General features: G+C 37.2%; 2 protein-coding genes and 1 pseudogene across 4 annotated transcripts; all 3 read right to left on the bottom strand.

The window, feature by feature from the left end:
• Positions 1-10,238: 10,238 nt before the first annotated feature.
• On the bottom strand, positions 10,239-11,087 carry LOC137707718 (F-box protein CPR1-like; annotated as a pseudogene).
• Positions 11,088-44,979: 33,892 nt separating this feature from the next.
• LOC137708293 (F-box protein At1g11270-like) lies at positions 44,980-46,379 on the bottom strand. Its single transcript, XM_068447337.1, has one exon. The coding sequence runs from the start codon at positions 46,377-46,379 to the stop codon at positions 45,189-45,191; it is 1,191 nt and encodes a 396-aa protein (XP_068303438.1). The 3' UTR covers positions 44,980-45,188.
• An 8,024-nt stretch (positions 46,380-54,403) lies between these two features.
• On the bottom strand, positions 54,404-70,400 carry LOC137707546 (phosphatidylinositol 4-kinase beta 1-like). Of its 3 annotated transcripts, none has more exons than XM_068446435.1 (17): positions 70,185-70,400; positions 68,136-69,670; positions 66,406-66,597; positions 65,992-66,040; positions 65,223-65,355; positions 64,599-65,055; positions 63,475-63,555; positions 63,264-63,383; positions 59,761-59,830; positions 58,547-58,644; positions 58,355-58,459; positions 57,144-57,197; positions 56,268-56,411; positions 56,089-56,142; positions 55,909-55,983; positions 55,271-55,354; positions 54,404-55,182 (listed from the first exon to the last, which is right to left on the bottom strand). In XM_068446435.1, exons 2-17 carry the CDS (start codon positions 69,579-69,581, stop codon positions 55,081-55,083), a joined length of 3,264 nt encoding a protein of 1,087 aa, XP_068302536.1. In that variant the 5' UTR covers positions 69,582-69,670; positions 70,185-70,400; the 3' UTR covers positions 54,404-55,080. The 3 variants fall into 3 exon arrangements, with proteins under 3 accessions (XP_068302536.1, XP_068302535.1, XP_068302537.1); XM_068446434.1 differs by having other exon boundaries at positions 68,136-69,629; XM_068446436.1 differs by having other exon boundaries at positions 68,136-69,538.
• Between the last annotated feature and the right edge of the window lie 1,689 nt (positions 70,401-72,089).

The following is a 72,089-nucleotide window of genomic DNA, read 5'->3' as shown; positions in this document are numbered from 1 at the left end:
CAGTTATTGAGTTGAGATTGGAGCTCTATATGCAGCCGTACAGGTCACGTTAGGTGACTCCCGGCTGCCAGATTATATGTTATTGATGTGAATTACGCTTGAGCATTTACATTTGATTATGAGATTCCGTTGTGGCATATTCTCGAGCATGAATGGCATATTTTGAAGCATGAATGACATATTTTGGAGCATAATTGGCATATCTATACATACGTATATATGTTCATTTTCTGGGAAGTATACATGTTTTACGGCGAGGGGTTAGAATGTATTTTGCTAAAGAGTTTTCAAAGAGCTTTGTTTTTGCCCACTCACGCTTTTGTTTTTGCGCCCCTCCAGGTTCTAGTGGTCTAGCAAGTTCGGTGGTTTTTCCCAGAGGGCGTCCCGGCATTTCTGACAAACACTCACCATTGTAGGGTCACCTTCGGGTGTATTTATGTAGCATCTTTCCTTTTTGACTGCTGTAGACTTGCTCTGAAATTGTGTCTCACATACGCTAGCACTTGTTTTAGTACTTTGTATACTAGTTTTTAATTATTCGTACTTTTATATTACTACCTTAATAGCTTCCGCACGCGCACATGGCTACGTCACCTTCGTGTGATGGCCAGCATGCCCTGATCTTGGTCGGGGTGTGTCAGCTTGGTATCAGAGCCTAGGTTTGGCAGTCCTGTGTCTTTGTGAGTATTCTAATAGTTGGTGTCTTCTGTCAGAATCATGCCGCCTCGTCGGGAACCACGTCGTTCTTCTGAGTCTAGCTTCCCCGACGTTGCTTAGTTGGGGGAAGTTATTGCTACAGCCATTCAGTCAGTGATGCGCCCTCCCCAGAGGACTCCTCTGGAGACTATGTATAATCTGAAGTTGGATAAGTTTAAAGGTAGTGAGGGTCACGAAGGCGCAGAACGGTGGTTGGAACACATAGAGAAGATTTTCCGTGTGTTGCATAACCAGGGGAACCTTCCTATGGAGAGGTGGGTCGAGACAACCTCATGGTTTCTGGAGATGGAGTCTGCAGCCTGGTGGGAACAGGAGCTTCGTAGGTTGACTCCAGCTCAGAGGACTGATTGGAATGTTTTCAAGGATGTGTTTCAGAGGAGGTTTGTACCCCCTGAGTATATTGATCGTAAGAAACAGGAATTCACCGAGTTGAAACAGCGAAAGATGACGGCTAACGAGTATTATCGTAAGTTCACTGATTTGTCTCGTTACTATCCTGACGTCGCTGGTAATCCGGCGGAGATGCTTCGTCGTTTCCGCTTAGGCACTAGGAAGAGATGGCGTTCTATCGCGACTACTACTCACTGTGAGTCCTACCAGGATTTTTACGAGATACTATTGAGGATTGAGGACTCAGAGAATATGTCGAGCGACAGTGATGAAAAGAAAGATGACAAAGGGAAAGGTCAAATGTCGCTTGGGCCTCGCCAGACTCAAAACTTCAAGAGGGGTGGTATTAGTTCAAGTTCGTCTAGTGGTGGTTTCAGTACCTCTGGACAGGGACGTGGAGGTAGGTTTTATGGAGGCGCTCGAGGCCAGAGACAAGGTGATGGTGGTCGAAACCGAGTTCCATTTTGCCGTAGATGTAATAACCGACATTTCGGCGAGTGCAGGCGTGGCAGCGGTGGTTGTTTCACGTGTGGACAGGTGGGACATAGAGCGGTGAATTGTCCCCAGGGTCAGCAGCAGAAGCCGCAGCAGACCTTTATACCGCCACCTGCACCGATTCTGCAAATCCAGGGTCCGAGTAATTATGGTCAAGCAGGTAGAGGTGGTGCCTACCACTATCAGGGTGATGATGTTCCTTATGCTCCGGGACAGTATCAGTACCCCCAGGACCCGTATTCACAGGGTGGTTATCCCTCGTATCCTGGCAGTTACATGTCGTATCCTCCAGCTCCAACGGGTGGTTCTCAGTGGTACCAAGGAGGACAGTATCAGCAGGGTGAGATTGCTACTAGTAGTGCAGGGTCTTCGAGACAGATGGGTCAGCCCAGTCAGGGGCGTGGAGCTCAAGGTCGCGGTGTTCAAGCGAGCAGAGGTCGCGGCGGACGACAGCAGGGCCAGGGGCGTATTCACAATATTTCCCTGCAGGATGCTCAGAACAACCCGGACTTGATTATGGGTACGTTAAACATTCTTGGTTATTTTGCTAGAGTCTTAATTGATTGTGGAGCTACACATTCCGTTATTTCTCATACATTTGCTCAAGTAACGCAACCTCGCCCCATACCTCTAGGGTACGATTTAGAATTCGCTATGCCTAGAGGAGAGAGATGTGTTGTAGATTGTATGTACCCAGGATGTCCAGTGATAGTAGAGGGTGTTGTTATGCCCGCTGATCTTATCCCGTTAGATATTGTCGATTTTGATGTGATTTTGGGCACAGATTGGTTGCACTTCTATCGTGCCAACATTGATTGTTACGGGAAAGTAGTTACGTTTCACCGTCCTGGATTACATGAGGTTACTTTTGTGGGTGAGCAGAGTGGGGTAAGACACGGCGTTATTTCGACTTTGCGAGCGAAGAAGTTGTTGTCTAAAGGTTGTCAGGGGTATCTAGCGCATGTGGTGTTAGATGAGACCGTTCCTAACAGAGTTGAGGATGTGAGAGTGGTCAGACACTTCCCTGATGTTTTTCCTGAGGATTTACCTGGTTTACCCCCAGATCGAGATGTGGAGTTCACTGTTGAGTTGCTTCCAGGTACTAATCCTATTTCTTTGACTCCTTATCGTATGGCAACCGCTGAGTTAAGGGAATTGAAAGTGCAGTTACAGGAATTAGTGGATAAGGGATTTATTCAGCCTAGTACTTCGCCTTGGGGCGCTCCAGTGTTGTTTGTGAAAAAGAAAGATGGGACTTTGAGGCTGTGTATCGACTACAGACAATTGAATCGGGTGACGATTAAAAACCGTTATCCATTGCCTCGTATCGACGATTTGTTTGATCAGCTGAGAGGTGCTTGTGTATTTTCTAAGATAGACTTGAGGTCTGGGTACTACCAACTGAAGATTAGTAGGGATGATGTTCCTAAGACGGCGTTCAGGACTCGTTACGGTTATTACGAGTTTCTGGTTATGCCGTTTGGGTTGACGAATGCACCAGCAGCTTTTATGGATTTAATGAACCGGGTATTCCAGCCTTACTTGGATAGATTTGTTATTGTCTTCATTGACGATATTCTGGTGTATTCTAAGTCCAAAGCGGAGCATGTTCGACATCTTACTTTGGTGTTGAAGAGGTTGAGGGAACACCAATTGTATGCTAAGTTTAACAAGTGCCAGTTCTGGTTAGATCAAGTCGCGTTTTTGGGGCACATCATTTCTGCTCAAGGTATTTTGGTAGACCCTCAAAAGGTTGCAGCTGTGGAGAGTTGGGAGCAACCACGAACCGTCACTGAGGTGAGAAGTTTCATTGGTTTGGCGGGATATTATCGGAGATTCGTTAAGGATTTTTTGGTAATTGCCTTGCCACTGACAAGGTTAACAAGGAAAGACGTTAAGTTTGAGTGGAATGATAAGTGTGAGCAGAGTTTCCAGCAGTTGAAGCATTGTCTCACTCATGCACCTGTTTTGACACTCCCGGACGATAGTGGTGATTTCGAGGTTTATAGCGATGCTTCCTTGAATGGTCTGGGATGTGTATTGATGCAGCATGGTAGGGTGATTGCTTATGCTTCGCGGCAGTTGAAACCCCATGAGATGAATTACCCTACACATGATTTGGAGTTGGCTGCTATTATCTTTGCGTTGAAGTTGTGGAGACGTTATCTTTACGGAGAGAAGTGTAGGATCTTCACAGATCACAAGAGTCTTCAGTATCTCTTTACCCAGAAGGAACTTAATCTTCGTCAACGGAGGTGGTTGGAGTTGCTCAGCGATTACGATTACACGATTGATTATCACCCTGGTCGTGCGAACGTAGTAGCCGATGCACTTAACAGGAAGTCACAGGGCCATATTAATGCGTTGTACGCTAGTCGTATTCCTCTTTTGGTGGACTTGCGTGCTACGGGAGTAAGGTTAGAAGCAGAAGATCAAGAAGTGGCGTTACTTGCTAATTTTCAAGTTAGGCCAATCTTGGTTGATCGGGTGCTTGAAGCTCAAGTAGCTGATGAGCAGATTCAAGAACTAATTCGAGCTCGAGATCAAGGAAGGAGGCGAGATCTCAGAGTTCGTGATTCTGATGGCATGTTGATGTTAGAGGGTAGAATGTTCGTGCCTAGTAATGTGGAATTGAAGAAAGAAATTCTCGATGAAGCACATATCTCGGCTTATGCCATGCACCCAGGGGCAACTAAAATGTATCATACCATTCGACCATTTTATTATTGGCCGGGTATAAAAAGGGAGATAGCCGAGTATGTGAGCAATTGCGCTGTTTGTCAGCAGGTTAAAGCAGAAAGAAAAAAAGCCGTTTGGATTGTTGCAGCCACTTCCCGTTCCAGAGTGGAAATAGGAAAATATCACTATGGATTTTGTGTACAAGTTGCCGCGTACACATAATGGCTTTGATGGCATTTGGGTGATCGTTGATCGGTTCACTAAGTCGGCACATTTTATTCCAGTGAGAGAAAAGTATTCTTTGAGCCGGTTAGCAGAATTGTTTATCTCAAAGGTTGTGAAGTACCATGGTGTCCCTGTAAGTATCGTCTCGGATCGTGAACCACGATTCACATCGAAGTTTTGGGTAGCTTTTCAGGAAGCTTTGGGTACGAGACTACTTTACAGTACGGCATATCATCCACAGACGGACGGACAGTCCGAGAGAACTATTCAGACCTTGGAGGATATGCTGCGAGCTTCGGTGTTACAGTTCAGTGATGCTTGGCACCAGCGGTTAGATTTGATGGAATTTGCTTACAACAACAGTTTCCATTCGAGCATTGGCATGGCGCCATTTGAGGCCTTGTACGGTAGATCTTGTCGCACTCCGTTATGTTGGTCAGAGGTTGGCGAAAGAGTCTTAATAGGTCCGGAGATTGTCGAGGAGACTACTCAAAATGTTCAGGTAATTAGGTCTAACCTGAAAGCAGCTCAGGACAGGCAGAAAAGTTTAGCAGATCGGCATGCTACGGACAGAGTGTATGAGGTCGGAGATTGGGTATTTCTGAAGCTTTCACCGTGGAGAGGTGTCGTGCGGTTTGGAAAGAAGGGAAAGTTGAGTCCCAGGTACATTGGACCATACATGGTCACAGAAAGAGTTGGTGAGGTAGCTTACAGGTTGGAGTTGCCTCCGGAGTTGGCTAAAGTGCATAACGTTTTTCACGTGTCTATGCTCCGACATTATGTTGCTGATTCGTTGCATGTGATACCTCATCAACCATTGGAGATTAATCCAGATTTGACGTATGACGAGGAACCATTAACGATCTTAGATTGGAAAGAGAAGGTTCTGAGGAACAAAACGGTGAATTTAGTGAAAGTTCTGTGGAGGAATCATTCAGTCGAGGAAGCGACATGGGAGACAGAAAATAGGATGAGGGATTTGTATCCTAGATTGTTCTTCGACTACTAGGGGTTGTTATTTGGTTATTTTGAATTTCGGGACGAAATTCTATTAAGGTGGGTAGGTTGTAACATCCCGTCCCGAAACTAACGAAACGTACGTATGAATTTACGATTTTACCCCTAGTTCGTTACTTTACGTGTAGTTTTGTGTTGTGTGGTGTTGTAGGACCACACACACACTCATACACCCCGTCTCACTTTCCCTGATTCCCTCTCCCGTGTCTCTTCTCTGTCTCTCTCTCTCTCTCTCCCCGAGTTCTTCTTCTTCTTCATTCTACATACGGACACACACACAAACAAACTCAAACCTTCACAAATCAAGAAACCAAGACCACCCTCGTGCTCGTGGGGCTGAGAGGAGTCTAGTGGTACCATTTTCAGGTAAGGATGTAGCCGTTTTCACGTAAATTCGAGGTAATCCGTTTTGAACACTGTTCATGCAAGATTAATCTAGTTAGTTTTTGGACTTTTGAATCTTGTAGATGTGTTGGTGAGGTCCCAAGGAGCTTGGGAGTGCTTCGTTGGACGAGTTTGGACGTCGGGATCGTCCTGTTCAAAGTTGGCCGGTTTTTGATAGTTTGCACAGGTATGATCTAGTGAGTTTTAGCTTGTAAAAGTGGTCTAACGTTGTTCTACTAGTCCTAAGCTTCATTTTGGTTCAAAAATCATGAAAAACGGTTGAGAAACGAGTGAGAAAACACGGTTGGAAATTTTCCCAGTTTTCCGGCGCCGGAGTCTCGCCGGAGAAGAAAGGAGAATATTCCGTTAAGTTTTAACGGAATATTCCTAACGGCAGTGACGGCGTCAGTTAGGTTTAACGGAATATTCCGTCAGTTTAACGGAATATTCCTGACGGCGTCTATTGACACCGTCAGTGTGCATGGCACGTGGCCGCGCGTGGGGGGCGCGTAGGTCCGTGCCTTGGACGGCGCGTGGGGGCGCGTGCGGGGTCCAAAAATTATTTTTAAAATATGGGTGTGATCCTGAGGTTGTGTAGAGCACGTTGGTATATTCATTTGTCCAATTTGAGCAATGTATGAGAAGTTATTACGAGAAGTTGGTTATGTGCTTTTAAATTAACGTTTTCGTAGCTATTTCGCGTATAGGTGATTCGTATTCCGAGGACGAGCGTACACACTCGAGGCAGGGGGGCTACGACCCTTCCACTTATCAGTGAGTGGGCTTTTGTTTTCCGTATATACCTATATACATTTATATTCCCAGAAATTAAATAGAAAAGGTTATTTGTTTTATGCCATGCATCATATGAATGTCGTTTACGCATCATCGCATGTATTAGTAGTGGCATACATATATATATATATGTGTATTTGGTGCTGTGGACGCACAGGTAAGTGCCAGGTAAGCAGTATTCATGTTGTTATGCAGTAGTAGTTTGAAATGCTTAGAGAGCTCATAATCTGCACCCCCGGTGTTAGTGCTCCCGCCCGTGGCCTGGGTACAGTCATTCACGTGATGTTCACCCGCACCACACGCTCAGCTTGGATCCAAGTTAGATGCATAGGCTTGTCGTACAGACCACATTAGGTGGTTCCGACTCGTAGGTGACCCGCGATTATTCGCACAGTCTTCACGTGATCGTAGCACTAGAGCGTATATATGATACACCCAGTCTTGTCGTACAGACCACGTTAGGTGGTTCCGACTCGTGTGCAGATTCAGTTATTGAGTTGAGATTGGAGCTCTATATGCAGCCGTGCAGGTCACGTTAGGTGACTCCCGGCTGCCAGATTATATGTTATTGATGTGAATTACGCTTGAGCATTTACATTTGATTATGAGATTCCGTTGTGGCATATTCTCGAGCATGAATGGCATATTTTGGAGCATGAATGGCATATTTTGGAGCATGATTGGCATATCTATACATACGTATATATGTTCATTTTCTGGGAAGTATACAGGTTTTACGGCGAGGGGTTAGAATGTATTTTGCTAAAGAGTTTTCAAAGAGCTTTGTTTTTGCCCACTCACGCTTTTGTTTTTGCGCCCCTCCAGGTTCTAGTCGTCTAGCAAGTTCGGTGGTTTTTCCCAGAGGGCGTCCCGGCATTTCTGACAGACACTCACCATTGTAGGGTCACCTTCGGGTGTATTTATGTCGCATCTTTCCTTTTTGACTGCTGTAGACTTGCTCTGAAATTGTGTCTCACATACGCTAGCACTTGTTTTAGTACTTTGTATACTAGTTTTTAATTATTCGTACTTTTATATTACTACCTTAATAGCTTCGGCACGCGCACATGGCTACGTCACCTTCGTGTGACGGCCAGCATGCCCTGATCTCGGTCGGGGTGTGTCACGAAAGCCTTGAAGCATGAGGCAAAACTTCATGGGACTTAAAATTAATATATGATCAAATTAATAAACAATCAAATGTATAGAATCGAAATCAAACAATATAGAAAAATAACCAACAATCAAGTCATAAATTTATTTACTATAGGTGAGAAACCATAACCTTAAAATGGTTGAGGAGGGGTTGAACTAATTCTGCGAAAATGGTCGAGGAGGGGTTGAACTGAGTCTGCAAAAATGATTGAAGATAGATTGAACTGATTCTGCAAAAAATGATTGTAAAAAAGTTGAACTGATTCTAGCAATAAAGGATACAAATTGATTCTACATATAGTTTCAAAATTGATTCTACATAAATAGTGTCACATCCTAGTCTCGACTCCGCCGTAGCACGATATTGTCCTTTTTGGGCCCCGGCCACACCCTCATGGTTTTGTTTCTGGGAACTCAAACGAGAACTTCCTAGTGGGTCACCCATCCTAGGATTGCTCTCGCCCGAACTCGCTTAACTTTGGAGTTCTGATGAAATCTGAAGCCAGTGAGTTCCCAAAAAACCTAGTGCTATAGGGAGGGGAGTATGTACATATAAGGCACATCACCCCCTCTCTGTTGGTCAATGTGGGATCTTACAATCCACCACACTTAAGAGGAACCCGGCATCCTCGCTGGCACATCTGAACCGAACGACAAAGTGGCTCTAATACCATTTTGTCACATCCTAGTCTCGACTCCGCCGTAGCACGATATTGTCCGCTTTGGGCCCCGGCCACACCCTCACGGTTTTGTTTCTAGGAACTCAGACGAGAACTTCCTAGTGAGTCACCCATCCTAGGATTGCTCTCGCTCGAACTCACTTAACTTCGAAGTTCTGATGAAATCCGAAGCCAATGAGTTCCAAAAGACCTCGTGCTATAAGGAGGGGAGCATGTACATATAAGGTACATCACCCCCTCTCCGTTGGTCGATGTGGGATCTTACAATCCACCCCACTTAAGGGGAACCCGGCATCTTCGCTGGCACATCTGAACCGAACGGCAAAGTGGCTTTGATACCCTTTTGTCACATCCCAGTCTCGACTCCGTCGTAGCACGATATTGTCTGCTTTGGGCCCCGGCCACGCTCTCACGGTTTTGTTTATGGGAACTCAGACGAGAACTTCCCAATGGGTCACCCATCCTAGGATTGCTCTCATCTGAACTCGCTTAACTTCGGAGTTCCGATGAAATCTGCAGTCAGTGAGTTCCCAAGATGCCTCGTGCTATAGGGGGAGGAGCATGTACAATAAGGCACATCACCCTCTCTCCGTTGGTCGATATGGGATCTTACAAATAGTCCATAATGGGTTGAGCTTATGGCACATATTAATTTTGTTGGAGTTGTGAAGGTTGGGTTCTATTAACAGCCCTAGAGCCTTAGGGGTATGGTTGGTATTTTAAAACATTGTTTCCATGTTTTGAGGATGGGCTTTAGTTGATTCCATATTTTTGTCTCTCCTTGACTTGTTTAAAAATTAGTACAATTTCTTTAAATATAGTGAAAGTTTTGGTCCCTAAATGTATAGCTCCCTATTTTTTAAAATATTTTTTTTCGAATAATACACTTGCGTATATTTTCACATTTATACACGCTCCATATTTTACTAACTGACGTTAGGGCTAAAAGGCTATAAATACTCTTTGTTGTTGTTGATTTTTTTTTTTTTTTTTTTTTTTTTTGCACCCCGGATTTTACTTATCAATGTTTGATGAGCAAAAAGTTATTACATTTTTAAGAAGGGAATTCTAAAGGAGAAAAAAAAAAAAAAAAAAAAAAAAAAAAAAGGTTTAACTGTTAAAATGTCATTGTGTTTTAATCATTGGGTCAATTCAATCCCTATGTTTCAATTTGGTCAATTTGATTTTGATTCTTATGTTTATCTCCGTTAGCCAATTAAGGACATTTTACACATTATAAATTATTATAAACTTATTTGTAAAATTATAATTTATTTGATTTAAAATATTAAAAATGAAATAAAATTAAAAATTAAAAGAAAAATTATTCTCCTCCCAACTCTTGGACCTCCTCCCTAACATTACCCTGTCTATTTTCTATGTTACAACCTTAATCACCTTTCAGATTGGAAATCTTATTTCTTATATGTGTTATTTCTCATTGATTTGCATTTTTTTTTTGTAAAGAGAAAGGGTAATTATTTCTCATATGATTTTTCTTATAAATTTTTTTAAAAGAGATTGAATGAAATGTCCTTAATTGGCTTAACACAAGGATGAAATTAGTCAAATAAAAAACACGAGGACTAAATTGACCATATGGCTATAACACTAGGACCAAAACAAAATTAGAAGATGCAAACTCAAGCCTTATATCATGCTTACAAGTTAAATAGGAGAAAATGGAACTTTTCCCTCAACTCAGTTGATTGGAACAATACTTTTCATGTAATCTACAACCCTATTCCTATTAATAATAACAGGAATATAAAGATACTTGAGATTTCTGGTACTAGAATTATAAGAGGTGGCTCGTCCATCAAGGGCAAGCATAAGGAGCTCGTCATGTTTCCAAAGTTTCAATGGAAACTCAACACCTTTAAAAGGTCCAGCGGTTAGGTGTTTTGTCCATGAACTCTTAACTCCGTCATAGTCGTCCATTATCCATATCTCAAATAATTTGGAACTCTCTTCGTAACTAGTGCAATAATAAATGATGGATTCATTATACAGAAAATACCATCACGCTTAAAACCAGACTCTCTCGTAAAAGGTAATTCTATCCTATCAAATATCTCATCAGCTAAATCAAATGAAAATATGTATTTCTCTTCATCGCCTGACCACCAATTACAAAATCCCTTCAAGTGCACTGAACAAGAATAGGGAAAGCCATAAGATGATAATATTTTGCTTGATTCAATATTGATTTCTTTCCAAGAGTTAGCAGCCATGGTGTATACCTCAACCGTGTAAGGAGGAGCAACATACTCAATATATGATTCTTCACCATCTGAATACTCACAATCATAATTTTCTATAATTCGCACAACTTTGTATTCTTTAGCTTTGGAATCATACACTAGTAGAAAAAACAGCTTGCGCAACGATATTTTGTGCAACTAACAATATTTCGTCGCACAAGATGTACTTGCACAATGGAAAAAATGTTTCGTCACGCAAAATAGACAGGATAGAAAAGAAAAAATAAATAAAATTTTTGTCGCGCTAGAATACTTCACGCAACACACGATGAATATTTGTTGTCATCGCGTAAAGTCAGCAAGAAAACCCGAGGTAATTTTTTTGGCGCGAAAAACTTGTGCAACAAAAAGGGGACATTTGCTCGACCAAGGGTTCGTCGCACAAGTTATTGTCAGTTTTCACTCAAGCCATTCAATGCAGGTGAATCAGAGGAATCAATATCGCATTTAATACAAATGTTTGAGCGACAAAGCCTTCATCGCGCAAAGGTCCTTACCTTCCTATAAATATGTGCTTCTGTTGTCCTTATTCTTCACAATTTTGTTCTCCTTATTCTTCAAGAACATATGGAGGATAAAAATAAGGATCATAGCGTGCCCGCCGCCAACCGAATGATTTAAGGCAACATTTTGAGTTCGCGCATGCGATTGTTGTAGCCATGGGGAATAATTGTCCCACTGCTGAGTGGCATTCTTGGAAAGATGTGCCCGAGAATGTGAAGAAGGTTGTGATGGATGAACTATTAGTAAATATATTATTGATGGATCAATAACTAAGTTTGTGAAACTTTTAGTTATATGTTGGAATTAATTATTTACATATATGTGTAACAGTGTAAGTATACTCTTGATGATGATAAGAACGAACAGTTGATAAAGTTGATGGAGGATGCGTTGGAGATAGGTTACAATCAGTGGCATTGTTACGTCCAGCGGAATGGAGGACCATCGAAATAGTAGTTTTAAATTTATGTTTTTGAGGACAATATTTAAATTGAAGGTTTTTTTATAAGTTATGTATTTGGACTTAATTAGGCTTTAATTCCTGTTTGGTTTTTTTATTGAGGCCTAATGTAAGCACCCTATCCTCGATTTGTATGTATTTTCAATCTTCAATGAATATCGTACTTATGCTCAAAATAATTGTATGGATTAAGGCATTAATTCTTTATAGAATAAATATTTAAGGTTTTAATTATTTATAGAATAAATATTTCAGTTATTAATTATTTATAGAATAAATATTTAAAGTATTAATTATTTATAGAATAAATATTTAAGTTATTAATTATTTATAGAATAAATATTTAAGGTATTAAATATATTGCAATATATTGTGCGACGTAAATTTTATAATTACAATCATTCCATTCGTCGCTAAATATATTGCGCGACAAATAACAGATGTTTGTCACACAAAGCACGGTCAGATTGCGTTCAAACCTTCCCATTTATTGCACATTTATGATGCATTTTGCGCGACGAACATGGAGATTTGAGCAACGAATGTATTTGTTTGTCGAGCAAAGGTATCCTAGTGCTATATAAGCACAATTTTAGAACCCTGGTTTTCAAAAAAAATTGTTTCAAAAAGAATGGTCGATTCTGGAGAAGGTTCTGGCAAAAAGAAACTTGTAGTGCGATCAGAGAGGTATCGACAAAAGCAAGTGCCATACTTTGAAGGCAAAAAAATATGGCTGAGCAGTACGCCGAATTTAGGTATGACATTGGGAATTTGATGTGGAGGGATTGTTCTGCCGAGTTTGAGTCTTGGAAAAAGGTCCCTGAGGAGTTGAAAAAGTCCATGCTGAGGGAGTTATCGATAAGTTTGTAGTAAATAATGAACAATTATTTTTGTTAAAATGTAATATTTTTTAAATTACTAATTTATTTGTTGCCATTAATGTAGGTTCATTGGGATGTTGAAGAGAAGCAACAGATTTATGTGGATGGGCTTTTCAAGCAGAGTTTCCGGCAGTGGAAGTTTGATGTGTTGCGGGCGATGAAGGATTGAAATTGAGGAAGGTTGCTTTTTTTTTTTTTTTTTGAAATAAGATTTTGTTAACTTTATTTTTAATTAATAAATTTATGTTATGCAGATGAGTATTAATATTTACACTAATTATAATTTCTATTTGGGATAGTAAATTAGTTTTATTAATTAATTTAATGTTTAATTAGGTTTGATTTTTTTATTTATAATAAAATAAAAATTTACAATACATACAAATAAAACGGAAAAACATAAAAAAAAAAAAAAATTAAAAAATATGCATTGCACGACGATACATGTTTTTGTTGTGCAATTTGTTGAAAAGAATAAATTATAAAGTAAAGGAAATAAAATAAAAAATGGTAAACTTGCGTGACGAATACCTTTTTTTTTTTTTTTTTGTCGCTCAAATGTTATTTGCACAACGAAAACTATGTTAGTCGCGCAAAGGACATTTGCGCGACGAAGACCTTATTCGTTATGCAAAATCATTTGTCCAAAAGTCAACTTTATAATCTGGATTCAAGTTGTGTAAGGGCAAACTTCACAAAAATTGCAGATTTAGCCTCTGCACTCATCCTCTTCGGTTTTGCTCAATCCGGCATCCGTCATTTCCATTTTCTCTCAATTTCATCATCTAATGCTCCCTCCATCTTCTTCTCTAGGTTGATCGAGCTATCTCAATGTGACTGGTAAGCTTTTTTTTTTTTTTTTTGTTAGGGTAAAAGTATTAATGTAAATTCATACTAACGCCATTAATTTCGTTGTCTATAGGGATATTGTGTGTGATTAGTGATTGGTGGAGAACGATTGAGAATGTATTTTCTTCGTTTTATTTTTTAAAAATATCAAATTAATTAAATTATGTTGAAGTTAGTTCGTTATGTTTATATTGTGTTGTGAAATTATATTTATATTATGTTGTTAAATTTGTACGTGACATACAAATATGTGTTGTGATGTACAAAGTTAATTGAAATTAACTTCGTACTTGTTTTTTATTTTTAGTAAAACTTAGTTTTCCGTTCGAGGATTAGTTGGATTTCGCGCATGGATGCGAAAGCATGACTGCAGTCTAATTAATTCTTGAATTGTCCCATTATTTGGACAGTTTGGAAATGCACAGTTATGGCGCGTAGTTTATGGTTGAAGGATTAGGTTTCGATTGTGGAGATTTCAGTGTCATCTCTATACATTCTTCGGGTTGCACATAGGTATTTTATATCTAAGTCGTACACCTAAAGAACTATACCGAGATGCTGCCAAAATTCATCCACGTCAAAATCTAATCTGATATAGCTGTAAATTACGTGACATGACTATACATTCCCGAATAGGATAGGGCCCTTACCGGAGGCATAAGTTGTTGTGATTGTTGTATTGTTATTGTGGTTCCAGGAATTATGGAGAGGATGTGGATACAGAATCCGAATAGATGCGTGGATGAATACTTGGATGGAATCAAGGATTTTATTGACTATGCACATACACACAACCCGGGTGCAACTAGAATCCGATGTCTTTGTAGGAGGTGTAATAACACGTTAAGAGAGACAATTGAAAATGTTCGATTTATTTAGTAAGGAATGGATTGATTGAGACATATAATACTTGGAACCATCATGGGGAACAATTAGACAATGCTTCGTCTTCAAACGCCATAAGAGTGAACAATGTTGAACCTATTGTGGATCCTAATGAACAAGTCATGGATATTATAAATGATGCTTTTCCATTTGCATCGACAAACTCCAATCAAGAAGGGGAAGATGACATGCCTACAACAATGGACAGTGCAAAGTTCGAACAATATAAAAAACTATTAAAAAAAAATGCCAACCAAGAGTTATACCCGGAGTGCGAGAGCTTTTCCGTTCTCACGGTCATTGTGGAACTAATACACGGAAAAATAAAGTATCGTATGTCGAACCAATGTTTCGATTACTTTTTGGGGGTTTTCAAGAGAATGCTTCCAAAGGACAATTGTTTGCAGAAAGACCATAGCCATGCCCAAAAGGTGTTGAATGGACTTGGATTGGGTTATGAAAAAAATTCATGCTTGCAAAAACAATTGTATTTTATTCTACAAAGAGAATAAAACATTGGATAAATGCCCTGTATGCAATGAGTTGAGGTTCAAAATGACATCTTAGAATAGAACGACTAAGATCCCACAAAAAGTCATGCGTTATCTGCCCTTGAAACCTAGGTTGCAGCGATTGTATATGTTGATGCATACTGCCACGGACATGAGATGGCATAAGGAAAAACGGGTAAACGACTATGTGATGAGACATCCTGCAGATGGGGAGGCATGGAAAGAGTTCGATCAAATGTTCCCTTGGTTTGCTACTGATCCCTGAAATGTTAGATTGGGACTTGCCACTGACGGATTCAATCCGTTCGGGGTTCTAAACCAACACCACAGCACTTGGCCAATTTTCATATTCCCATATAATTTGCCACCTTGGAAATGAATGAAAAAAAAAATACATGATGATGACTCTTTTGATAACTGAGGATCCTGGTAGGGTAATCAATGTTTACTTAAGGTTGTTGGTTGATAAGCTAAAGGATTTATGGACAAACGATGTGCGCACGTACAGTAAGTCCATTGGGAAGATGTTCACTTTGTGGGCAGCAGGTATATGGATTATGAACGTTTTTCCCGCATATGCAATGGTTTCTGGGAGAAGCACTAAGGATTATATGGCATACCCTGTATGCAAGGATGATGTAACATCTGGTTGGCACGCCAAAAAAGTTTGTTACCTTGGTCATCGGAGATGGTTGCCATAGGACCACAAGTGGCGGGAAAAGGATAAAGAGTTCAACGGGAACACAGAGCATCGCCTCAAACCTAGAGAATGGTCTAGTGATCAGATTTTGGAATAGCTCGTTTGGATTTTGCTCTATTTGGGAAAACAGTGAGTAGGACTAGACCTTCTACACATATGAATTGGACGCACAAGCCTATGTTTTTTGAGCTCCCGTATTGGTCAAAACTAAAATTGAGACACAACCTCGACGTTATGCATCTTGAGAAAAATGTCTTTGACACATTGGTGGGCACCATTCTAGATATTGAGTGCAAGACAAAGGACACGATCAAAGCTCGTCTTGATTTGGAAAGAATAGGCATACGGAGGGGTTTATGGATGAATAGGGACAATGATAAAGCCATAAGGGATCTTGCATTTTTTTTTTCCATGAAACCGAATGACAAAAAAGAGTTTTTAAAGTTAGTATCGTCATTAAAGTTTCCCGATGGGTATGCTTCTAATATCACACGTTGCATGAATGTTGATGGGGTAAATTTTTTGGACTAAAGAGCCATGATTGCCATGTGTTTATGCAACGCCTACTTCTTGTGGGTATTCAACACCTATTGCTAGAAGATGTAGTGAAGCCAATCATGTTGTTGTCCAGATTTTTTATTTCCCAACTAACGGCAAGAACTTTGCAGAAGACGGACGTTAGTCAGTTGTGCCATGACATTGTCCAAGTCCTATGTAAGTTTGAGATGATATTCCCTCCAACTTTCTTCACAAGTATGATCCACGTGATGGTTTACTTGCCCGAAGAGGCATTGCTTGCTGGTCTTGTTAACTATCGCTAGATGTATCCAATAGAAAGGTATATAATCCTCATCATTTGTTTATGCATCATTAACCCACGCTTACTAATTTGTATTGTATTGTTTTGTTTTGGCAGGCATCTCGGGAAGCTAAAAAAAAGTGTATGCAACAGAGCAAAGCCTGAAGGATTAATTATAGAGGCTTGGGTTCAATATGAGTCGCTTACTTTTTGTGGAATGTATTTAAAAGATGTGCAGATGACTTTCAATCATCCTCAACGCAATAATGAATGGGGTGTGAGAAAGGAGAAACCTTATGTTTTTGCCCAATGCGCACGACCCTTTGGAGATCCTGTACGAGGCGAGTCATTTTCCAAAAATGACATGGAGGTAGCGCATTGGTTCGTACTGAACAATTGTGATGAGATAATGGCATACCTAGATGACCATGAAGAGATGATGAGTCGAGAACATCCATCGCATTTGTATGCCAAGAAACATCAAGAATTGTTTCCACAGTGGTTTCTCAAATATGTAAGTTATAAGTGTTTTGTATTTGGAATATATATTGTAGTATTTAATTTTCTCAAACTAATAGGTGTATGTTTTTTGTATAATATTAGGTGAATAAATCTAAAAAGTCACTTATGGTACTATTCACTTACACCTTTATTTTGTCCTTTTAATTAAAACTCAAAGTTTTCAAACCATTTTATTTGTTATGCCATGCTATTGTGTTTGGTTTTATTTTGTTTGTCCTTCTTTTCGATGGTATATGACAAAGAGTTTTGGTTTATCCAAGGGTGGAACAGAATCGGATATTAAAGTTTTCAATGAATTTATTTGAAGAAAAGCAATGCTACAACAAAGTTAAGAGAATAAGCAACAACAAATCTCTCTTCTTTTATTTATTATTTCAAACTAAAAACCCTTTAATATAAAGAAGAGTGATATTACATTAACTAATTACATACATTCCAAGATCTTCTCCTTAACAAAACAACCAGGTCAAACTGTAGAGAAGTACTCTTGATAAAAGTAGCAAATAACATAAATATAGGGAAGTAGTCAAATTTGAACAGAAGTGCCCAGGGTCCGATTGGGACATATGTAATGGCCTGTCCCCAAATATTTCGATTTTTACAATTTTAAAGCAGCATGAATTTACGAAAATACCCTTCGAGGTAAAAACGTTGACTTTTGTTGATCACCTTGTTGTGTCACGTAAGATCTATTTCATTGGTGTATTCTTATAGTACTCATCGCTACGAACGCGTGGGAGCAAGTGAAATTGAATTTGGAGTTACGATGAACGTTTTATGGAATCACGAACATGTACGGCAATTTAGTAATTTTATGTAGGAAGATATTTTTTATGTGTGTTGTTTTGTGAGCCATGGGGTCCATACCCCAATTCCCCTTCTTCCCCATGTCATCCGCCCCCCTCCCCCCCCCCCCCCCCCCCAAAAATATCTAGAACTCTCTCTCTTTCCCTCTATTTCTTTTCTTTCCTCCCTAAGTGAACACTCTCGAACTCTCTCCCTCTTTGTCTCCCTCCTCTCATCTCTACATTTTTTCCTCCCCAAGTCACCCTGCCCCGGCGAGACTGTGATACTCTAACCCTATCATCACTAGCCATCCATGCAACATGAGACGATGGGACGAGCCCTGAGCTCGTTGGTCTTTTTCCCCTATGCTGTGAGTCACTATTCATCATCTTCGACGACCACCTTCTCCTCTTATTCTTGTGTTTCATTTTTTATCGTGTTTGGGTGTTTTGAACGACGGTATTGTATAGAAACAGTGAGAAGAAAGTTCCCCAGATTTCCACCCGGCCTTTGCAGGCATTTTCTGGCCGATCCAAACCTCAGCTCAACCTCATTTTGGTATGCCCTTGTTCCTAATCTCCTAAGCTACAATTTGACTTTTATTTCATGAAAAATTGTTATGAATCGAGCTCGAATGGAGCTCGGGAAGTTTCCCGACCAAAATCCCAGGTCCGGCTTTCTTCTTTGTTGAGTCCAACGACCCACAAACATAACTGGGTCAACCAGGCCCGTAATCCAAAACCAGCCTAAACCCAATCTAATAATCTAGCCCAAATCCTTAACCCATTAACCCTAACCCAAGCCTAACCCAGAAATCAAGCGAACCCAGCATATATGACCCGAATCCAATCCAATAACTCGAACCCAAGCCCAGTTCCATGGTCGACGCCTAGGTGTGCATCATGGCCGGCACGTGGAGAACATGCGCCTCCGCCAGAGGCACTGTGCTCTGCCGCCGTCTACAGTGGCGACCACGAAGGCACCAGCGAATTTTTCGGTGACCCAACTCGGCGCGTAGGGGAACCCAAGGTCCCTTCATAGGTTTTTCGACGTGTCAAATTTGAATCTGCTATCCGTTTTCCCAAATTTGGCCATTTCAGTAGAGTTTTACTAAATGATCCCTATCACCATCCTCGCTAGTTCGAGCGGCTCCCAGGCAACAAAATATATGGGAGTGGACCCCTTCTTAACTTGCATGTTTTGATCAAATATTAGGCTTACATTCCTGAAAAGCATGATTTCATGATTTTACTTTTATGCATTATTTACGATTTATCGAAATTATGTTTTACGAAAGGTTATGAATTATTGGACTTTCGTAGATGAAATTCTATGGATTTACGAATATGAATGATCATGGATTTATGAGATGTGGATTTGAGCCTTTGAGCTCCAGATTGATATGAGATTTTTGAGATATGTTTTCAGTGCTTATCTAGTGGGTTATCATACAGCACATACACACAACCGGGTATGTAGATGTCTATGGCCATAGGACACAGTTGAGGATATTTATGACATTCCCCCAGCTTCACTGGCCCGGGGCTTGTGTCGGTGTGATATGTTACATGTATATGTTTCTTCTCTGGCGTAACCCAGAGTTATACAGCTTCACCTTCGGGTGATGGACCATGATTTCTTCATTGGCGTAACCCAGTGTCGTACAACTTCACCTTTGGTGATGGTTATGCCTTCGGGCCACTATGATATCCCTAGTGAGTACATCATTGATGAGGTTTACGGATATGCCTTTGGGTGACTATTTCCGGTACTGAGCACTGTTTTACACGTACATGTTTTACGAATGTGTTTCATGGCATGTTAGTCCACTCACTCTTTTCATTTTGCTCCCCCTTAAGGATTTAGATTTAAGGCACACGATCCCAACGTCAGGGCACTTCCGCGTAGGTATCTTCAAATCTTCTTGGTGCAAGTCTTATTTCTTTGTTCATACTCTTTTATACTAATTCCTTCACATTTTTCTTGATTAGTTGTATACTGTGAACATGTGTCTGCATTGGTATTTCCTTTCTAATCACATATTTTATTTGCATGCATGTTTAAAATGATCGTCACCCTAGTGTGTCGGCAAGCACACGCCGATCCTGATATTTGGAGATATCGGGATTGTGGCGTGTCAACATATCTCTTTATCCATTTGAAAATTTTTCATATTAATAAACATGAGCACATCATGATCACAAACTTTTAAACTGGAAAAGAATGACATGAGCACAAAGTTTTGCAAATTCACTTGTTACACTTTAATACAGTTAATAGTGGATGAATGCTTCATGCTTGTTACTGAAAATGTAAAATATATACATAACTAATAGAAACTCCTATATGTCAGGAGACCTATGACCAAATAGTGACTTAGAATACATAATCGTAAATTGCTAACAAAATGAGACTTGTCCTGAATACTTAGACATGAATTTTTTATTGTTAAAGTCACGTTATCATGGTTTCACCAATTCACATGTAATAGTGTAACTGCACGGTATACCCTTGTCATAAATCTATTTAAAGAACCTCAATTCATTATGATATGACAGACAAAGAAAAAATTGTTCGATTACAAAACCTCAAGTAGCTCTGAAGCCTTCTCCAGGAAGAAGCAGCTTTTTCCTAAACAAAATGGAGACTTACTTTGTTCTCTCTACAGAAGTAAGTGCCAACACTAAGGATTCTCACGCTACGAATCGGAGAGAAGGTTTCCATCAGAATTGTAAACAATTTTCCCTGAAAATTTCAGCGGACTACAACGTTCTCCCATCATGATCTTTTTCTTCCAAACGGCTTCGTCATCATCAGTTTCATAATCTTCTTCTGCTGCTGCCTCTACCTTCCTCCAAGAAATCATCTTCGCCATCGCAACAGCTTTGCTACTGATCTTTCTATTTAATTTAGCCACAAATTTTATGTCTTTTGACTCGGTGTCTATGTTCACTTCCTCCGTTTCCTTCTCCGATTTCTTAGTAGAAGCACAAAGGCAGATCAAGATGGAAAATATGGAGAAAAATGAAATGGGGATCACGAAGATAAGATGTGCAGAACAAGAGGCCATGGGAGAGCTTGGTAAAGGCCTTGCCATGGTTACAATAAGGAGGTGGCTAGGAGAGGAAATTCAAGTTTAATTATTATGATTTGCATAAGCTGAGATTTCTATCGAGCTAGCTCTTCAAGTACTGTTGTAAGTATGAGTCATTCTGTGCTGACGTGGAATCATGTGGTTAGTCCAGTGACAAAGTGGCTCCTACCCTGCCTCACCGTGTAGTGCAGGCTGCATGTACTACTTGACCGATTGACTCGAAGTCGTCTTGAATTGTTTTCCAACTATCGTCAATTTTGTAAAATGTTTAATGGAAATGGTCCATAGGTTCTTTTTGTATGCCTTACTTTGCTTGCTTTGCATGCGAAGGAAGAAATTTTTGGAGAGGCTTCTAAGCAAAACAATACGCTTACTAAATTAAAAGTTCGAACGGTGGTGGGCACGATAAACTTACCATACGAGGGTGTTGCATATAATGCTTGTCTTCGTTTATGGGGAACTTATTTGTCTTTTCATTTATAATTAACGGACGTTTACCATTCAAACAGTATAATTGAAACCATTCATTCTCTTTATCATCATTTAAATACCATATCTACCAAAAAATCATTTAATTTGTATATCGTATAATCATCCATATGTGTTAAACCATCAATGATTTTGGTAACAAGTAGCATCCTCATGTAACCCTTAGGATAAGTCTCTCATACATAGGAAACCACTGTATTAATTATTAGACTACCTAAGGTTCGTAAATACCAAGGAAAACAATTCAAATTCCCTTTGTTTGCTCAAAATGGAGTTGAAAGTCTTTAAAACTGGACTCATGCGCCTACACGCGCCCAGGTGGAATAATCTATCACCAGACGAAATATTTTGTCGATATCAATTAATATTTCGGCAAAGGAATATACCTTCCGTTAACAGAATATGTTGACGGTGTTAGGAAATATTTTTTCACCGTGGGAGAATACAAATCGTCTTCTACCTTGCGCCGATCGCCGGAGCTGCCGTCCGCCACCATCTAGTTCGCTAGAAACTTGGTTATTCACCGAAATGCTTCATCGAGCCATAACAGGGTCAAATCTCAACCATTTTTCACGATCTTTATGTCAAAATGAAGCTTGGAAGGAAAGGAAAAAGATTATAGCTAACTCGAAGTCGAAAGATGCATGGCCTGAAACTGGCCGGAGAAGTTAGGCTCAAACCGGAATTTTGGGATTCCTTGATTCCAAGGTAGATACGAGCACGAATTGCTCGAATCTGAGTCTAGAGATGAAAGGAAGTTGATTGGTTGCTGACTTCAAACATGTCAACATCGACGAGATTAGGCCAAGAATCATGTCGGAGTTGTGCAACTTCGCCGAAAACTACAGTCGGCTTTTCCTCCTTTATCTATGTCAAAAACTCACCATATTCAACAACTCATACTAGAATTTGAAAGTACTCAACACGAACGAGAATACTGTCGGAGTTCAAGTCACAGCCTTTGGGCTCAGTTTTTCACAAAACGAAACTCAAATTTGAGTTCGTCGTGGTGAGGGGATGAAAATGTGGTGGTTTGGCAGTCCGGTTTTTGTATGAATGACGAATGTTTCGTCTGTGAGAAAGTCGGGGAAGAAGAGAGTCGAGGGAGAGAGAAAGAGTACGTGAAGGGGGAGAGGGAGGGAGGGAGGGAGGGAGGGAGGGAGGGAGAGAGAGAGAGAGTCGGGGAGAAGGAGAGAGTGAAGAACGAGGGACAAAACAAGATGTGTCCAGACAAAGGCAAGTTATCAAAATACTTTCGACGTCCAAGTGTCATAAAATGTTTTGTTTTAGCTCCGAATTCCATTCCATTTACGCTTATGCATTCATATGGATGAGTACTATTAGAATTTTCACTTAGCCAATCAAGGCATTTTTTCCATTATATGATTTTGGGAAATAAATTACAACAAAATTAGGGACGTGTCGTAACATATAATACTCGTATCATAACCGTATGTATATATTTTCAAAAAATACTTCCATTTTTGGTACACTTCTTAATGATTCATTAATTGCATGCTATTTTAAATTCTAAATGTATAATCAATGTTTTAAAAGGTGAAGGTGAAGCCAAGGCATTTCATGAATAGCCTCATATAAGCAAAAGCCTTGATGTGTGAGGCAAAACCTCAAGAGACTAAAAATGTTTAATATATATTATATACAATTATATATAATACAATATATCAAATTAATCAACAATCAAACATATAAAGTCGAAATCAAACATCGAGAATCGAAATCAAACATTATAGAAGAATAATCAACAATCAAGTCATGAATTTATTCACTGCAGGTGAGAAACCATAACCTTCAAATTGAAAATTTGTGGGCATGGTGCTGCTGGGTGGGTGGTGGGCGTGTTCCTACTCCGTGTGGTGGCATGGTGACGTCAGTTGGCAATGTCAAGCAAGTTTCGTTGTTCCGTAGAACTCAGAGAAGAAGAAAGGTCAGCAATTTCAAACTGTCTAAGAAAGAGGACGAGTTGCATGTTTTATGAAGAAAAAAACCTGGGCAAAACGACATCGTTTGGGCTGGGTAGTTTTAAAAAAAAATAAAAATAAAAATAAAAAAAAGGGGGAAAACCTTAAGGCGTGCCTCAGCCGCCTAGGCATGCCTCGACCACATCTAAGCAAGTTTAAGCCTCTTCCTATTGAGCAGGGGCATTTTCACCACCGCCATGCCTCCAAAGGGCCCCCTAGGTGCACCCGAAGGCACGTTTTTTAAAACATTGCATATAATACACATACATACATACTTTTCATGTTTATACACGTTATTTAGACACATTGTTCAATAATAGGCATACAATTCACGTATCCGATATGTATTTTTGACATATTATTGAAAAAACAAAAATAAATAATATTAAATTTTTGAAAAATGATCGATTTTTCAAAATATCTTTTTTTACATACTTTTTTTACGTACTATACTCATTTATGTAAGCTATTCCATCGTTTGTCCATAGTTTTAATATGTGATGAGGAAGGGAAAAAAACTCAACTTATCCATGTTAGAGTATGGGAATGAACATGACATTGGAGCCTGTTATAGTGTGTGAATCTGATATGGAGAAGTATTGTTAATAAGATTTAAGTAAACCTAGATCTTGTAGGATTACTAGTTCTGAGTGCAGTCCAAGTCTTAATGACTCAAGTGCATACTAGGATTGTGTTTACACACATGTTTAATACAAACTTTGATGTTTGTATTCTATGCTGATTCTAATAGGAGATCAGTTAGGAGAACTTTCAGTGTATAAATGTTAAGCACTGCTTTCGCAATACCTTGCTCATTCTGTTGAAGTCCTATTGTTTGAGAGCACTTGTTGTATTGCAAAGAGGATATGGTAAACTGTTTCCTTAGGCTATCATGGCGTCATCAACTTCATCTGGTGCTGCAGGCAGCAGGTAAGTTTCTTACATTCATCTTTATATTTGAGATTGATGTTCATGTGTTCGTAACTTGACAGCATGTCTGTGATCTTTGGATTATGGTGTATACATATTCATTACATGTGGTATCTGAGCCATGGTTGATTATAGCTGTTAAGTTCGAACGTTTTGATCAAGAAAAGAAATTGTTAAAACAAGTAGGTGAATGTTACATTCACTAAGAAATAACGAAACCCAGAAAAATATCATTTTAATAAAATAAATGCTTAAAGGAAAAACGACATCGTTTATTTAAAATTGCCGTCAACTTCCTTTTAAATGAAAAGTGAAATATGACCGTTATCCCTTTTGGGTTTTGTTCTCTCCCTCTCACACTCTTTCGCGATTATCGATCTGCAACCAGCTCGAACCCGTTTCCTAATCTGCAGAGTTATGTACACTAATTTGAGTAGATTCTACATGTTAAATAATGGTATTTCTTCTAAGTTTGAAATATGCTAGGGTTAGATGGCAAGATCAAAGTAAATTGAAACCGATGATCACCATTTTATTGCTGGATCTTACTCGATATTTTCATACTCCATAATTGCTTCCGCTGTTGTTGATTGATCATACTAAAAGAATCTACTTGTAACCAAAATTTAAAAGGGAAACAGATACATGTGATGTAGAAAATATTGGCATCATTTTGAACATGAACATGTCTGCGGAATTCATAATGAGTTGTTTATTCTATATGTGTCTTCTTTATAAGACTATGTATATGATAAGATTGATTCATCTTGTATGATTTGGAGTGAAATAGATAGAAATCATGAATCTTACAAGATTCATAGTGCTGATTTCATTGTTGATTCTACAATTTCACTTAAATCAATTAATTTGGCTTCTGTGCCAATACTCATCGGTAGGAGCAACTACAAGAAATGGAGAAGACAAATGTTGAATTGTAATCTTGTCTTGGCCCAAGACAATTGATCCGGCCCATACACAAAGAAAGATCCATGCACATGCTAGAGAGTTCTTGCAAAGTTCAAGTTGGTGGAATGCATGCATAAATATCTAAGGCTTTTTGTAGAAAGATCTAGAATCTTGTAAAAATGCGTGGTTGTTAAGCATTAGCTAGAAAGTTCTAGCAATGCCAAAGTTGGCAAACCTTGCCTATAAATAGGTGAGGTGCTAAGCTATGTGATGTAACAACCAAGAAAGCAAGTAGTGAGAAGTGAGGGTGCCAAGTGAGAAGAAGCAACAAAGCTTCTAAGAGTGTTTGAGTGTTTCCTCTTTTACAAAGTTTGTGAGTGAATAAAAATCTTGTGTAATACTTTGAGTATTCTTTCTTTCTCTTGCTTATCAATTCCGCTGCATTACATTCTTCTTTGTGAGATAAACATCTCCAAAGTACCGAAGTCTTTTTAAGCCCCAACAAGAAATAGAGTTGCTTTTGACACTAAATGAGTATGATATTGCACTTGATACACCACAACCAACACCTCTCATTGACAAGAGTACTAAAGCATATAAGGTTGAATTTGAAAGGTGGACAAGAGCAAATAAGGTTGCACTTTCAAAATTGGAAAGTGGAATGACAGATAATGTGCTTGGAGGTATAAAGAAGTGTGACCTTGCATCTGATTATTTCAAGGCTATTGAAGGTAAGTTCAAGGTATCATAGAAGGGAGAGGTTGCTCAGCACATAAGTCCTCACCACTTATAAGTTTGAAGGAGGATGATCAATTAGAGACCATATCATGAAAATGACTGATGCAGCTGAGAAACTCAATTCATTAGACATGAAAATTTGTGAGAAGCAACTTGTATTTATGATCCCGCAAGCCTTGCCCTTGAAGTTTAGCCAACTGAAGGTCTCTTAAAACACACAAGACAAAACTTGGACAGTGGATGAACTTATAGCTCAATGTGTGCAAGAATATAATCGACAAAAAGCAAGAGAAAAAAAAAAAAAAAAAAAAAAAGGAAGATGAATCTATCAACTTTGTGCAAGCCACCAAGGGGAAGAACTTTAATTCTGGTAAAATCTCTAAATTCAAGTTTGATGATAAATCTGGTGTGCCTGCTAAAAATTTCAATTCCCCTAAATCCAACAATTTAAAAGTGAAGACTAAAAACATAGAGAAAGTTAGATGTCATCACTGTAAAACTAAGGGTCACTGTAGAAAGGATTGCGAATATCACACTGCATATCACAAACTCATTGCATGGTTTTGAAAAACAAAAGGAAACCAATTCTTTCAATGTTTTTTTGTTGGAGAAGGAACAAAAGTGCATGTTGAAGCTGTAGGAGTGGTTAGACTAAAATTAACCACCAACTTCATAGTGCAATTGGATGATGTTCTACATGTTCCTACCATGAGAAGAAGCTTAATTTCTGCATCAAAATTGATTAAACAAAAATATGTTTTCATTGGTGATGATACTTGTGTCAAATTCTTCAAAAAGGGTTCATTAATCGGAAAAGCTTTCTTACATGATCATCTGTGGAGAGTACAGTGCACGATTATAGCCAATCACTTGCATGTTTTGAATATTACAACCAAAAGAATGCATGGTTCTGATCACACTTTCATGCTTTGGCATAAAAGATTGGGACATATTTCAAAAAATAGGATTTCTTAATTGTCAAAATCGAATTAATTCCTATCATTGATTTTAAAAATGCATCTAAATGTGTTGATTGCTTAAAGGGAAAAATGACTAATGTGAGAAAGTTTGATGCTAAAAGAAGTCAAAGTTTACTAGAAATTATACATATTGATATATGTGGTCCTTTTATACATATTGATATATGTGGTCCTTTCCCTGTGAAAAACATGTGGGAATTCATATTTTGTGAGCTTCATTGATGATTTCTCAAGGCACTGCCATATTTTTCTGATTAATGAAAAGTCCTCAACTCTTAACTGCTTCAAAATCTTTTAAAATGAGGTTGAAAAAAAGTTAAATACAATGATTAAAATTGTTAGATCATATAAGGGAGGGGAATACTTTTGTAGGTACATAGAAGTAGGTCAACAAAAGGGGCTATTTTCTTGTTTTCTTGAGCAACAAGACATTGTGGCTCAATATACCACCCCTAGAACACCACAACATAATGGGGAGGGGGGGCAGAGAGAAGCAATCGAACATTAATGTGGATAGGTAGAAGACCTAGTTTTGATCATTTCCATGTTTGGGGTTGCAAAGTTGAAGTAAGGTTTTACAATCCAAAAGAGAAGAAATAGGATTCCAGAAGTAATTCATGTTTTTTCATTGGATATTCTGAGAAATCAAAAGGTTTTAAGTTCTATTGTCCACAGTCACATACTAGAGTGCAAGAAACTCACAATGTAGTGTTTATAGAAGATGATGATGTATTAGATCTTGTGTAGGATAGTTTTATTTTTGAAGTACTTGAGCAATTAGATGGAATTTCATCAATAATGGATTATGAATCGGTTCCAATTTTGCCTAAGCTACCTGCATCCAATTATGGCTCTGATAGATGAAACTGTAATTGTGCCAGAAATTCAAGAAGTGGCTGAATAGTCCAATAATGATGACATTCAAGTTCAAGATTAACATACTCAAGACTCAGATCAGTTACTTATCCAACCTTCACTGAGAAAATCTGAGAGAGTTAGAAAGCTAAACTTTTCACAAGGTTATGTGTATTTGCAAGAGGCTGAATTTGATTTGGGAGACATCAATGATCCAGTAACTTACAATCATGCAATGCAGAGTGCCTAAGTCATTTTGTGGCTAAAAGCAATGAATGAAGAATTGGATTCAATGTTCAAAACAATGTCTAGACCCTTGGGGGATTCTTCATCACAAATGAAGCCTATAGGATGCAAATGGGTTTACAAAACCAAGAGAGATGTTGCTGGGAGAATTGAGAGGTATAAAGCTAAGTTAGTTGCAAAGGGCTTCACTCAAAGGGAAAGGATAGATTACAATGATACTTTTTCACCATTTTCTTCCAAGGATTCAATGAGGATCATCATGGCATTAACAGCTTACTTTGATTTGGAATTGCATCAAATGGATGTGAAGACTGCTTTCTTGGATAGAGACTTATTGGAAGATATATAAATATGTGTGTGTGTGTGTGTGTGTGTGTGTGTGTGTATGGTTCAGCCTACTGGATTTGTTGAAAATAGGAAGGAAATCATGGTGTGTAAGCTTAATAAGTCAATTTATGGACTTAAGCAAGCTTCAAGACAATGGTTCCTTAAGTTTGATCAAGTAATTACTACACAAGGGTTTACAGAAAACAAATTAGACGACTGCATCTAAGTTAATTTCAATGGCTCTAGGTTCATTTTCTTAATTTTATATGTTGATGATATTCTCCTTGCTAGTTCAGACTAGCAGTTGCTGCAAGAAACCAAGGATGTTCTTAGTACCATATTTTGATATGAATGACCTAGGTGAGGCTCATTATGTTTTGGGAATAGAAATTGTGAGAGATAGAAACAAAAAACTTCTTGGTTTATCTCAAAGAGGCTATATTGAAAGGGTACTAAATAGATTCAACATAGAGACTTGTAACAAAGCAAATGTTCCGATTAACAAAGAAGATAAGTTCAGCAAAGATCAGTGTCCTGAAAGTGAACATAAGGTTAAACTAATGAAGTCAAAGCCTCATGTTTCATTGGTTGGTAGCCTTATGTATGCTAACATTTGCATTAGGCCAGACTTGGCATTCATTGTTGGTTTATTAGGCATGTTTTAATCAAATCCAGGTGAGGCTCATTGGGTTACTGCGAAGAAAGTTTTAAGATATTTGCAGAGAACAAAAGGGCATATGCTAGTGTATGGTAGAGAGAATTCATTGGAACTGACTGGTTTCACATATTCAGACCTTGCAAGAGATAGGGATGAAAGAACATCCACTAATGGTTATATATTTATGATGAGTGGAGCTGTTGTTTCTTGGAAAAGTGTTAAGCAAACCATTGTATCAACATTAACAGTAGAGGTTGAGTTTGTAGAATGTTTTGAAGGAATGAAGCAAGCAGTTTGGCTCATGAATTTTATCACTGAAATGAAGATTATCAATTCTGTGAAAGGCCCTGTGAAGATGTTTTATGACAACAGTGTTACTATATTTTTCTCTAAGAATAATAAGAGAACTTCAGCATCTAGATTGATGGATGTTAAGTTTCTTAAGGTCAGAGAAGTTGTCAAGAAAGGAGAAATTGATATAGTGTATCTGTCAACAAGTTTGATGATTGCAGATCTACTTACAAAATCACTACCAAATAATGTGTTTAAAGGACATGTTGTCAAGATGGGAGTTTTGGAATCTTTTGACAAGTGGGAGTGAACAATTACATGAATCTTAAAGACTATTATTGATGCTTCTTCAATTATGGTTGGATGCTGAAGCTGCAAACTTTAAGATGTTTAGTTAGTTGCTGGTATGAATTACTCAATTAGTTTCCAGCTTGAGTTTTCTTTTTGGTTTTTCTATTAGTGTTTTTTTCCTTTTGGATGATTAATTATTCCATAAGACTATTTTGTTTATTAATAATAGTTTGGATTGCTAGAAAATCAATGTGAGATTTTGTTGAGGCTTTTTTGAGAACTATTGTTTCGTTCTTTTATGAGCATGATGATTGGTTAACTTATATTAGTTGATAATCAGACTCTTGATTTTGACAAGTTAAGATTAGCTTGACTGAGTGGGAGTAATGTTCTATGATTACAAAGTACAAATTGAGTTGAAATTACTACAAGAATCACATGGTTACAAAGTACAAATTGAGTGTTCTATGATTCTAGAATTAATTCTGTAAATGTGTAGATGGGGTTCTAGAGTCCTATACTTCGAAGTGTATAGGTAGACTTGCATGTGAAGATAAGCTTGATGATTAATTTAGACTTGGTGGTCACTTCCATGTTTCAAACAAAACTGGTTGTCATGTTTCATGCTCAAGTGGGAGAATGTTAGAGTATGAAAATGAACATGACATTGGAGCCAATTATAGTGTGTGAATCTGATATTTAGAAATCTTGTTAATAAGTTTTAAGTAAACCTAGATCTTGTAGGATTTCTAGTTTTGAGTGCAGTCCAAGTCTTAAGGACTCAAGTGCATACAAGGATTGTGTTTATACACATGTTTAATGCAAACTGTGATTATTCTATGCTGATTCTAATAGGAGATCAGTTAAGAGAACATTCAGTATATAAACGTTAATCACTGCTCTCACAATACCCTGCTCATTCGGTCAAATTTCTATTGTTTGAGAGCACTCGTTGTATTGCAAAGAGGAGAAGGTTAACTGTTTCCATAGGATATCATGGCGTGGCGTCATCAACTTCATCTGGTGTTGTAGGTATGTTTCTTACATTCATCTTTATATTTGAGATTGATGTTCTTGTGTTCGTAACTTGATAGCATATATGTGATCTTTGGATTATGGTGTATACATATTCATTACAATCCAGACTTGCAACATATATTCCTTACAATCTAGACTTGCAACATAAACAAGTTACCAGGGATTGTCGTTCTTCTCAAAGTCTTAAACCTTGGAAGTCTTAAGACTCTTATGGCCACCCAAAAATTTTGATTGTTCCTAAAAATAATTTTCAAATTCCTTAAAATAATTTTCAAATAACATCACTTAAAAACAGTTTTCTTTTAAATCTCAAAATTTCAAAAATCTGTTTGGTTGAGTTTTTAAAAATAATTTTTTTTTAGTTTGAATTCTAACTACCTTGAGCGGAAACTGGAGGAGAGAGAGAATTGGGAAAGAGAAGAGAAGAAATAGTTGGCAAGGAGAGACAAAGACAAGGAGAGGGCGAGGAGGTGAGGTATAGAGCAAAAAAATATGATGAGAAGGTGAGGAGTGAGAAGAAAGAGAGGGTGATGGGACCAAGGCTAAGGGGAGAGAGAGAGAGAGAGAGAGAGAAGACAAGGTGTGACATGGGGCGAGAGGAAAGAGAGGGTTGGGAGAGAAAAAATAAAGGGTTAGGAGGGAGAGCAAAAAAAAGATGTTGAAGAGAAAGCAAAAAGAAACTCTAAAAACTCATTTTTAGTGTTTTTAAGAAGGATAAATTAGGTTCTTGTCCTTCCTTTTGCTATTCCATTGATTAAAATCTTATTCTTTTCAATTTTTGATCAAAGTCCTAGGTTATTAATATCATTAATTATTTCAATAATAAATTTTTTTTTATTTCTAAATATATTCATTTAATGTTAAAAATGTTACAATTAGTATATTTATATTTATGACTAAATTTTTTATCATATATTTTTAGTTTTAGTTTGTACCCATTTTTAATTTGTAATTCTTTTTTTAATTTGTACCAATTTTCTTTTCAGTTTTAATTTGTACCCATATATTAATTTCTTTTTGTACCCATATTTTTTAAAGTTTATTTGTATTTGTACCCATATATTTTTTTTTATTTGTACTTTTTATTTTTGCTAAATGTACCCACGCTCCCATGCTAATTATATGCACCTATTCATGTAAAACTTTTTATTTTGTTATATGTAAAATGTACCCCTTTTTTTATATAAAATCTATTCAATTTTTTTTAATCCATTTTTAAACTTAATGGGTACATTCTGTTTTCTTTGATTTTAAAATGTATCCATGTCAAGTTTAATCGAAGAAATTTACTAATGTTATTAAGTCTAATATCTTTCTTCTTTTTTTTTTGTGATTTTGAAGAATGTACCCATGTTTGGATACAATAATTTTTTTGGTTAATTTTGATGAATGTACCCATGTATATAAACACACACAATAGTATTTTTATATTTTTAATCCCACAAATTATGGTTTTTAATTTAAAATCGCATTTATATAAACAATTAAAATTTCTAATTTTTAATTTAAAAAATATAGTAACGTACATAGAAATAAATTATCACATTGATTTCAGGGACCTCGATCAAAAATTAAAAACCAACATAGTTTTAATCAAAGAATATTCATAGCTAAGGACCGCATGTGACATCCCACATCCCCCAAGGGAGTGATCCTTATATGTATATTCTCATCCCTACCTAGCACGAGGTTTTTTGGGAACTCACGAGCAACTTCCCAGTGGGTCACCCATCATGGGATTGCTCTAACCCCTTTCTCGCTTAACTTCGGAGTTCCTACGGAACCCGAAGCCAGTGAGCTCCCAAAAGGCCTCGTGCTAGGTAGGGATGGGAATATACATATAAGGATCATTTCCCTGGGCGATGTGGGATGTCACAATTGATGTGAGAATTTACTTGACACTCAAATTAAACCCTCGTTTGACAATTGTAGTAGAATGGATAAGTGAGGGATCGTTCTAGACCGGGGATTAGGAGGGCTTGCTAAAACCTTCTAAATTGACTTAAAAACATAAAAACACAATATAAAACACTATTTAATGCTCGAAGAAAGCAAAACTAAAAATAAGAAAGATTAAGACTAAGACTTCAACAAAATAGGGGGGAATTGGATTTGGACGAATTTAAACTAAAATGAATACTTGGAAACAAAACAAATTGTAAATATGGATTTGACGGAAATGAATGGATGGGAAGCTAGCTAAGGGTTCTTTCTCTACACATGATATTTATGCATATGAATCAATTTCCAGTTATTCCTTCATTGAATTATGAACGACAATGCCCCAAATTAACCGTGACATCACTAGTTAACCCTCAGATTTTCCTTATATTATTGGATTGGATGGCATCATTCGACAACCCAAAACATTCTCAAAAGTTCCCTACATGTCATCATAATAGAGATACAATCGAAGATCATTAAGAATAATGAAAACCATAAGCATTGACAAAGCATTTGCAATTATGACATCATGTTACTCATGCTAAGAATTAAACTTAACGCGATCGTGACAAGCGACCTTCACTACTTTCAAGTATAAGTTAGTAACGATTATGTGAAACCTTCTTAAACTTTAGCCACATATTCATGCATGCTAATTAAGTGTCGACCCTCAATCAACAAACACAAATAAGTTAATCATCAAATAGTTAAGCCAATTGCATTCACGAATCAAGAGTTCATAACCGGAATTCATCAATTCATATCACATAAATAAACATGGTATTGAAATCACCCCTAGCCAAAAAGGGTTTAGTTCCTCATAACTTTGAAATCAAAGAAACACCTAAACATTCCAACAACTCAAACTTGAATTGTATGAACGTTTAGGCACTCTTCTCTTCCATTCCTCATATTACAAAACAAAGAGAATTGAATTTAAACATTGAAATCAAAGAAACGCGTAAACATTCCAACAACTCAAACGTGAATTGTATGAACGTTTAGGCCCTCTTCTCTTCGTCTTCGTTGTAGCATAAGGACTAAGGGATGTTGTTGGTGTGTTGAATGGATTGGGGGATTATGGAAATGGAAGAAATGGAGGAGAAAGGGAAGGGAATGGTAAAATGGTTTTTGGATTATAAGGGGAGAGATGGGAAGCTCACGGCTAAGAGAGAAAGGGATGTGTTTGTGGTGTGTTGTGTATGAAAATGAGATGTCCATGAATGAATGAATGCAAGGGTATTTATAGGAGTAGTGGAGGGAACATATGGCTATGTCATTTGTAGGTGAAGTAGGTGGATGTTGTAGGTGAAGTAGGTGGATGTTGTAGATGATTATGAGTGATAAGTGATAAGTGTATGATATGTTAAGTGATAAGTGAATGATTATGATAAGTGATAAATGAATGTATGATATGATAAGTGGTGAATGATAAGTGATAAGTGGTGATGATATGTGATAAGTAATGAGTGGTGATGATAAGTATGGAGCAAGTGAATTAACTAATGAAGGAAATGCATGTGCAATGACAATGTGTTAGAATGGATGTGTGTTATGCATGGCATGATTGGGATTAGGAAAGGTTTTAAATGTCCTAAAACTAAAGAGAACAAGGTTCCAACACTTTGGTCTTCAATTAGGTCTTCAATTTCGTCCAACACTTTGGCTCCAAGCATAAGCTATCCATCCTTAGCCCAAAAGTGCTCCAAAAGTCTCCAAAATGCATCTTTTTGCTCCTTTAGCCCTTTGGACCTATAAACACACGAAAATAGCTTAAAGTACTAAAATAACTAAAGAAACATAACGTAAATGCACGAGAACAAGCCATTTAAGTCGCATGAATATGCTCCTATCAAATACCCCCACACTTATCTTTTGCTAGTCCTCGAGCAAAACAGAAAGAAAAACAAAACAAAACCAAACGAAACAAAACAAGTAAAACACAACCTAAACCTTCCAACAACCGTCTTAGGGATTTCCAAAGCACATGACAAGTTAAAAATCATCATTCCCACAGATTTTTGCCATCATTACACTTAAGTACATTCTTAATCATAGTCACCACATACTAGTTCACAATTAAGCATTTAAAACACATTTCGAATGTAGTAACATGCCTTAGAGAAATTGCTCAAATCCTTACAAGATATGCACTCGTTTTTCACACAGATTTTCTGACTACACACCCTACACTAGTTATATGTGAGAAGATTGATGTAAACATGTAGACGAACACTCACATATGTTATAACAAGGAAAGCATTTTCTGGATTTACGATAATGACATGAATATGATCTCATGAATGGAATGCTACTACTTAGAATGAGAACCAGTGATTCCATAAGCTCATATCAATTTCAAACTCCACATTATTGAACACATAACGATCAAGATAGAAGTCAAAGGGGTGTAACGGGGCTAAAGGTGTTTGGCTAACAAAGAAGGTATATGGAAAACAAAGGTTCTTAAAGAAATAGCGAGCAAAGCATTTGAATTAACGTAGAATTCACTTTTGAATGAAAACTCAACTTTTGAACAACAAGGGGGAACAAGCTCTTTTTTTTTTTTTTTTTTTTTTCTTTCTTTTCTCTTCTTTTCTGTTTTTCTTTTTCATATGTTTTTCACAATTTTTTTTTTTTTTTTTTCTTTTGACTCTCAAAACATACAAACTTAAGAACAAACTTTTACTCCCCCACACTCATTTTCTTGCAAAATGTACTCAAAAGGAATTCATTTAAGTCATGCTCACTATCTTTTAAGAACAAGGGTACGGATGGTCCTAATCTAGGCTAGGTAAGGGGTGATATGGTTAGCAAAGAAAATAGGTTAAACGAGGCTCAACGGTGTTAAGACTTACAATATATACGAAATATGGGAAGTAAGGCTATTTGGCTATGGTGGCAACTACACAACTTCATCTTGATATATGTTATGCAACTCAATATCATGCTTTGAATGAAACGGATATAAGTTCTAGCATTTAGTTCTATCATGATACAATTGCATTCTAAGTAGCAACCAAGCAAGGAATAATGAGATCATTCAACAACTTTAGAAAACAAAGAATCACAGAAAATAACTCTCCAAAGAAGGTAATGGCTCGAGTCTCACAGGGTTGTAGCGTTTGTTTGAGTTCCTTCCTTCAAGCATGTTACAAAAACGAATTTTTCTTTTATGATTGCATGTGAAGTCATACATTATAACCATAACTAAGCATAAACCAAGAGTAAATCAAACTTTTCTCTATGTATATAACTCTTTTTAACAGTCATGCAATTACAAACCAAATCCTCATCATAACGTTGGAAGGTTCCCTAAGACACAAAAACAACTCAAAACACTCTTTTTAGGCTTTTCAAAAAAATGTTTTTCAAATTTTTATGTGATTTTCGGAGTTATAAAACAAAATACGCTAAAACAGTTTAAAAACACCTTAAAAACATTTAAAACAGCAAGGAACAACACTTGAAGTTATGGGTGATAAAATTCAACGAATTTGCATCAACATACTTAGTTACCCCCCCCCCCCACACTTAAATCAAACATTGTCCTCAATGTTTTAAGCATAGATTCACACAAAACATAAGTAAACACACAAACAACAACTAAACATACTAAACATGGCAGAATGTAATTAACAAAGAGAAGAGTTTAGGGACGCAAATCTGGTTATGGAGTGTAAATTCCCTCTTCTCTTTGTTGATTGCATTGAGGCTTGATCTTGATGATTCCACAGGCTTACTCTCGAACTGGTTTCCGCCCATCATTGATTTTCCTTTGTGCTACTTCTTGAACTAGGCAGCAGGATGGTTCTTTTGGTCTCCCCCGAAGGTCTGAGCTTACCCTTTTGGTCTGTTTCTTTGTTCAATCTTTCCAATTCGTATTGAAAAGGGTTGGAGGATAACTCAGCCTATGTTTGTCTCCACATGCTTCAATGTATCATTTTCACTTGCCTTACTCGCTCCCCTTTGCAGAAGTGGTCCCTTCTCCGGAAGTGTATCAACCGTTGAAGATGACTACTCGAGAGCAACGCTAGGTAAGCAATCAGGAATAGATTCCAGGCAGTTGGCTCCAGATCGGAAGATTGACTCCAAGTGCCGGCTGATTGCTTCTTTTACTTTGCCATGCGAGTAAGAACAAGGACAAAGAAAAAGACAGGGAAAGAGCATGATATGAGATACTTTTGCTTTTGACCTTGATGATATGAGATACCTTTGCTTTGAAGAAGCGGTGAATGAATCAGCACATGCTTCAATCCGCCGTTTCCTCCTGGGTCATATGTACTCCAGGCATCTGGTATCATCTTTGGGGAAGAAGAAAGAATTGAGTATTTTGAAAGGCTTTGCTGGGAGTGCGCCCTCAGAGGTGAGGGAGAGTTGGGCATTTTCTTCAGGTTTGCCCTGCCATAAAAGACGAAGGTCGACATATATAGAGATAATATCAAGTGGTGGTACTTTTTACCCTTGTCGACAAACGTTTTGATCCCGCAATTCCGGCTTTTTGAAATAGTGGCGCCTCTTCGATCTTTGAATACGCCTCTTCGATTTCTGAGCAGGCGCCCCTTCGATTTCTGAACGACGCCCCTTCTCTTTCTGAACGACACGTGGTAGTGCAGATGCGGCTCCTTTTGACAAAGCTGCACGCGTTTTCTGAAAAGCAGAGAAAGCGTCGCCGAACTTTGCGCTTGTCGACTAAAGACGTGTAGTTGCGATGATGGCCTCCACATGTTTTCAGCTTTGTCAGAAATCTTTTGACAAAGTTGAACGCGTTTTCTGAAAAGCCGAGGGAGCGTCGCCTAACTTACGCCGGAAAATCCGGCTCTTTGAATCGGTGGACGCGTCGCCTTGGCATTTTATAGAGCTATCGATCACCGCCAACATACACACTCTGAAGATTTCCCATTCCTGAAACTCGACTCCGGCCCTTTGTGAAATTTTTAACTCCATCCACCCCTTCTCTTTGAACACTTTTGAAAAAAATGGCAAACTCATCGAACCTTAGCTTAGATTTGAGTCTCAGCAGCGATCCGGTTGCGCCCCGTCAAGGTAATGTATGGCGCCCTTCTTTTTTATCTTCTAACGGTCCTCTTTCAGGTGAAGACTCTGTGATGCAGGACGCCACAACAGCTACAATAGTAGCTAAAAACCTCCTCACTCCAAAAGATAGTAGGCTGCTGTCAGGACGGTCCGATGAGTTGGCCGTTCAAGAGTCCCTCGCACTTAGTGTTCAGTGTGCGAGCTCTGTGTCCAACATGGGCCTACGCCTGCTTGCCCGCTCCCGTCAGGTGGAATCGTTGATGGCAGAGGTGGAAAGACTTAAGCAAGAGATCCAGCAGCTTAAGTATGAGAATAGAAGTTTGCATGTGCTTGCAAATAACTATTCGTCAGGGATGAAGAGGAAGCTTGATGAGCTGCAAGAATCTGAGGGTCGAATTCACAGTGACCGTCAAAGGCTTGCGTCTTATCTCCAGAGGCACCTTTTTCCTGGGTCATCCAGCGCTTGGCCAAGTATTGAGGCCTGGAATGCTCTAGCTCCGATGCCTCCCGCTCCGATGCCTTCCGCTTCGATGCCTCCCGCTTCTATGCCTCCCGCTTCTGCGCCTTCCGCTTCTGCGCCTTCCGCTTCTGCGCCTCGTAGTGGGACTTCACGCAAACAACCTTTGTGAAGCTCCACCTTTCTCCATGTTTAGTATCTTTCTTTTTTTTCTTTTTCTTTTTTTTTTTTTTTTTTTTTATTAACATAAATAAAATCAAACGGCATGGAATTGGTCCTTGAATGGAAGGTGATACTTGAAGTGAACCGGCATTGGTTTGAATTCTAGTGTAGGTGCCTGATTCAAAAAAAATAGCAAGTTAGTATAAAATCTAATGGAATTTGGAAAAAAATACTTACTTGTTTTGTCCGACAAGAACTCAATGACAAATACCACTCCTTTGAAAGTTTCAGGGATATTGGACTTGGCCAGATTGCAAGTGATGGTTATTACTTGTCCAATGTCATCAAATTTAACTTCTTTGGATTTTGTGGTTTCAAGAACGTCCTCTTTGATGGATTCATGACATTCCCTACTTGTCACCTTTGGAAGGGCTTCCAAGATGTCTTTTTCACCTTCTTCTTCCTTGGAAGTCATGAATCTGCAAGGAATAGGGTTAAAAATAATGAAATTTGGAACAACCATACCTGTATTAGATGGCATAGGAGCAATAGGAGCCTCCGGTAAAGGTGTTTCCACCCTTTCCGTGGGTTGGGTGTATTCCTCTTCCTTGTGATTTGATTTTGATGGTTGAGGGTCCGTTCCAACCTCCTTGTCACTTCTCAACATGATTTCCTTGGCAGTTTCAAATTCTCCCTTCTGATTTGCAATGGTTGAACTAGGGAGTTCGCCTTGGTCGCAAAATTGTCCTTCGAACTCCGCTATCTGCCCAATTTGCTTTTCCAGAGTAGTAAGTAATTGAAAAATCGTATCATTATCATTTGAATTACCTACATTACTTTGGGCAGGTTGTGGTGGCTGCATAGGCGTTGAATAGAACTCCTCATACGGCTGCCAATATCCTTCTTGTTGAGCCTCATTGTCTTGATAAGTGAGGGATCGTTCTAGACCGGGGATTAGGAGGGCTTGCTAAAACCTTCTAAATTGACTTAAAAACATAAAAACACAATATAAAACACTATTTAATGCTCGAAGAAAGCAAAACTAAAAATAAGAAAGATTAAGACTAAGACTTCAACGAAATAGGGGGGAATTGGATTTGGACGAATTTAAACTAAAATGAATACTTGGAAACAAAACAAATTGTAAATATGGATTTGACAGAAATGAATGGATGGGAAGCTAGCTAAGGGTTCTTTCTCTACACATGATATTTATGCATATGAATCAATTTCCAGTTATTCCTTCATTGAATTATGAACGACAATGCCCCAAATTAACCGTGACATCACTAGTTAACCCTCAGATTTTCCTTATATTATTGGATTGGATGGCATCATTCGACAACCCAAAACATTCTCAAAAGTTCCCTACATGTTATCATAATAGAGATACAATCGAAGATCATTAAGAATAATGAAAACCATAAGCATTGACAAAGCATTTGCAACTATGACATCATGTTACTCATGCTAAGAATTAAACTTAACGCGATCGTGACAAGCGACCTTCACTACTTTCAAGTATAAGTTAGTAACGATTATGTGAAACCTTCTTAAACTTTAGCCACATATTCATGCATGCTAATTAAGTGTCGACCCTCAATCAACAAACACAAATAAGTTAATCATCAAATAGTTAAGCCAATTGCATTCACGAATCAAGAGTTCATAACCGGAATTCATCAATTCATATCACATAAATAAACATGGTATTGAAATCACCCCTAGCCAAAAAGGGTTTAGTTCCTCATAACTTTGAAATCAAAGAAACACCTAAACATTCCAACAACTCAAACTTGAATTGTATGAACGTTTAGGCACTCTTCTCTTCCATTCCTCATATTACAAAACAAAGAGAATTGAATTTAAACATTGAAATCAAAGAAACGCGTAAACATTCCAACAACTCAAACGTGAATTGTATGAACGTTTAGGCCCTCTTCTCTTCGTCTTCGTTGTAGCATAAGGACTAAGGGATGTTGTTGGTGTGTTGAATGGATTGGGGGATTATGGAAATGTAAGAAATGGAGGAGAAAGGGAAGGGAATGGTAAAATGGTTTTTGGATTATAAGGGGAGAGATGGGAAGCTCACGGCTAAGAGAGAAAGGGATGTGTTTGTGGTGTGTTGTGTATGAAAATGAGATGTCCATGAATGAATGAATGCAAGGGTATTTATAGGAGTAATGGAGGGAACATATGGCTATGTCATTTGTAGGTGAAGTAGGTGGATGTTGTAGGTGAAGTAGGTGGATGTTGTAGGTGAATTAGGTGGATGTTGTAGGTGAAGTAGGTGGATGTTGTAGGTGAAGTAGGTGGATGTTGTAGATGATTATGAGTGATAAGTGATAAGTGTATGATATGTTAAGTGATAAGTGAATGATTATGATAAGTGATAAATGAATGTATGATATGATAAGTGGTGAATGATAAGTGATAAGTGGTGATGATATGTGATAAGTAATGAGTGGTGATGATAAGTATGGAGCATGTGAATTAACTAATGAAGGAAATGCATGTGCAATGACAATGTGTTAGAATGGATGTGTGTTATGCATGGCATGATTGGGATTAGGAAAGGTTTTAAATGTCCTAAAACTAAAAAGAACAAGGTTCCAACACTTTGGTCTTCAATTAGGTCTTCAATTTCGTCCAACACTTTGGCTCCAAGCATAAGCTATCCATCCTTAGCCCAAAAGTGCTCCAAAAGTCTCCAAAATGCATCTTTTTGCTCCTTTAGCCCTTTGGACCTATAAACACACGAAAATAGCTTAAAGTACTAAAATAACTAAAGAAACATAACGTAAATGCACGAGAACAAGCCATTTAAGTCGCATGAATATGCTCCTATCAACAATCCACCTTCCTTAGGGGCCCGACGTCCTTGTCGGCACACTCGCGACCAGGAGGTGACAATTCGGTATCAGAGCCTAACCCTGGTCGCGAGTGTGCCGACGAGGACGTCGGGCCTCTAAGAGGGGTGGATTGTGACATCCCACATCGCCCAGGGGAGTGATCCTTATATGAATATTCTCATCCCTACCTAGCACGAGACATTTTGGGAGCTCACTGGTTTCGGGTTCCGTAAGAACTCTGAAGTTAAGCGAGAAGGGGGCTAGAGCAATCCCATGATGGGTGACCCACTGGGAAGTTGCTCGTGAGTTCCCAAAAAACAAAACCGTGAGGGAATGGTAAGCCCAAAGCGGACAATATCGTGCTACGGTGGTGGAGCGGGCCCGGGAAGTGATCCGTCCCGAGCCGGGATGTGACACCGCATCCAAAGTCTCCCTTTTAAGAAATAGCCTATGTTTTTAAGTTAGTTTTGAATCCAATTTTTAAAAAGAGTCCTATCAAACAAGAATTCAAAACTCAAAAAGTGTTTTTCAGTTAAAAAAGTTGAACTCAAGTGGGATACCAAACAAGCCCTTAACTACTGTATCATTTTCTTTTATCAAACACTTCATGCTATTGCATGGCCATAGTATGTAAGCCACCTCTTAATTTATAGTAGGATTTCCAGCTACAGTGAATTGGTTTTAACTATCCGGATAAAAATTTAAATTAATTAAAATAGTGGAATAAGGGTTATGAAGTTTATATATATCCACATATTTTTTGGGCATGGAAATTCGACAAAGGAGTTGAGGTAAGGACCCTCCATGCATTTACAACATCCACATGCAGTTTCCTTTCGGGCATTTCAAACGCTCTAAAGAGGCTCACAATTTCATGTCCCTCTCGCTCCCCCACTTATATATGTCCCCGAAATAACGTAAAATTACAAACCCTCTAATGTACATGTTGGAAAGAAAAATGAAAAGTTATAGCTAAATGATCCCTTTTCTTAATCTATAGCCAGGGCATACGATTCACTTTTTGCCGATGAAATGCAACCAGAGACGATGTGCCGCTTTTTAGGAATCCACTTCTGATGAAATGCTTTTGATCAGGAAATCCTTTGCAAAGCTACCAACTTTTGAGCAAACGGAACATATATGGGCAGTTAATAGTGTGCATTTTTGCTTACCACGGTCAAGTTGTGGTAATGATCATCATCCTACTTATTATCATTGGATGAGTTAAATTTGATATTTGTGTCTATCCACTACATAAATCTCGAAATTTAAACTTATCTAACAATAATAAATATTATGGTGAAGATCATCGTTACTTGGGATAGTGAGCAAAAATATTCACTAAGTTAATAATAGTAAAGAATAATAAAACCATTATTATAATAGGTAGACGCCATATATAAAACTGTGAAAGTTACAATAATAGGTTCAATTATTGATAGTGGCCAAGGTGGAAGAAGAATGCCAGCCATAGACTTTATTCGAGGATCATGAAATGGAAGCATTCCTCCTGGAGACATACAAACCAATCTTAAGTCTTTATTGTCAAGCTCTTGAGTCTTCTTCTTCTTATTGCAACCCCACAAATTTTAAATGCCCTGTGATCTTACAATATGTTTGAAGAATATCTTACTCCTTAACTACTCTAATTTGAATGCAAGCAACTATATTTTTCTTTAATACAATGTTATTATTATGTACACTAAAAGGGCGAAGAGATGGGCTACAATGAGACAAACATCAAAATTTGGTATTGAACTCGATGTATATGAGAGTCGAACCTAAAATCGGTTACCTACAAATGAAGATAGACCCTAATAGTAAGTGACATAACTAAATAAATAGTTTAGTGGTATCTCAAATTCCAAAGATGAAATAGGTTACCAAATTCGAAACCCTACTCCCCCTTCTACAGCCGGTGACAGATCTGGCGTAACAATCTTTGGAGGAGGGGGACAATATCAAATTTGTTAACACTAGTATAATTCCATTCAAGCTCAGTTTGTTGTTAGCCAATTAACATGGAAGCTGAGAGGGCCATGACAAACTTCAATCCACATGTAGATGTACGATGCTCTTCATGTTCTTTAACTGATATTTTGTTGACTTTCAATTTTTTATTGAAGTCTCTGACATAGAAGTAATAATGTATTTCTATGTAAGTTATTATATTTTTTAACTTAAAAATTGAAATTTGTAGTTATTTATATTAACATATATTTGAAGAATTAAAATAATTAAATATTAAAAATAAAAATAATATTTTTAAAGTAAAGTTTTAGTAATGCACTTGCATATTGTTGACATACAATACCCGTTCCGTATTTTAGGGCTAAAAGGCTATAAATAATCTTTGTTGCCTAAATTTTTTTTTTTTTTTTGGCACCCCATATTTTACTTATCAATGTTTGCACTCCTTGTATAAAATTAAAAGTTACATTATTAACAATATATCAATAATGTTTATGTTAATTATAAATAGGTCAATCATGTTTTATGATACTTAAATACTTTTAAAATAAACAAAAATTACAAAATATGCCACTACAGCTGGCACCCACTTCAACTGAAACCCTTTTTTCATAGTTTTTATATTTTGGAATATGTCAATACGAATCAGACATTGCAACGTAGTGTCTGTTTCTGTATTCTGTATTCTGTTTTCTACATTTAGATTCAGACACTGCGTTGCAGTGTCCATTTCCTGATTTCATTTTTTCCATCACTCACACGCCCTCCTTCATGTTCTTTTACATTTGGATTCAAACACTACAATAGAGTGTTCGTTTCCCAGTTCTTTTTTTTTTACTTGTAGATTCAGACGCTGTGTTGCAGTATCTGTTTCCTGGTTCTGTGTTTTTCATCACTCACACACCTCCTATGCTTCACCTCATGCGACTTCTGATTTTTACGTTTGGATTCAAACACTGTAATGTAGTGTCGGTTCTTGCCTCTGTTTTTTACATCAGACACTCCAATGCAATGTCCATTTCCTGATTCTTTTGAATTTGACGAAATAGTGGATGAAATCTCCCGACAAGGGGTCAATTGACTTATTTCAATAAAATCCCATAAATAGAAACCTCCATACTTAGAGACATAAGAGGCAACAGCATGAGCAGTGTGGTTGCACTTCTGATGGGCATACATGAACGTTGCATTTTGGAATGTTTGAGCGAGATTCCAGATGTCATCAATGATATTCTCCAAAGATGCATCCGTTCCAGGATTGTCTTTGCATCAGTTTCAATCTCAATATACTAGATGCCTTCCTTTGCACACTCCTGCAGCGCTGCCCTCAACGCAATAGATTCAGTTATTTCAGCGGAATGGACATACAGGTCTCCCTATCCAACTGCAGAGTGCAACAGGCAGGCAAAGTCGCTTATAACCCATCCCACTCCACCTTTATCTGATTGTGGATTCCAAGCTGCATCACAATTCACCTTAAGTGTCCCAAACTCTGGTATTTTCCATTTCACCATTCTTCCTGCAAATTCCAGTTCATTGATTCTTCCACTGCATTTGTGGTCGTTGTGCTTCCTTATATTCAAACATTTATATTATGTTTCTCACATTTGGATTTAGACGATGCAATATCCATTTCCTGGTTCCGTTTTCTTAAGTTGAGTAGGCTCCTCCATGTAAACGAATGGCGCGAGAGAGAGTGAGAGAATATTCATGTTCTTACTATTCATAATAGCTTATAGCCCATATGACATTAGAAAGATAGAGAATAATAGAAGAGTCAAGTTTTAACCATTTATAATGACTTAAAGCCCATATGGCATTCATCATTGACCTATGCCTAATTAGTAAAAATATACCATAGATTAAGCCTAAAACAAAAATATGCCATTAATATGTGGCTAAATAGTAACGTTTTTATTAACTTTTAACTAAATTACCTAAGATTTTATTTGATTATGTTAAAGGGATAAAAAGTTATTACGTTTTTAAGGAGGGAATTCTAAAGAAAAGAAAAAGGAAAACGTAAGGGAATATTGTTAATATTAATTAACTTCAAAAAAATAAATTATCACACACTTTCAAATCGAATAACATTACAAAATGTGGAAGGCCCAAAACTAAAGGTTGTCCATGATAAGCAAACATAGTACGAAGGCCACAAAGCAAAATTAGAAGATGCCAACTCAAGCCTTGTATCATGCATACAAGTTAAATAGGAGAAAATGGAACGTTTCCCTCAACTCAATTGACTAGAATAATAGTTTTCACGTAATCTACAACCCTATTCTGATTAATAATAACAGGAATACGAAGATACTTGAAATTTCCGGTACAAGAATTATAAGAGGCAGCTCTTCCATCGGAGGCAATCATAAGAAGCTCGTCACGTTTCCAAGGTGTCAATGGAAACTCCATATCTGTAAAAGGTCCAGCAGTTAGGTGTTTTGTCCATGAACTCTTAAATCCGTCATCGTAGTCCATTACCCATATTTCAAATAATGTGGAAGGCTCTTCGTAACTACTGCAATAATAAGTGAGGGATTCATTATACAGAAAAATACCATCACGCTTAAAACCGAATTCTCCCCTAAAAGGCAATTCTATCATATCAGATATTTCATTAGCTAAATCAAATGAAAATATGTATTCCTCTACATCGCATGACAACCAATAACAAAACCCCTTCAAATACACTGAATAAGAATATGGTTCGCTATATGATGATAATATTTTACTTGGTATATCAATCGTGATCTCTTTCCAAGAGTTAGCAGCCATGGTGTATACTTCAGCAGTGTAAGGAAGAGCAATATGCTCGATATATGTTTCTCCATCATCTGAATACTCACAATCATAATTATCTATAATTCGCACAACCTTGTATTCTTTAGCTTTGCAATCATAACCAAATCCCAGTCCTTTAAGTGTCGTTTCCAATCCGAATTTTTCTTTTACCCCGGGAAGGGGTAGAAGAAGGCATGAATCAGGAAGTTGCCTGAATTCCCCCGTTGCAGGATTGCACAAAAAGAAATTTTCGTCTACTGTTACACAAACAATCCCATCGCAATAACCGTGAATCTCTACTTCATGAGGGTCATCCTTTAGAAACGGTACAATAGTTAGGTCCTCAATATCATAATGAAGCTCATCACCATCAATGGAAAGATTAATCACGGACCATGAAACTTCTTGTTTCCAACTTTTTTCCGAGCAAACGTGAGCCTGAGAACAGTTGAGAAGGATACAAGTGGAGGATGAGAGTTTGTTGTCCACAGAATCGCTGAGGTGTTTGGCCACAAAACATGGACTATTGATAAGAGTGCACCAAGATTTGCGTATGCATTTGAATCGCATCAGAGACTTGGGTGGCAACCTGGACAAGATTTCGACCATCCTATCTTCAGGAGTTTCACTTTCACGCACCTGGGACATTTCGGCAATTTTGTTCCATGCACATGAATTATTCACACGTATATATACACAGGAAATACACCACCAATTTGAGAGCCAAACTAAATCAAACTCCAAGTCCCTAAGGCCGGTAGGTCGAGGTTCAATTATTAAACATATTACCCCACAAGATGCCAAAATTCAACAGTACTAAATAAACTTAGAGTTCCACAACCACAACATATTTAGCTATCAAAGAAAACAGGGGTGATCCAGAGTAGGCGAGTTTTTTGAAAGAAAACAGGGATGAGCCAATCAGTTTCGAGTTTTATGGAGAATCTTTCGTTCAAATTTTACTATTTTTCAATTTTTTTATTGATACATCAAATTTTACTTTTTAAGTCTAGACTAAATTGATGATAAGGTGAGTGTGATATCCGTATATGGGTCAACTTGTAACATCACATGATTTTAACTAACTAACAAAGAAAAATTCACATGTTCACAAGATTTTTAATTAATTAAGAAGATTTTTAATTAATTAAGCCAATTTTTTCTTTAGAAATACAATCACATAACCGCATCCTTATTACAGCTAAGAGTTTTTCTATTTAAACACCACTTCTCATTTAAGTTTACCCAAATTTCTATGTACGTCCAAGGTTCTAATAGACGCTAGGCACTAATCGGGTGGCATGTTGGGACCTAGTGCCTTGGCTTCTAGGTAGATTTAACCAAATTTATTATATATTGAATAAATAAGTGCCTATTTATACTTAAAAAATATATGATTGAATTGAGAAACAAAAATTGCAAAATAAATGGCATACATATTGTAAAGTATTAGAACATATTGAAAACATGGGAAACAAACATATATAATGAGTGTTCATTTAAGTATTCAACAAGCCTCTTACAAAATACAAAATGAAAACTATCGATTTTTTGTCTAAGTGAAAGTCGCGATCTAGACATACGTCTAAGCGTTTCTAGGTGCATTTTCTTAATTTTGAAAAACCTAGAGACTAATTGGGACTAGCCGCCTAGTAGCTAGGCGAGGCGTAGAACAATGTCTTGGCCCCATTTAAATTTTAAAATTTAAACATTTTTCTAAATTCACCACATTCTTCCAAAAATACCATCAAACACCAACACCATGTCCGCAAACACCCTAACGCAGCCTCCCATGCACCCCTAAATTCTGAACTCAGAAAAGCATTTCCAGTGGTGGAAAGCAAGGGAACAAATATTGCCCAAAACTCACAAACATTGCTCCACCACCCCAAAAATTGAAAGGCAATCAGTAGGCCCTACTATGCCCAACTCACTTCCAAGGCAAGTCTTGGCCGAGCTGCTAGGCAAAGATTACTGGGAAAATGAGAGAAGTGGGCCATTTCCTTAATTTTGGGATCAAAATAGGATTTTTGTGATATGCAAGGAACATGTACACGACATGCACAACAATACGATAAAAATAGGATTTCTCTAAAACTTGAAATGACAAATAACCCTCCTATATAAATGAATTATTTGTCCAACCCAGTCAGCATTTTCTTCTACCCTCTCCGAGAACCTCGAATGGCGTGGCCCCAGCTCCTTGTCCAAACCCCCCAACCGGCGCCACCCCCTAACTTAACGAACCTTAACCTCGAACAGTGCAACCCCCTACTCGACAAACCTTAAGTTTCCAAATCCTTGTCCACTTTTCAAAACCACGGGAAGTTTCCAAATTCTTCTACACTTTTCCGACCGATGACAAGTTTCAAATTTTCCGACATTCGGCGCCGATTTAACTCAGATTTTGTGCAAGTTTTGCGGCCAACGATTGAGACAGATTTAATGGCAAAATAAAAAAAAGGCAGTACGTTTTTAATTGAATTCATTATTTGATCTTAGGATTTTTTCCATTTGGGAATTTAGGGTTTTGGGTGTGATTGACTGTTTTGTGCAATTAATTTGGAGAACGTTAACGGACTAGAGGGTTGTGTAATTGCATGTATTTTGAAGTTAATTTTGGTCATGGTTTGCATGTTGTGTATATATTATGGGCATGTGTATATGATATTGCTGGAAATTATTAATTGATTATGTTGTACTTTGGTAGATGAATTGTTTTAGTTGTTGGGCATACTTGCTTGAATTTGGTACATATTTTGTGCGTATCATATGGTGCAGATTTTGGGCATACTTGCTATGAATTTAGTTGATGAATTGGTTGAATTTGATCTATATGAAAGAGTGCGTATACTATGCATTTCCTGTGTGCATGTTTATGTTATTAATTTGATGTGCGTATAAAACCTTATGGCTGTCATTGTTGGATTGCAAGGCAGTATTAGAAATCTTGCAGGTCGAAAGTGAAATGGTTCTCCTCCGACAGAACTTGTGTGTCCGCCTGACGAAGTGTTTCTTGCCATTATTCCATGTATGTCGTACACGACGGGGTTTCTTTCTAACATAAGAGGGCGATTTTCAAGAGAGCACCTAAACAAATTCGAGGATCCTTGTTTCAGTCATCTCATTGACATGGACCACATTGACTGGTTTGGACAGCTAAACCACTACGCTATATTTAAGGCTATAAAGGATAAAGTGACCAATGATTCCATATCCTTTCTTTTTGGGGAAGATGTTGCAACATTCAGGAGTCGGGAATTCTGTTTGATCAATGACCTAAAGTTTGGAGAATTCCCGCTAGAAGCAAGAGGAATGTCGTATACGAGAGACATATAAAGTTTATGTATCAAGGAGAAAAATTTTAATTAATGAAATTATGTACCAAGGGTTATAAAGTTTATGTATATCCATATATTTTTTTGGGCATGGAAATTAGACAACGTGGTTGAGGTAAGGTCCCTCTCATGCATTTACAACATCCACATGCAGTTTCCTCTCGAGCATTTCAAACCCTCTAAAGAGGCTCATAATTTCAAGTCCCCCTCGCTCCTCCACCTATATATATGTTCCATTACCACACAATTTCAAACCCTCTAATGTGATGTTGGAAAGAAAAATGAAAAGTTATACCTAAACGATCTCTTTTTAATCTTTAGCCAGGGCATACGATTCCCTTCGTTGTTGATGAAATGCAACAAGAGACGAAGTGCTGCTTTTTGGGTATCCACTTTTGATGAAATGCTTTTGATCAGGAAATCCTTTACAGGCTACCAACTTTTGAGCGGACGGAACATATATAGTCAGTTAATAGGGTGCTTTTTTGCTTACCACCGTAAAGTGTTAGTAATGATTATCACCCTACTTATTACCATTTGATGAGTTTAAGTTCGATATTTGTGTCTACCCACTACACAGATTTCGAAATTTAAACTCATCCAACGGTGATAAATAGGATGGTGAGCATCATCACCACTAGGGATAGTGAGTAAAAATATCCCTAAGTTAATCATAGAAAAGAATAATAAAACCATTATTATAATATGTAGAAGCCACATATAAACTGTGAAAGTTACAATTAGGTTCAATTGTTGATAGTGGCCAAGGTGGAAGAATAATGCCAGCCATAGACTTTATTCGAAGGTCATGGAATGGAAGCATTCCTACTGGAGACATATAAAGCAATCTTAAGTCTTAACTATCAAGCTCTTGAGTCTTCTTCTTCTTAAAGTAACCCCACAAATTTTAAATGCCTTGTGGTCTTATAATATGTTTGAAGAATATCTTACTCCTTAACTATGCTAATTTGAATGCAAGCATCTATATTATGTTTTATTTAATACAACTCTATTATTTATACTAAAGGGGCGGAGATATGGGCTAAGTCACACAATGAGACAACCATAATAATTTAGTGTCGAACTCATTGTATATAAGAGTCGAATCTAAGATCTGTTACCTACAAGTGGAGAAGGACCTTAGTAGTAAGTGACATCAACTAGATAAAAAGTTTAGTGGCATCTCAAGTTCAAATGTTGAAGTAGGTTACCAAATTAGAAACCCTACTTCCCTTAGTGTAGATAACATCGTTTGTTTAAAATAAATTAAAAATAAAAAAGTAGTGTTATTCTCTTCACTTATAAATGAGAGGTCTTAGGTTCGTTTCTCGCCAACGGTAAATTTGAAACATATTATTGCTAGCCTATTATGACCTTCTACAGTGAGTTATGGATCTAGCGTAATAAAGAATCTTCTGAGGAGGGGGATAATAACACATTCGTTAACATTTTTTTAGTATAAGTACATGCAAGTTCAATATGTTGTTAATTAGCCAATTAACATGGAAGCTAAGAGGCCATGACAAACTCCAACCTACGTGTAGATGTGCGATGCTCTTCTAATGATTATAAGAAAACGTTCCCTGTAAGGAAAACATAATTAAATTAGTTGGATTGATCCTATGGATCCGACTTCGAATCCTTCTTCCCATATTTTATATTAGTTTAGCAAAATATCACTAAAAAAATAATAGGCCCATCTTGAATTTAGTTTATAAACTAATTCATGAGTGGAAATAGTTGCTAATTGATCCATCAATTCGACAATACGAACAATAATTTATTCATAAATTAACTGAGAATCAAGGGAATGATTTAGTACCTGACCTCACGTATATCTGTCTTCCAAAAACATATCCTGAATCATACATATAGCTCTTCATCTTAAATAATAAACACTCGCTACTAAAGAGAAGATCTAAATTAAGTAATGTGGTCAAGGGTTATGAAGCAGTTTCTATTCATATATATTTTTAAGGGCATGGCAACTAGAAGAAGTAGTTGAGATGAGGTCCCTCTCATGCATTTACAACATCCACATGCAATTTGCTTGCGAGACATCTCTCAAACCATCTAAAGAGGCTCACAATTTCAAGTCCCTCTCGCTCATCCAACTACATGTTCCCCGAAATAACTAAAATTACCTAACCGCATGACCTAAGCCTTTACCACTTCCATCCACCCCAAACGTAAGCCACAAGCTATCTAGCTGGCATATCCAAAAACAAATTTAACACCCCTTACATTCCTTTCTTTTCCAACCCACTAGTACGCTTGCTCTCTCTCTCTCTCTCTCTCTCTCTCTCTCTCTCTCTCTCTAGCCGGAAATCAATGGCATCGCCACCACATCAAACACTCGTTATCATGCTTTTGATTTGTTCTTCAGCAAGTGTCACCGCCACTACTTCTGATGATCATCAACCTTTGGTGTCTAAGGATGTGAACGCGGGGATAAAATGTGGAACGTGCCCTTGTGTCAACCCATGTGAACAGCAACAGCTGCCTCCACCACCTCCGCCGCCACCACCACCGCCAAAGACTCCAACGACAACTCAAGATTGCAACCCTAATCCAAGCCAATACGTGCCAGTACCACCGCCGCCTCCGAGGTTTGTTTACATGACAGGTCCACCTGGAAATGTACTGCCGCCGCCTCCGAGGTTTGCTTACGTGACAGGTCTACCTGGAGATGTGTATCAGTACCAAACCGATGCATATGCATATTACTCAGCTGCTCCACGTCATCACTACAGCATGAGGTTGCTACTCTTGTTGGTATGTGCAGAAGTAATAATGGCTTTTGGGGGACTCTGATAATCATATTATCTAGGTAACTAATTTGGCCATGGTCTATTAATTTGTCCATGAGATCATGGGATGTATCAATTAATTAAAAGGCTAATTAAGTATTCAATCCAAATTTATTAATTAGCTAGGTCTGTTTGATTAATTAGTACTGTTTCTGTAATGCTATTGTTGTCCTTAAGTAATGCTTGCAATTTTCTAATGCTAATGTCGACTCGTTAAATATTCGCATCTACGTACTGTGGTATACGTTATATCGTATCCCTCTACAGTAGAAAGCTCACTAGTTCGTTTTAGAAATTTTCACAGCTACCAAGCTAGCTTTATTCAGATTAACTTGCAACAACAACGTGCTTGAATTCTTATAGTATGCAGTTTTACCATGGAAAATACTTGTGTTTCTCCTCGTGAGGGATCCACTTGTTCCCATTTGTGATTAATGTATTTTCATCCTATAAATGTCATAATTGGAACTGTTCATTCTCTTTATCATAATCTAAAGATTATCTCTGTAAAAAAATCATTTACTTCGTTTAGTCATTTATAAGTATCAAAACATTCATGGTTCATCATAAGAATGCTACTTTATATCAAAAATGTTGACTGGTTTTGACACACATGGATGATTGAAAGATCTCCAAATTAAATATTTTTTGCATATATGATTTTTAAATGATAAAAAAGAGAATAAATATTTTCGATTATGATGTTTGTACAATAAAAATACATTGATTTCAAGTAGAGGGAACAAATAGGTTGTTCGCGGGAGGAGGGAGGGACACAAGTATTTTCTAATTGCTATTAATTCTCCTCTGTTAACCTTTTCAAAGTTAGGGGGTTTCCTTTTTTTTTTTTTCTTTTTTTTTTTGGGAATGAGAGAGATAATCATAAAGAATATATAAACAGGATACAAGAGAGACTGAGACTCTTGTCCTTGGAACTTAAAACATTTTCTTCCTATGCATGAATCCATGATACTGTTATTGACATTTCAGCAAAGTCACGGGATTTCTTTACACTTTAAAAGTTTGATTTTATATTTGAGGTGGCTAGTAGCTACGAAAGTATTGTACTCATGGTTAATTCATATCACATTTCGTTGATTACGTATATTGACTTGTCCACGGCTGCCTTCATATATTTGGTAAATTGCCATGCCAATTTAACCCCCCATGTAGCTCGTAACAAACAGGATTTGGTTCCTCATCCTAATAAAATTGAAAAATAATAACCAACCCCCTTCTGTTTTTCGTACACATTTTCATTTAGTAATGTCCGTTAGTTTTCATTTGATTATTCAATCTAATGATTATAATTAAACGAAGTGTGCAAGTAAGAAAAGGAAAAACGTGTGATTATATATATATATACACATACATATATATATTTATTTTTATTTTTTTTTTGAGAAAGGTGATTATGTAAACGTTAATAGAACATTATTTGTCAACAAAAAAAATAGTGAAAATATTATTTAGTCTTCTATCACAACGAAAAAGTTAAGGGCAGTAATATAATTTCACAAAACTAAATTTTTTTTTTTTTCAGGCTTCACCTACAAGTAATTTTAACATCTCTCATTTAAAAAACAAAAAAGTTAACACACAATTTGTGTGTGGGCATATCCTAGTAATATCCCAACATAATATTTTAGTTGAACTTGACGCCCACTATGTATTGTTGACTTTCCTGATGTCTAGATGTGATCCACCTAGGCACCTATGGTCTTTTTTTTTTTCTGGTCATGATTTATGTAAGAGAAAAGTCTCAACAATTTAAAAACTGAACCGAAATAATTTATTTTGGTTTGGTTCAATTGTGATATTTTTGAAAGTTGCCAAAATCAAACTGAATCAATTGTATATCTTTTAATATGTCAATTTATTATAGGTATTCGGAGGTCTTATACACATTATAAGTTGTAATAACTATTACCTATTAAGAAATTTGTTTGTATTTTATGCTTATGTGAAATTGTAACTGAAAAATGTTTGCTCGGAGAAATTTATTAAATGGAACCTTGGTCCTAGGGGAGTTGTTGAAATTTTTATGTTTTTAAAAACTTAATATTTTGATTAAATTGAAATGTGTACGATGTGTGGATCGATGTTTAAAAAATTAAAACTCTTTAAATGTCAGACGTTTTTATTGGTTCACTTGAATAGGTTTATCCAAATTGAATCAAACTAATAAACAATTATTTGGTGCGATTTCAATGGTGGCAGTGGTCTCAAACAAACCAAGCCGAACCGCTATAGCTAGTTGGTTCGATATATTTTGTGTCAAATAAATTCAAATTGAATTGCACCCACTCCTAGTTTTATATGACATCTTAGTTAACCCTAGCACCAGCTTGTCCCAATAAGGTGTTCGTTTTTCCTTTTCACCGGAGAGCCGGTGACAATTCTTATGTAATCAATCGACATGAATAAATTTCCATATTTGGTTTCTGAGAGCGGTTGACGAAAATAACCCGAAAAGTGTTACACAGCCTCCACTACGTTCATCGCAAAATCTCCTTGTATAATGAACCTGGAATCTACAAATTTCACTATGTAAAATCGGATCAGTTACACAAGATACAATCATACAGATTCTCAAGAATTTTGCTGACACGAGCTTTCAGATACAAAAACGAGGGATGATATCCCTCACCGGAATTGGAAGATAGGCCACTTTTGGGAGATTGGAACAATTCCACACTTCGATCCGAAGATTTTTTGTTTCTGACTGGAAATGGAAGATTTACAGAATTGAATCGTGCTATATCCTTCAGATCACAAACCAGTGTAAAATACGTTCCAATGGCACCGATAAACTATGGCTTTCATAGCCATTTGGTTTCTAGTCTGTCCTCAATCGCAATCACTCTGTACAGTATGGGGAGTCCGACGAAGGGGAGCAAGGTCGAACATTCCCTCAAGAATAAGTGAATTCCCACCAGCCAGCAGAGTCCCATATTACATCAAACAAGGGAAATAATCAATACCCTGCCGAGTTAATTTTAGCCTTCTAGATGCTGAATAAGTTTTTTTGCCGATACAATTACAAATTCCTCACCCAGAAAAACAGGCCAAAACCACTATAAGCTATCCTTTTTTCACCTCAGACGAAAACTCAGGCAGCTCGCATATGCGCTATTGATCAAACACTCACAGAGCTGGCTTTTCCGGATAAAACTATGTGATTATCAACAAATTCTAACCTCACAATATTCCATTCAAAACCCTCTGATAATAATCATATTGCCTTGTTCGCCATGCGTCCAAGCTGCTGCTGATCAACGAAAGCACCAAGGATACGCATTGCTGATATAAAGCATCAAACAACACTGTTACAACAATAGCAACGAAACATAGTCCACTTGAACAACAAAATAAGAAAACAAAATCAAACCTCTTCTGTCAAATTCAAGTGAAATCTTTTCCGTAGGTTCTGTATTGTTCGTGTACCACCTTTAAAGCATGGGAAACCAGAGTCCTGGGCCAAAAACATTTTACAACAGTAGCCTGAGTAAACCAACCATCGTAAAAGGGGGTATTTTGATAAGAGATTTTCCCTACTCTTGCATGCTCATCAATGGACTACACAGGGACATTGTTGAGTTTCTCTCTTTTTTCCATGAATAACAACATTTTATTGAATTGAAACGGATACAGTACACCCAACACTGGTGAAGATATCAGCAAACGAACAGTATAACATATATGAACAAGCTAAAACAACCAAGAATTGCGAACTAACTACAGCTCTCCAAACCAATAAGGTAAAATAATAATTCCTGATTGTTGAAAATAGTGATTTCGACACACCCTTTTTCACCTCATGCCACTGTTAATCCTGACTGTAGATTTTACTTTAATTGTTCAATCTAACGGCTACGGAACATGAGGGGTTTTGTATGAGGTGAGAAAGGGCGTGAAAATCATTTCTGCTCCTGAAATTCTGAAGATGCCACATCCTCAAATTTCTTTTCCCCATAGTTGACAAAAAGAAAAAAAAGATCAGAGCATTGACAGCTAAATTTGGTTTACCTGCAACATCTCAACAAGAAGAATAATGCGCTCTGCATGCTTCCGACATGTGAGGAATCCTTGAATGCACAGAACCTGAAAACAGCACGAGATCTTACCCCCAGAAAATATAACAACATCCAAAGACATATAGATGTCCCTGAAGCTGAACAAAAACAAACTAAATTTTTCTATTGTTACCTTAAAATAATCAAAGAACTCGCTAGGAACTCCCTCAGCATCAGAATCCATGACCTAGCGTAATCACAATTTCAACTTAGATGGAAAAAATGATTCACCCTAGAATGTTTACAAGCAGTAAGGAAGATAATTGGACAAATATGGCAACAGATTAAACAATGTAAGCATATGTCTCTTACCTCAAGAAGTTCACGTGTTAATTTGAATGGAGCACTCTCAAAATTTACACCCCCAGGCGAATTGGAGAGCATGAAACCAAAATCAATATGTATAATATGACCTTCTTCATCCATTAAGAGGTTCCCGTTGTGCCTATCCTTTATCTGGACAACAAACACATTGGTGAAAAGTTATTATATGAACTTCTTCAAGGACCAAACAAGGAGACAAAAACTAAGGATCAAAGGTATGTGAGAAACTAAACGTGCCTAGAGTACATGCTTCTGAAAATGAAAAAAAATGTCAAACATACAGTAGATAATTTAAATCTTCATTAACATCTGATATTTTCATACATATACATATGCAACATATGGCAGATTCCAGGGTTAACTTATAGTCACATCTCTTGTGCATAAATGTTTAGGAAAGAGATTATTTTATTATACTAAAGAAAACAATAATGATATTTAGGGATGACAATCTTGAGTATAACAACCAGGAGCAATACATCGTCAGAAAGTCAAGTAATTTCTTAATTGCATTGTTGCTATTAAACTGTATCTCCTTGTACTAGTGACCTAAATGAGAGTTTGCTAACATGTGCATTACAGGTTAACAAGCAACCAACATGAACCATTTTAACCAGACATGAACATGATATCATGAAGGATTTTTTAACCTGAAGCAACATGCACGTGATAAAACATATAAACACAGAGCGATGTACATAACGTATCACATATATACTCAAAATGTCATTTTTGAAACTAACAACTGAATTGAAGCTTAATTTCATTAGAGGTTTGCCCCTCCATGACAGAACTAACACTTAACTTGTTTGAGTTATGAATAGAGAGAGCGAGATGATAGATTTAGAGAAGGGGAAACCATACCTGCAGAAGGTAACACACTAGAGAATATCCAGCCATACTTTCAACAAAATTCCTCTGTAAAACAAATAAAATAAATAAATAAATAAATCAAGCCTTTCTATTCACTAAGAACATTAGATTCAGTGAAATTAACCAATTGTAACCAGGAGACAATAAAATTGGCTCATTGCACTACTTGAATCTGGATTCTGGACAGTTTTCCCTAGTGCACATTTTTCTTTAAATTCGTTTAGATGACCAAAATATTGATTGGGTTCGTTAGTTGGTATGAGACTCGGGAATCTGGTACTCAAAAAAAGAGAACTGAGAACACCTATATAAAATTTATATAAAGAGACCAAGACGGAAAACCTATTACGGAATTTTAGCGATCAAGGTATCTATTGTTCTTTTCTGCCAAGACTAATCAAAATCTGATAGAATAGAAGATAATCCATGGAATTATACACAACTCACAAGTGAAAAGCACCTTCAAAACCAACTTCATTCGCATCTAACCAAATAAACATTTATGAGTATGCCAAGCTAAAGGTATCATAATTCAAAAACTGCAAAACGAAAGCATGGCTTCAGATACTGCAGAAAGTGGCCCGAACGGATACACATGTACTGTAAGCAGGGCAGTTGGTCAAATGACATTACAAAGATCCACTGCATGATAATACCATATGACATTCTTTTGCAATTATATAGAATGCTAACTCAATATGAATCACATTCCTTATTTCAGAGCATATTAATATGCTTCAACAACCAAATTGATCCAAGTCCTACAATGTCTAGTTGTCTACAAACAACCTCAATCTGGAAACTCTCTATGCTCGGAACCTTAGGAATCTATTGTCAAATAATTAAATGTCATATTATTAGGAAAGGGTAGTGACTATGCTCAATTGACGGGAAAACTGATCCTCCTGTCCTTATTAAACGTCATTACTTCTACAATTTCCAACACATAACCCTAATATCCAGAAACAGAGAAGAAGAGAGTCATTAAAGGCAATTCTCAGTTCTCAATCTTATCAAGAGTTTCCACATCCTTCCTACCTTCACCCCACCCCAGCACTTCAAAAAAATATAAAATCATACAAATAGAAAAAAACAGAGTGTGCACGCCTCCATTGCAATTATAACAATTAACCATGATGAGGATATAGCTGAGCATTAGTAGACATTTTGATAAGCATCTGGTTCATGAAGTGATAGATTACCTGTGCAAGTTTAAAACTAGGAGAATTTTCTTGGTACTTAGCAGCAAAGAAGTCCCGCAAGCTCGTGATGTTGGGATATCTACTTTTGATAGAATGAATTGAAGCCTACAACACAGCAAAGTATATTATGGATGAGGTGGTGAAGTTTTGAAATTCTTAATTCATTTAAATAGAACAAGAGAACAGAATTACCGTATCTGGAATTGTTTCAATGAGAGCTGTATAAGAAGAAGTAACTAAGACTTCATAAGGGCGCAACCAAAGAGGGAGACCAGCTTCTTGAAATATATCTGCCATCAAATCCAATGTTATAGTCTTCAACTAGTTTGAGGAGTGGGTTCAACTACTGTGAATGCAACAAGGAAATGATTTTGATAAATCTGAAAAGTAACATAACAAGTTGAATTCAGTTCAATTAATATTTCCAGCTTGTTTAATTAACTGTCTAATATGGGACCACAAGAGAGAAACAAATTTGAAACAAAAATAAAAATGAAAATATTGTGGTCGATAAAATTATTGGGGATGATGAAACAGTGAGGTTGATAAAAAAAATTAATAGTGGTTTGTATTACCAAAAATATCAACATTGGTTGAACAGAAAATGATAGTTAAATCACTCATTCAAAGTTAAATCACTCATTTAGCACATTAATTGAAGTATTAGATACAATAACATATCTATAATAAGGATGGATCTCAACTAGCTGTATAGTCATTCGGATTCCAAAATTACCTATTTCAGTCCCACAATTGAAGTGAATTAGATGTATTAGATGCAATAACGGATATAGGTAATTTTGGCTATATGGATGACATATCTATAATAAGGATGGATCTCAACTAGCCGTATGGTCATTCAGATTCCAAAATTACCTATTTCTGTATAGCAGTATATTATGGAATAGTTTTTCTCTTAGTATCTTCTTCTATTTAAAGTGCTCTTATAAGAAAATAACTAGGGCGTGGGAGTTCTGTTTGAAATTGGACAGTTTGATTTGTGCCTTAAAGGCTTAAACCTAGCCCAAACATTTATGGCAGCCGACTCAGTTTAATACCAAGTAAAAACAAAGAGACAACTCTCATCCTTGATTGCACAACACAAACAAAGAGCATTTCCTGACACACATAGTGCAATCTGAGTTAAACTATCAAACAGACCTAGAGGTTCAACTAGCTTTCTTCATGCAGTTTTTGACTGGTTCTCCACAAACTATAATAGAAAGAAAAAGAGACAGAGCTCAATGTTTCCACAATGCACTTTTTTCCCTATAGGTTTTAAGAATGCATCTTGTTTGATCTAATCAAACCAAAGACTGAGTAATAAGCGAGGGAGAAGGAAGAAAGAGAGATAGACAGAACTGCCTTCAACGAAACAGAAGAAAAATGATTAGAAAGACACCTACCATAAAAGTGAGAAATAAGTTGCACAGCAAGATGCTCCTGCCTACAATCATCACCACTCTTCACAATAACCTGCATGAAGTATATATGAAGCTAAATACAATACAGCACCAAGAAGTTTTGAACATACAATTGTATCTTCACAATAACCTGCATGAAGTATATATGAAGCTAAATACAATACAGCACCAAGAAGTTTTGAACATACAATTGTAGAACCGATAAATGGATAACTATGTACAGAAGAAAACCAAGGACATCCAAACATACACTTTATTTAGATAAACATAAATACCTCAAACATTCTGGAAAAGAAAAAGACAAGCGAAAAAAGAACCAAATTTAACCTTTCCACCCTTTCAAAGGGTGACCAAGTTAGTCTGACATGTATTATTTTGTTATCACAAACAGCTTAAGCTTTTCAGGTCCAATGGTAATCTAATGTGGTATTGAATCTCCGGTTAAAAACTCTTGGAATGAAAAATTTTATTCCCAATACCCAAATTTTCATATATAGAGTGGGGCTGCACCTATATGTTTCTCGTTGTCTGTCTCTGAATGCACAAGATAAGGTGGCAAGCCACGGCTGGTCTTAGCTCAAGATAACTTGTTGACCATTCCCTAAAAGCTTTAGCCTTTTGGGGTCTGGCAGTTGTACCTGACAGCTTGAACGGATCTTCAAGGACGTTAGGGGATTGAAACTGGAGGAGGTGTGAAAGAAGGTCCAGTTTTGGGTGGTGCTTTGGGCTTCTGTTTTTCCAGTTTTCAGGGACAAGCCTCTATTTGATATAGTTCTAGCATGGAAAGTTGTAGTGTCATTATTAATTCTGGTGTCTTAAGCTAGAAGTAGTTTGTTAAATTAAAATTCTTTTCTCTTCTACTCACGGTGGATTACTTGTCCACTTTTCTGTACAGTTTTTATTATCCAATAAAATTTCATAATAGACTAACAATTATGTAGTTGTCAACCAGCTTCATCTGAAAAATGAGAAGATAAATTTAAGAATGTAATTTCTCAAAATTATGTTTCAAAGTAATCTCACTCAAGTGAGAAAGGGGGCTGACATAGTCACTCAGTTTCCACATTTCCTCAACTTTACTAGAAATCTAGTTCATAAGTCGGGATGGGCAAATACCCATCGGTTATTGTTGAGAATGGGAAAAATAGAACAAACTTTGGAAATCGAAAAACAAATAACCAAGAGAAATAACACCAAGAATTTACGTGGTTCGGCAATATGTGCCTAGGTCCACGGGACAGCAACAACAATCTTTCATTATATCAATAATGAGTACAACCAATAATCGTGCCAAATCTCTAGAACTAGGAATTGACGAAAAACCTGAAAGAACAAGAACAAGAAATACACACTCTCTTTTATTTTCTCTCGCACACACTTTACAATATTTTTTCACTCTAATTCCTTTAGTGGTATACAATTTATTGTTTTGCTCCCATCTCAAAACTAGTACAATAGTCCCCTTATATAGACATAATAAAGGTCTTCTTCAACAAGGATTACTAATCCTAATTGGAATCTTGTTATGAATCCTTCTCCAATTGAGAAACTAACTCCAATTGGGAAAACAACTCCAATTGGGAAAACAATTTAATCCTTTAAGACAATAATTCATTATAGACGTAGGACAACTTATCATGGGCTGGAAAAAACCCAACAGTTATGGGTAACCGCACTTTTCCGGCCATTTAAATTTCACGGTCACGGTTATGGGTAACTATTTAGATAAATAAACGGTTAAGGGTATAACTGTTTACCCACGAAATTTAAATGGGTGGTTATAGGTATTAGCCATGGTTATAAACGGGTAACCGTTTACCCGTTTATTTTATATATGTAAAATTAACACAAATCATGTTCTCTATCGGACAAAACTTAGATCAATGCTATTGACTATAGTGCAAACCTGTAGCTAATATAATATAATTTTCCTTAACCACTTTAAATTTCATGGTCCATTATACATATTATGTTAGTACTTTACATTCTGATTTAAATAACCCAAGAACGCTGTCTTTTAACAGTTTTCGTAACCCAAGAATACTTAGCAAATTTTATATTACCTTCATTGATAACCGCTAAAAATATCGACAATAAACTATTATTTCAATTATTGGAATGGTATAGGGACTTAAAAAATTAAAATGCGGAAATGTATGAGGAATATACCTATAACGGTGATAAATTGTCAGAAAAAGAAAATTATGACAAATTTTTCTTTTTTAATTTTCAAGTTGTTAAAAAAACACGTAGATGGGTGAAAAATGAGTAAATGGTAAAAAAGAAAGGATAAGCGGGTTAAAAAAAAGATAAATGGGTAAACGGGTACTAAACAGTTACGGTTAAATGGGTACGCAGTTATGGGAATGGTTAACCGTTTATAAACAGTTATGGGTATGGGTATAACCATTTAGGCAATTACCCAACGGGTAAACGGTTATGCGGGTATGAGACTAAACGGTTATGGATAAATAACCGCGGTTACCCGCCCACCATAACCGTTGCCCATCCATATTCATAAGTGAAAACCTTACCAACATTCTTCATCATACTAAGGCCTCGTTTGGCAGGTCGTATAAGTGACCGTACAGGACTAATAATATGAACTCAGTCATTATCCTCGTCTCCTTCTCTCACCGGCTTTCTTCTCCCTGTTTTCTTCTCTCGCCGGCTCTATTCTCTCTTTATCTTCGCTCTCTGCCTGATAATTGGAGACGCCCACAAAGACAGCCAGTCGCACCGACCATTGCTTCTCTCTCATCTCACAACATTCGAATCATTAGTTCGTGATATTTGGGAGATTTGGTCATCTGGGAGTTTGAACTTAAGTGGGATTTAGGTTAGCTTTTTGCTGCTTTTTGTGATTGGGGTATTTTTCAACTGGGTTTTAGAATGTTGATTGGGAATCGATGATAGGGTTTGAAGATTAGGAAAGATTTCATCTGGGCAATGTTCATTTGAAATTAGGTTTTGACGTTTTGTTCTACTTTTGGGTGCTTTTTTATTTGATTCTAATTTTGGGGGTTTTGTTCTAAATTTTCTGAGTAGTTGAGGTTGGCGCTGACACTGCTTTTGCATGGCCGACAAGTTGTCGGCTGTTGGATTGGGTCGAACCTCCATGGCTGCTGCTTTTTATTCAATATCTAATTTTATGTTTCTGGTAAGCAGTGGCGATGGCTGTATTTTGAAGATAATATTTGAGAAATATTTGGGTTTTTTTAGATATAATAACATATTTTATTTATTTTAGTACTACGATATATCCAGTACTATACCAAAAACAAGATAAATAATACGGTCATTAGTCCGATATTGCACCAAACGGCCGACTAATTTAGTCAGTACTATTCGACGACTATTTATCCTTGACAGAAATAGTGAGTACAATCTGAGCTGCCAAACTAGGCCTAAGTTCTTTTTATAAGGAAACGATTATATTAAAAGAGGAAAGAAGCAGAAACAAGAAGGAGAGGGGAAGTACTCACGGAGCACAAGTCCCAACCAGGTAACTTGCCATGAATTGAAGCTTTTCTTATTCTCTCCTTCTTTACCTCCCAAAGTTCGCCAGACAAGGCATTGCTGGCCTTGGGAATACCGCCATTAGCCTGGTCAAAATTTTGAATGTTGTCAGATAATATAATTAAGCATCTCCATGATATAACTCTTAACACAATTGCAAATTATAGATATTGTCACCATTGGCTGTGCATCTGATGAATCCTGACCAGCCCCTTTCAGAGGAAGTCCAGGAGGTGCTTCTCCTTTCGCTGCAGCAGCCTGAAGAAAGTTAAATTTTATGAACAGAGCAAGGAATAATTAGAATAAATATTCAAGAATACATAAAAGAATCCAAAAATTATACAGATAAATACGTTATTTCAGAAAGCATCAATCTTATTTGTTTAACTTAAGGCTTCAATGCCATTACAATTAACCTGTGCATGAATAAGCACCTATGCTACTGCAATGTCAATTTATGAGGCAAGAAATAAACCCGTGCACAAGAGAAGGGAATCAGGTTTGTCTCTCAAGTTGAACAAGAAAAACAGGAAATAGCTTTCCATTTTGCAAAGTGATTCATTAAGTATAATACTGATATGACTTCTTCTCTAATAAAACTCTTATACAAGAATGTCTAAGGTGCCGGATTAAGGTCCTGGTCCGTAAGCATCCTTAAAAAAGAAATAAATCAACAACTCTTATACAAGAACAAGTTTCTCAACTGTCTGAATAAAATGTTAATGACTGTGATTATAGAGTAAGCAAGATCATCTCAATAGTATTTCACCTCATTATAAAATGGTCAATGTTTAGACAACCTAGAATGTTATGTGGTTAGACAACCAACAAAACTACAGAGTCAGAAAAGAAAGCACCTGATCAATGTTCCAAACACAGAGTTTGACTATATAATATATTAGAATGACTGGGAGGAGAAAATTGCCCCAAAGAAATGACTATCTCTCTGTGTGTGTTGTGTGTGTGAATAATCAAACTTAGAAAAAACCAGTTCACCAAAACAAATTTGGGTGTGTGTGTGTGTGAGTTTATCAGTCTATTGATATTGGTGAATAAAAAAACTTAAGAGAAAAAACAGTCCATCAAGAAAAATATTAAAACCATGGGATTTCATGCTGAAGACAAGAAAAGAGTACTATATGTAAGAAATGAGACAAACATATGCACACTGGAACCAGTTACATCAAATTTGGAGGATATTAGGACAAAAAAGATAAGCAACAAGATAAATGTGGTTTCATTCAAACATCAATAAATGCCAAATTAACATCAATTGGTGATGAAGACCTAACAAAGCCCACCTTTACTTCCTCTATAGCCACTGTACTTGGTACACGACGGTGTTCCTTCCGCCGAAGGGGGCCTTGATCCTCAATGTCCTCCATTCTAACACCAGGGTCTGCTGTAAGCACCACCCTTACCCACTCCAAATCACTCCCTTGTGCACAAGTCGCAGCCTCTCCACGTTGATAACTCCTTGATATATTCTCTGTTTTTACTGTATGACTATGCAATTTATTCTCCACAGATATTTTTACAGTAACAAATTTCACTTTCGCCTCGGAGGTATATGACATCGCCTGGTCAATTGCTTGAGCAGTAGAACTCGACATCCTATCATTACTGTTGCGATAGACCTCCTGGACAGTCCACAAAGGATATGCCCACGGAGGCGGTCTTGGCAGAAGTGCATCCCCATTTGCTAAAGGAATTCCTCCTCGAGAAAGCTTTTGAGAACCAGATGCATCCTTTGCATTGCTTAAACAGTTTTCACAAAATAAAGCAAAAGAAATTGAATATATTTCAGCTTAAAACAATTACCAGGGAATTTCAATTATTAAACATTTGTTTTGGGGGGGTTGGTGTTGGTGTTGGGTTTGATTAGACCATAGTGAACTGAAGAAATTAAGCAACTGCAAGCATACCCAGGAATTTCACTTTTCAGGACTTCAACACAGATGAGATACGGTGCCTTTTCCCTAGAATTCAAAAGAACAGCTTCATCTTCCGGTATATAAACCACGCGATACATCCCCTTCCCCATTGGAAAGCAAACTCCTAATATTATCATCAGCAATATTCAATTAAGAGTATGGAGATAATTGTTAATACAGATGCCCTAAATGCATAAGACCATAGAATTTCGCTTAACTAAAAGGGTAAAACAATATTCAGAATAGTAGGAATTCCATCTAATTTCTACGTCTTAGTTTCATTGGATTCCTTTACAAATAACATTATACCTAGATTCTCATGGAATCAAGACTTTCACATTAAAATAAAAGATTATGCACAAGGCAGACCACATGAATGCGCACATAGTAGTAACACCTTCCATGAACATAATTTTGGGAGGGAAAAACTGAAACAAAAGAAAACAAGATCAATTTATGCTACATGATTCTCAGACAAAAAAAGCATGGCCACATTTTCCAAAGTGTCGTGCAGAACAAAGACAAAACAAATCTCAAATCTACGAAAATGATCCCTTCCAAGTACGGCATTCTGTAACATTTCCAATATCTTTGAAATAATATTTTTTGGAACTAATATTATGATATGTATACATATGCCATACCGTTCAGAAATCGAATTTATGGAATTTAGAAAAACATTTCCGCAATCTTTTCAATTTCCCAAACATACTTGGATAAACTTAACACAAAGGGCCCAGAAATGTTGACTAAGAATTACCTCCACTACTTTGAGCCTCAGCAATGTGCAAATTGATCTCTGCAAGTGACTAGATATGCAAGAATAACAAACACATGTCAGACAAAAGATTAAAAATAACAAAACATGCACGTTTATTTGTGATATGAGATAAAAAGTTAAGACTCCTTGTATTAGGTTTGTTAGGTTCCTTGTAACAGTTAGTATGGAGCTAACTATTAATACAATGAATATGGAATAGCTAGAGATATTGGATTGACTTGAAATTTTACACGTATGGTAAGCATGATTTGAGCATTAATCAACGGAAGGATTGATGGAAAATAAAAAGTTAAAAGATAGTAAATAGTTTTGCATTGCATGTGTCAATTAGCCATGCCCCTATATGCTGTGTGTGCTGAGTAACTGTAAATGATAAGCCAGATGACCATCAACCTCACGAAGAGCACTCTTGCGATCCTCAATTGGAAATATATCCACTAAGCCATAAGATGTCTCACATAGTGACTGCACAAAGTCCAGCGACTCATGATAAGCCCCTTTACGATATTGGGATGCTGTAGCATTTGGAAGTGGGGGTTTAGCACTTGACTTTTCATTTTGTTGCTTTGGAGAACCAGGGCATTTCTGTCAAAACATAACAACAGTGAATAAATCAAATAAGTTATGCATCTCTTTGAAATGAACTTTAACCACAGTGAATACAACAGAATGTAACTGTATTGCCTATAATTCCCTCATCTTGCAAATGAGTGTAGACTAAGAGGCCAAGAGCTCAAACCGTGCCATGATATGTTGACAAGATTAGAGTTATCATTATGTCAATGCATCACTCAATATCACAACACAAAATATAAAACAAACAATAGGTAGAATTAACCGCTCTTCTGCTACTGAAGTTGGGGAAATCAACTTCTCTTTCAACCAGTCAAACTAGGGGAAAAACGGCAATATGACCCTACCCAGTCAAAATTCAAATTTGAACACCTCTACCGTTCGTACATTATGTTCGATATACATGTTTTGAAATTTTAACTTACAATGGAGATAAGATGACCGGTTTAAGTTAATTTCACAAAAATGGTATTACAAGGTTCATATAAAAATATTTATATACATTATCACGAGGTTTATATATTAAAAAAAATTAAGCTTTTAAAAAAAACTAAAACTAAATATAAGAATAAACACTGAAATCTTTATGCGTTTGCACATATGTATATATCAAAACTACACTACAAATGAATGTAAATATCAAATCCACAAAATCAGTGTTTCCTAACTTCATCATGAACGTGTTTGGTACTCCATGCCATCCCAGCCTAATTATTTACTGATTAACTCCTACATACCCACCCAATAAACACAGAAACCCATTATCGACTAGCACAAAACCCATAACGTCGGCAACTGCAACGTATGCACGAGATCGGAGAGTGCAGTGGCCATCTAGAACTACATTGCCAGTGGCAATGCCTATATGACCAAAAGTAATGTTCTAATGTTTCTAACTTTCAAGAAAAACTAATTACTAAAACATAAAAATCACAAACTAGATCATACTGGATTACATACACCGACCCCAAGCCAACAAGGCTCCCCACTTTGCAAGGGCACGCGGGGGGTAATGTCTATCGTACACAGCCTTACCCTTGCTTTTTTTGCAAAGAGGCTGTTTCAACAACTCAAACCCATGACCTTTCGGTCACAAAGGAGCAACCTTTCCATTGAGCCAAGGCTCGCCCTTACTGGATATGTTCACCATTGAAAGAAAAATTTGCAATGTAATTCAAGAATTTGACAATTGAGGGAATTTCACACAAAGCAGCGAGCATTTTCAAGAGCTAATTATTACATATTTCAGCTCATAACACCGAATCTAAAAAAAAACTGAAGGAAAACGTTATTTAATTAAAAAAAATTAATGTATAGAAAACAACAATCCTTTACAATTTGTGGGAGTAGTGGCTACTAGGCTCTTGTTCTTTCTGTACTGTTCTTTTTATTAGTGGTCTTCCTGACAACTTTGTTTCATTGTCTTTCTTTCAATAAAATAGTCTCCTTCTCAAAAACAAAAGAAAAAACAAATGAAAAAAAAGCACAAACTGCAAAGCCATACTCCCACTAACAGCAAAGCAACGATAGATAAGTAGATATGGGCTTACCCCTTTGTGTTTTCTTGAACCAAATAGCTCTGAGTCTTCAACTGAACGATCACGGTCTCTAAACAATTTGCGAAAAAAGTTCTCAGTCCCTGGACTACTTTCTAGCAAGCCACCCGTACTGCTGTTTTCATTTGCAACAGTACTTTTTGCATCTTCAGGGTGCACACGGAACAATCTTCGAAACAATGGAAAGTCAGAAGGCTCTTCTTCGTCTCCATTGGCACTCCCTTCCTCGATTTTATCATTCCCATCTTTCTTGTCATCAAACTTATCTCTGAAAACTTTTCGGAAGAACCCCTCTTTTTCATCATCTTCAGCAGATTTCAAACCTTTTTCTTCAGAGTATGGTGCATCATCATCTACATTCTTATCAATCCGGTCCTTTTTGTCCTCAAACTTCTCTTTGAAAAACTTCCGAAAGAACCCTTCTTTTTCTTCATCTTTCACTGATTTAGAGATTGATTTATCGTCAGAATCACTCTTCCTATCACGAAACAATCTCTTAAAAAAACCCTCTGAGCTTGCTGTCAATTCCTCATCGTCACCTTTACTATCCCTCGATAGCCTCTTAAAGAAGCCATCCTTCTCTGCATCATCATCATCCTTCTCTGAGGACTTTCTAAAAGGCAAAGAATCTCTAATCTTAGAACCTGTCTCGTCATCACCTCTACTGTCTCTTAAAAGCCTCTTAAAGAATCCATCTTTTTCAGAGTCATCGTCACCTTTCTCCATTGACTTCCTAAAGAGCAATGCATCCCGAACCTTCGGCCCTGGTATGAATTTTTTAAAAATTTTGTTCTCATCGGGAGAGAATTGACCACCATCCTCTTGCAAATTGTTTACCGATGAAGGCGAGAAAGAAAACGACCTCTGGGCAGGTGGTGAAGACGTTAGCGACAACAATTTCTGTTTTGATGACAATATTTTATTCAATACCTGGTTCTTGCTCCCAGGGCTAGCTGACTCGTTTTGAGGACGTACCAAAGGCGGCCACTCACCCATCAAAGTGGCCGCAATCTGACATTTCTCCTGAATTCTACTAATTCCTTCATTATCATCTGAGTCTTCAAGCTCTGCCAATAAAAACCAATGCACCTTCTGAGCTATCTTAAGCGACTTAGAACACATATCAATAACAAACTTATCCAAAGACGGGCTAGGCTTGTGCACTGACATGTAACATATCTGAAACAAGTAGCTCTCAATTCCAGATAAGGGAAGAGTGTACATTCGATTACAGAGGTAGTCGCGCACCCCCGCATGGTCATGCTTGTACAGGTAGCTAACAGCGATCCACTCGCAAAAAAATGCTGAGTCAAAGAACCGTATGAGCCACCCATTCTCACTGGTGTCACTCGACAGGTTCGTCCGAGAGGTGATCTCTCGGGGCGACTCTCCCTGAACTTTTGAGGACCCAAGGCGGAATTTTAAAATGGTGCCATCCATTCACATTCACTTTTTTTTTTTTTTAAGATAAAGAAATATGGTAATTACCTGCAAAAATTCAAACAAAAACGGCCTCAAACTATATATACCTGAAAAAAGTAAATAGGAAAGAATATTAAGTTCAAATTATCCAACTAATAAACCGTACATAGTACACCTGCTACATCACAATTATAAATTCCAATGTAATTCCATTCGAATTAACCATCAAATTTGTACTGTATCGAACTCATAAATGAGAAATGAAACAGGTATTGCATATTCAATAATTCGATTAGCTACTGCATGCAACAGTAAATTGTTTAGCATTGAATTCAGCAACACTACGAACTATTCGATAATTTGCAGTACTGGGTTTAAGTGAAAATCCTACACACTAAACGAATGTGTTTGATAACAAGATCAATTCTTTGGCATTCATTTGCCCTACAGGGAACCCTAGAATACTACAATAGTCAAATTCTCCAACCCAATCAGTACATTCTACGATCTAACCTTCAACATATCAGCGATTCGAGACGGGTTACTAATATCAAATAGGTGAAACAATGCATACCCAAGAAGCAACAGAAGAAGAAGAAGAAGAATCTGAGCAAATTTTACCTTTCAATCAGAAGCCCAAAATTGCTATATTTCCTCAGAAATTTCGGCAGCGGGAAGTCGAATAGGTGAGAGTAAGGGAGTGGAAATTGAATCAGAAGAAGAAAAGGGGAGTCTTGATTGCTTGATTGCTCCGGAAAATCAAAATTGATGAATGATGAACCTCAATGGACTCGAGAGAGAGAACCCGCGAGACGAGAGAACGTCACAAATGTTGGGGGTTTCTTATTCTTTTATTTTCTTTTTATTTTTAATTTGTTTATAGTAATAATTGTTTTCGGATACATGGGTTTGAGCACACAAAGTTGGCCTTCTTGTATTGGGTTGGTTTGGTATTGCTATGTTTTAAAAAAATAAAATTTTTGTTGTGTTGTGAGAATAAGTAGCTGTAAAATAAAGTAGAAGAGTGTTTGGTAAATTTTTTTATAAAAGTGTTTTTGAAAAAAAAAACAGTATTATAGTGTTTGGTAAACTTTTATGTAAAACATATGTGAAAAATTGTGAAAAAAAGCTGAAGTTGAATGTTTACCAAACACAAAAACAGCTCCCAACTTTTTTTTATACCAGCTTTTTTCATAATCACCTCAGTACCAAACCAGGTCTAACTCATGTTTTTCCTTCTTTCTAGTCTCGCATTCCTGCTCCATAACTTGTACGGTCGATACGATAGGGTGATAAGACCGTTATGTGGCTAGCGATGATGCCACTGTCACGAGCAAGAAGGGTGGAATTCCATTCATGTAATTAGATTCAAGTGCTATGATGCGATGCTTTTTAATGAAGTACGAGCTCAGGATACAGTATCTATAACTCTTGGACGATACAATGCAAACCAACAAAGACTTAATGAGAAGTTTGAGTAAGATTTCTAATACAGCATCCTCATAAAAACAGTTGAGTTTCCTTTTAGGTTTTGGGGGTTATGCCGCATGATGGTAATTATGCCGCATTTCTTTTTTCAAAGATGGTGCCTTAGTTATGTTCACATTTGCATAAGGATAGTTTTCTGCTATCCTATATGTATAATAGTTATAGCTGACAAATAAGAATGAAGAACGAAAAGACTAATTTGCCTCTAAATTTGACGGAATAGTAGATGGAATCTAACGGTGAGGGGAAAATGGCTAATTTTCAAAAGTTTAAGTCCTTAATGGGGGTCACAATTTGTCCTTCGAAATATTTGCCAATCATACTTACTTTAGAAATAAGAAAAAAAGTAATTGATCAACTCGTGAAACTCAACAACCTAACCTGCAAAGATATAAATTAACTGCATGCAATAGGAGAAAGACACATGGACTTTAATCTCGCTATGACAGTTTTACCCTTCACGTTGTGAGCAAACTACATAATATCTCAAGGGACCGAGGCATCTACCTCTCTTGTAGGTACGAGGCATTTGGTTGCCATAAGCCCATTATGCCCATGGTGTCCTACCCAAGCCATACCAAACCCAAGTTGGTCGAAAGCAGACTTTTTCATAGTCTCCTCTTTGGGTATCCGGCTCTCTTACACTCCAACCAACTAGAGACCTTTGGAACTACTAGTAAGCTGCCGTGGAGACTAGTATGCACCATCACTAGCATAACATAGTTGTTTGCCTATTACGGTCTGCAACCTTCCCTTCCAAACTGCTTTTTTGACTTAAGCCTCAAAGGCCCTTTGGCGACCTACTTTTTTAGGTGTTCATCAGTTAAGCTTATATATATTTATAATTTTGTAGGTGTGATTTCATCAATCTAACCTTGTTTGGAACTTGCATACACACAACCACCTTAGAATGGCTTGTATGCGCCGGTAAAAGAATATTTTATTAAACACTAAAATAACATACAAGCTAACCAAGGCCCAAAGACTACATATTAACAAACAAAAATAGGCCTAAACACTAGAAAACACAAAATTAGC

The sequence above is a fragment of the Pyrus communis genome, chromosome 11 (assembly GCF_963583255.1).
Source record: "Pyrus communis chromosome 11, drPyrComm1.1, whole genome shotgun sequence".
NCBI classification, from domain to species: Eukaryota; Viridiplantae; Streptophyta; class Magnoliopsida; order Rosales; family Rosaceae; genus Pyrus; species Pyrus communis.
Note: the sequence above shows the minus strand (reverse complement) of the source record. Positions and strands in the feature narration are given on the sequence as shown.

Coding starts and splice junctions, on each gene's coding strand:
- LOC137707546 (XM_068446435.1), bottom strand. CDS start 69,581: ATGGATGGCACCATTTTAAAATTCCGCCTTGGGTCCTCAAAAGTTCAG. Junction 56,412..57,143: donor TAGTGTGTTACCTTCTGCAG/GTATGGTTTCCC, acceptor TTTGTTGTCCAG/ATAAAGGATAGGCACAACGG. Junction 55,984..56,088: donor AGTTCTTTGATTATTTTAAG/GTAACAATAGAA, acceptor TGCTGTTTTCAG/GTTCTGTGCATTCAAGGATT.
- LOC137708293 (XM_068447337.1), bottom strand. CDS start 46,379: ATGTCCCAGGTGCGTGAAAGTGAAACTCCTGAAGATAGGATGGTCGAA.